We start from the raw sequence: 72,089 nt of genomic DNA, 5'->3' as shown, positions 1-72,089 counted from the left end.
CTCGGTCCAGGGAAGCAATTGAGGCTAGCTCATTGAATGTATTCAAGTCACCGATAAGGGACTCAAGTCACAGATTCCCAATAAGGGAATTAAGGTTTATGGGGAGCGGGTAGGTAAGTGGAGCTGAGTCCATGCTCAGATCAGCCATGATCTTGCTGAATGGCGGAGCAGGCTCGAGGGGCTAGATGGCCTACTCCTGTTCCTAATTTCTATGTTCTTATGTTCTTATTAATTTTTCCTGTGCTCCTCAGCTCACATCCCATGTATTTGCAGCTCCCCAGTGCTCTGTTTCTGGAGCGAATTCCTACTGTTTCTGTAGCTTCTAATTTACTAGTTTAGATAACTCCTACTTTTCTTCTTTCAAGACCTAATTGCACATTTTCGAGAACTAATTCCCTTGTTTCTGGCGCTAATTCCCTTGTTTTTGCGCGACTTCCCCTGTTACTGCAGCTCCTTGTTGCTCTCTTTCTGTGACTCCTAATGTCAGTGTTCCTGGAGGGAATTCCTCTGTTCTGTAGCTAATTCCGCTGTTTCTGAACATATTATCTATGCTTGCAGAGCAAATTCGATAGTTTTTGGAAGTCCTTGTTCCCCACTTTCTGCAGATTCTGAGTTGCTTGCGCAGCTCCAAATTGTCCTTATTCTGGAGCTCCAAATTGCACTGATGATGAAGCACCTTATTGTCCTATTTAAGTGACTATTAATTATATATATATATATATGTATCTTGGAAATGTCCTGCTTATGGTGCGCTTTCATAAATCCCCTGCTGCAGGGACAGCTAAGTCGCCTCTTTCGAGAGCTAATTCTGCTCTTTCTAAACACAATTACCCTGTTTCTGAAGATAATTCCAGTATTCCTGGAACTCCTAATGCCCCTCTCTGCAGCTCCTACTTCCACTGTTTCTGGAACTAATTCCCCTGTCTCTAGAGCTCATGTGACCATTGCTGTGACCATGTAAGCAGTGAAATATATTGAAGAGCAAGGGTCTGGTTATTGTGAAAGAGCAAACAAAATATACATTGTGGAAGAATAACATCGAAAATAAATGTGACCCCAACAACCAGAAAGAAGATTAAATGCTGAGTCCTTTTAGCAAAAAACTCCTTTCCCAAACATTTCTCTGACCGAAACTTCACAAAACAAAAATTATGCATTTAAAGTCATTACACCCGAATCTTCGCGCACCCGAATCTTCTCAATCAGATGCCGCTAGTTGTGCCGAATGAATGCATGTCCCTTTGCAATATTCAGCTTCGAGGTACACTACTAAATGTGCCACTAAGTTATTGAATAACAGAATAATGGAATGGTTACAGCACGGAAGAAGGCCATTCAGCCCATCGAGCCCATGCCTACTCTCAAGAAGTCCCACATCCGCGTCATTTACCAGCAGCTGTGCATTTTTTTCCTTCAGATACTGATCCAACTCCCTTTGGAAAGATAACATTGAGTCTGCCTCCGCCGCCTTTAAAGCAGTGTATTCCAGATTCTTACCATTTGCTGCGAGATGGCCACCTCCTGGTCCTATGTATAAAGTCCGAGAAAAACGGGATCAATTCCTACCACACTCACAACCTTGCTAAATATAGCAACTTCATTCTGTTCGCGCAATGCAAGCTCCTGATGTGCAGGGCAGCTGTTGAGGTTAAAGCTCTGTTTAGGTTCCCGACATTTATTCTGTCGCAGCGTTTCCGTACTGTAGTGGTTATCAAGTTTGCCTTGCACGCAAAAAGTCCCCGGTTCGAAACCGGGCGGAAGCATTTCGCAAACCTGTTCAATTATTGATTAGAAAAAATTGAATAATTCATATTCATGGTTCAATATTAACAGAGTGCAGTGCCTCACGACGATGTTGCATTTGCTGATTTTGTGTACCGTTCTGTACAAACTCAAACTCTACACAGTGTCTCTCAGTCCCTCTCGTTTCCAGCCCTGAAGGGGATAAACACATCTGAAAGCTGCACATTCCATTCACTCAGTTGAGCTGTGGGAGACTCTTAAAGGATCCTGCCGCGCTGCCTCGCTTCACAACAGAAAATCGAAGCCACAAAGAAACCAAGAGACTAAACGCTCTTCCCCAGCTCCAGATTTACTGAGGGCGGGACAAGCCCCAACATTCCAGTCACGCGAAGTCCAGAACCAGGGGACATCATCGAAGGATAAGGATTAGAACTGAGATTATGGAGAAACATCTTCACTAAGAGAGTTGTTAACCTGTGGAATTCCCTACCGCAAAGAGTTGTTGCAGCCACTTCATTGGATATATTCAACGGGGAGTTAGATATGGCCCTTATGGCTAAAGGGATAAAGTTGTGTGGAGAGAAAGCAGGAAAGGGGTACTGAGGTGAATGATCAGCCATGATCTTATTGAATGGTGGTGCAGGAAGAAAGGGCCGAATGGCCTATTCCTGCACCTATTTTCTTTGTTTCTATTTTTCTATCCAGATGATAAATAGCATTCATGTATAAGCTGACAGAAATCAATAAACTGCTATCTGTCGCTCTTTGAGGAAAAAGGGAGCCAGCTGATATATCACTGCGGCCATGCCAGTCTGAAAAAGTCTATTCTCGGAGACGAGATAGACTAACACCTGGTAAGTATTTGGAAGTGAGACGGACTGTGAATACGACGTGCTGTAGACTGTTGCTTCCACCATCGGCTGCTCACAACATTCACACGGGCTTCAACCAATCAGCAAACAGTTAGCATCTCCCCCCTTCATTCAATTTCTCTCTCACTCTCTACTTATTTTTCCAAATCTTTGCTGTTCATTCTCCTGCTGCCTCAATAAAACGGAGATATTGTGCTATAAATATCACATCGTAGCTTATTTGTGTCACAAAGTAGGAACAGGTCTGATATCTACTTGGATAGAAGTCTTAATACCAGGTGTACTCGGCTTTTCCAATTAATGGAGGTTGTCGCTGCCTTCATTCAGCACTCCATTTGGAGTTCATTCCTACGCTTTCAACAACTCTCCCTCTAGCTCTCCCTCTCGCCCCCTCTCTCTCTCTCTCTCTCTCTCTCTCTCTCTCTCTCTCTCTCTCACTCTCTCTCCAAAGGACTCAGACCTGATTTGTAATTGCAATGGAGACTCGGGCTTATATTTTTTCTGTGTTAGCCAGTGATGGCGCGAAGATAGACAGAAAAGAAGGAGGAAACAGGTAAAAGGAAACGTAAGAAGTACAAATGCTTCCGAGCTGTTCGGTAGCATTCAAGTATGGCCTGACAGAAAGCAATAAGCTGCTGTCTGTCGCTCTATCTGTAAAGAGAGAGCCAGCTGTTAGATATCTACGGCTATACCAGTCTGCAAAAGTCTGCTTTCACATGCGAAGCAGAGTAAGGCCTGGTTAGTACTTGGAATGGAGACCGACAGGGAATACCAGGTGCTGTAGACTTTTGGTGCCACCACAGGCTACTCGCAGCATTCACACTGCCGTCAAACTATCAACAAGCTGCTCGGTGCTCCCTTCTGCATTCAATTTCTCATTCACCCTCTTGCCTTATTTTTCCAAATCTTTGCTGCTCATTCTCCTGCTTCCATAGAAAGTCAAGGGGGTCCACACACAACTGAACAAAAAATACAGCAACAAAACAAACGAGCAAAACAACGCACGCACACCTGTATGTCCTTGTCATCCACAACATTTTCGATCAAACTCAGACATTGCGCTATAAATACTACACCGTAGCACATTTCTGCACCAAAGTAGGGACAGGTCTATTTAGTATTTGGATAGGATTCACAATGCCAGGCGTACTAAGCTTTTCCTATTAGTCAAGATTGCTGCTGCCTTCTTTCAGCACTCCATTTGCTGTTTTTTCCAACGCTTTTTATGCAAATCTCACTCTCTCTCTCTCTCTCTAATAGCCACTGGCCTGATTGTACTGAGCAAAGCATGCCCGGGTTTAACTTTGTGTGTGTGTTAGCGAGAGATGGCGCGAAGTGAGATTGAAAGCAAGGCGGGAAGGCAGGTAAAAGGAAATGTAAGAAGAGGAAATGCTTCCGAGTTGATAAACAGCATTCATGGATGAGCTGACTAAAATAAATAAGCAGCTGCCTGTCGCTCTTTGAGTAAAGAGAGAGCCAGATGTTATATCGCTACGGCCATGCCAATCTGAAAATGTCTGATCTCGGATACGAAGTAGCGTAAGGTCTGGTTAGTACTTGGACGGGAGACCGACTGCAAATACCAGGTGCTGTAGACTTTTACTGTCATCACAGGCTGCTGGCAACATTCACACTCCCATCAAACAATCAACAATTTGTTCACTTCTCCCTCCAGTATTCAATTTCTCTCCTACCACCTCCCTTTATTTTTCCAAATCTTTGCTGCTCATTCTCCTGCTGCCATCGAAAGTCAAGGGGGTCCACACACAACTAAACCAGAAACACAGCAACAAAATAAACGTGCAAAAAAACACAACCAAACCTATAAGTCCTTCGCACGCAAAGCATCCTTGACCAAACCGGCCGCTACTGTCCCTGACCGAAGGGACCCCGTATCGGGCTCTTCTATCACTGTCCGAAGCGGCCCCGTACCGGTCGCTACTATCCCGGGCCAAAGCAGTCTGCAACGGATTCGGGGAACGCATAGCCGGCCGAAGGGCCTCCGCGACGACATGTCAACAGGATCCGAGGAAGTGGAACCGGCTGAAGGGACTCCGAGGCCGCCGCTCAATCCACCGAAGTGAATCCGAGGCCGGCGCTGACTCGACGGAAGGGACCGAAGAGGTGGCGTCGTCTTACACGGCCAACCAACCTTTGTTAATGTTTAAACGTTTACCCAACTTTTAAACTTAATAAACAATCTGGGAGACCTTTTGAAGCTTAGAGTTTAGATTCTCAATCGAAATAATATTAAATAGCTATTATTAATCCACATCTTTGACTTTTAACAACTTTTAGAAACTTTATAAATTGGGGAAAATTTTTTAATCTATTATTGATTTACATCTTAGACTTTTAACAACACTTAGAAACGTTTTAAAACTTTTCAACAACCGTTAGAGTCTCTTGAAATAAATTGGTAATCTTTATCAAATTTTAATTTTTATAATAACTTTGGAAGTCAACTTCCTAATGCCGGCCCCCTAACCTAGCCTCGAAGAATCTACCTTCAATGGCGCTATCCGGCGCTAGGCTGGCGGCCAACACTTAGCTCGAGGCAATTAGCTTTATAGAGCTGTGCCTCGGCTTCAGTAGCCTTGGACCCTCTTGCCACTGGACTAAGACCTTAATCTAAGCCCGTGTGTTTGCCGGTGTGCAGCGGCCACCCACCTTAAAAAAACCCACGCACACTCATCTTCCACTTCGTCAGTATGAAGTTTTGGACATCGAACTTCAGGTCCCTCAAAGACAATCCTCACAGCATCAGGTCGGTATGCCGCGCAGCCATAGTTGCCCGGACACTCAGACGTTTTCAATTTGACATCGCCGCCCTAAGCGAGACGTAGTGGGCAGGGGAAGGGCAGTTCAAGGAAAATGGTCGAGGTCACACCTTCCTTTGAAAGGAAAACCAGAGGCAGAACGCAGCCTTCAATGAGTCGGCTTTGCCTTCAAGAATGTGCTGGTCGACCGCCTCAAAGATTCCACCTGTGGGGTTAACGAATGCCACATGACTCTCCGTAGCATCCTATATCGGAGCCAATGTGCCACAGTCATCAGTGCGTAGGCCTCTACCCTCGATGCAATCGATGAGGCTAAAGAGGGATTTTATACCAAACTCAAGACATCCTTGTCCCACGTCCACACGGGCGACAAATTGATCTTCCTGGGTGATTTTAATGCCAGGCTTGGGAAAGTCACAGTCCTCAGGGGAGGCGTGATTTGCAGAGAGGGGAAGCCAACTTCAGTGATACCCTACTCCTGACAAAATGTCTAGAACATGGACTCCTCATCACCAACATCCTATTCCACCTGAGGGATAAAACCAAGTCATCGTGTCAACACACTCGCTCCAAACAGTTGCACCTGCTTGACTATGTCATCGTCCAAGCCAGGGATTGCAAGGATGTGCGCATCACCCGCGTCATGACAGGAGCTGACGACTACTGGACGGCCCATCGCCTAATCAGATCAATCATCATCATTAACATTGCCCTAAAACAGAGGAGACAATAGAAGCAGTTCCACAAAATGTTAATGCACTGTCACTGAGAGAGCAATCTAAGAGTGCCATATACAGTCAGCCCCTCACAGCCTTGATTATCCTGAGATGCCGAATCCCCATAGCGCTTGGTCTGCACTCAAGACCTCTATAACAAGTGCCTGTGAAGAGACATTTCGTCACTCAATCAGAAAACACCAGAACTGATTTGCTTAAAATGATCAGGAGTTCGAAGAACTAACAAATCGCAACCGCAAACCATTTCTGAGCATCAAGCAACAGCCCAACTCGAGAGCTGAAAAATCACATTACAGACGGCTCAATGCTCAGGACCAACAAAAAGCCCAGGCCGTAAGAACAAGTGGTGGATGGAGAAAGCACAGGAGACACGACAACTGGTCGACAGCCACGATATGCCAGGATTCGTCACTGCAGTCAAGGCCACCTACGGTCTGAACTGCGAAGGACCCACGCCACTCCTGACCAAGAACATGAAAACAGTCATGAAGGACACCGACTTTGTCAGGGCCCGATGGAAGGAACACTTTGAAGATCTCCTCAATCGATGGAATGGAATTAACTTAAGAGCCAGTGGGGAACTTTTAACCGATGCCGCCTCCAGGCCAGGTCCAAGATCACCCTAACTCTGTCATTGAGTTGCATTATGCGGACGATGCCTGCCTCTGTGCACATTCAGAAGCTAAACTCCAGGATATAGTCATTGTATTCACTGAAGCAAATGAAAGAATGGGCATTACGCTTAACATCCGTAAGACAAAGGTCCTTCACCAGCCTGTTATTGCCACACAACACTGCCCTCCAATCATCAGGATCCTATGCGTGGCCCTGGACAACGTGCACCATTTCCCATATGTCGGAAACTTTTTATTAACAAAGGCAGACATTGATGCGGAGATTCAGCATTGCCTCCAGAGCACCAGCGCAGCCTTTTGCCATCTGCGGAAAAAGTGTTTGAAGACCAGGCACTCAAATCTACCACCAAACTCATGTTCTACAGGACTGTAGTAAAATCTGCCCTTCTGTATGGACGATGTACAGAAGGCACCTCAAGTCGCGGAAGATATTTCACAAACATGTATCCGCAAGCTCTTGCAAAGCTCCTGGGAAGAAATGCGCATTAACATCAGCGTCCTCGACCAGGCTAACATCCCCAGTAAGGCTGCACTGACCACACTCGATCAGCTTCGCTGGGCAGGCCACATAGTATTCATGTCAGATACGAGACTCCTTCAGCAAATGCTTTATGCTGAGCTCCTTCATGGTAAACCGACCAAAGAAGGACAGTGGAAATGTTATAAGGACACCCTCCAAACCACGCTGGTAAATTGCGACATCGCCACTGACACATGGGAGACTTTGGCCGCAGACAGCTCGAGTTGCAGAAAGTCGATCCGGGAAGGCGTTGCGCTCTTTGAGTCTCGTTGCAAGGGGGATGAAGTGGTCAGGCACAGGAAGCGGAAGGAGGGCGCGGCAAACCAGCCATACCGACCCCTTCCCCCGACGAATGACTGTCCCACCTCTAACAGGGTGTGTAGCTCCCGTATCGGACGTTTCAGCCATTAAAGAAGTCACTTTGGGAGTAGAAGCAAGTCCTTCTCGATTCCGGGGTACTGCCTATCATGATGATGATCCTTACCAACGGATCCGTTACAGATCCAATCTGCGTCTGGATCGGGGTTAAACAGGGCTGCGTTATTGCTCCAACCTTCTTCTCAATCTTCCTCGCCGCCATGCTCCACCTCACAATCAACAAGCTACCAGCTTAAGTGGAACTAAACTACAGATCCAGTGGGAAGCTGTTAAACCTACGACACCTCCAGGCCAGATCCAAGATCACCGCAACCTCTGTTATTGAGCTGCAGTATGCGTAAGACGCCTGCGTTTGTGCACATTCAGAGGCTGAACTCCAGGATATAGTCAATTTATTCACTGAGCATATGAAAACATGGGCCTTACACTTAACATCCGTAAGACAAAGTTCCTGCACCAGCATGTCACCAACGCACAGCACTGTCTTCCAGGTATGAAGAACCACGGCGCAGCCGTGGACAACGTGGATCAGTTCCCATATCTCGTGAGCCTCTTATCAACAAAGGCAAACATTGATGGGAGATTCAGCATCGCCTCCTGTGCAGCAGCGCAGCCTTCGACCGTCTGAGGGAAGGTTTGTTTGAAGGCCAGGCCCTCAAATCTACCAAGACACTCATGGTCTGAAGGGCTGTAGTAATATCAACCATCCAGTATGGATCTGAGGCATGGACGATGTATAGGTTGCACCTCAACTCGCTGGAGATATATCACCAACGATGTCTCCACAAGATCCAGCAAATCCCCTGGGAGGGCAGGCGCTCGAAGATTATTGACCTCGACCAGGCCAACATCCCCTTGTATTGAAGCACAGACTACACTCGATCAGCTTCGCTGGGCAGGCCAGATAGTACGCATGTCAGATACTAGGCTCCCGAAGCAAATGCTTTATGCGGAGCTCCTTCATGGTATACGTGCCAAAGGAGGACAGAGGAAACGTTATAAGGACACCCTCAAAGCTTCGCTAGTAAAGTGTGACTTCACTGCTGACATTTGGGAGATACTGGACGCTAATTGCCCGAGGTGGAATAAGTTCATCCGGGAGGGCATTGAGCTCTTCGAGTCTCAACGCAAGGATCAGGAAGAGCCCAAACACAGGCAGCGGAAGTAGCGTGCGGCAACTCAACCCCACTGAACACTTCCCTCGATGAATATCTGTCCCACATGTAACAGGGTCTGTGGCTCTCGTATCGGACTGTTCTGCCAAAAAAGAGCTCCCTCTTGCAGTGGAAGCAAGTCCTCCTCGATTCCGAAAGACTGCCTATGTTTGATTGATTGAGATCAATCTGAGGCATTGCGCTATAATTACAATATCCTAGCTCACTTCTGCAATAAAGTCTGCACAGGTCTGATTAGTACTTAGATTGGAGTCTTAATACCGGGTGTACTAGACTTTTCCTATTAGTCGAGATTGTCATTGCCTTCATTCAGCACTCCATTTGCTGTTCATTCTTGCCCTTTCCACAACCCTCTCTCTCTCTCTCTCGCTCTCTAATAGGTACAGGTCTGATGTGTACTTAGCAATGAAGGCTCGGGCTTGTATTGTGTGTGTGTTAGCGAGAGATGGCTCGAAGAGAGGTAGAAAAGAAGATGGTAAGGCAGGTAAAAAGCAATGCATAAGATACAAATGCTTCAGAGCTGTTTGATCGCATTTACCTGTTTTATAGCATTCATGTATCTGCTGACAGAAAGCTATAAGCAGCTATCTGTGGCTCTCTAAGTAAAGAGAGAGCCAGCGGTTAAATATGTACAGCCATACTAGTATGAAAACGCCTAATCTCGTCGGATCTCGGATACGATTCAGAGTAAGGCCTGGTTAGACTTGGATGGGAGACTGCCTGGGAATTCCAAGTGCAGTAGGATTTTACTGCCGCCACAGGCCGCTCATGGTTCTGCACACACACTGACGTTAATCCATCAACAACCTTTTTGCTGCACTCTCTCTCACTTTCCTTTCACCACTTCTTTCCTGTACATTCTCCTGCTGCTACACAAATGCAAGGAGGTCGACGTAGGGGGCGAATGAACGCAGAAGAACAAAATAAGTTTGCAAAAAACCACATGTTGGCGGAGGGGCACCAGGACGCAGCAGCTGAGAGGAGAGACAAAATGCATCGAAACCTGGGAGGGACAAAAAGCAACAGAACAAAGAATAGTGTTGGAAGTGCAGCAATTCAATGCAGAAAAAAAAGCAAAGCCAACTAGCATGCTGCCGGAATGCATGTGTGTTAATGTGATGCAATTTACAACTGAGATTGATGAGTAGCAGTCGCCACTTGTCAGGTGGGGTTATGAAATGTGGCTATAATGGAGATCTGGATCAAAAATGGGTAGGATTGGAAATTAAACAATCTTGGCGATTTGGGGGCGGTGGAAGCTTTTTATTGGGAAGAGTGATTTGGGGATGGGAAATATGGGGGTGGGAGCGATTTGAGGGACGAGAGATATTGAGTTTGGCGAGCGTGAGATTTGGGGGTGAGTGAGTGAATGATGTGGGCGCGAGTGAGGGAAGGGTGAAGGTCATACAGATTTGAAGCTTGAGGCAAGGCAATGAAAGTGGTAGGGCTTGTAGTCTGTTTCTCTGGAGGTGATGGAAGGCAAATGGCGAAATCAAAATTGAGTGTGGATTACTTGCATGAATGCACAGACTGAGAAAAAGAAACGAAGAACAGCCGTATGCCTGTTTAAGTAAAGAGCAAGCAAACTGCTGCTATTTATGGCTGCACTAGTCTAAAAACGCCCAAACTCGTCTGATTTTAGAAGTTAACCAGAGTCAGGCCTGGTTAGTATATGGAAGGGAGACCGCCGAGCAATGCCCGTTGCCAGGTGCTTTTGCTGCCGCCACAGGCCGCACATGGTTCTGCACACACATTGCCACTAATCCATCAACAACCTTTTTGCTGCTCTCTCTCTCACTTTTCTTACAACATTTCTTTCCTGCACATTCTCCTGCTGCTACACAAATGCAAGGGTGTCGAGACAGATGGCGAATGAACGCAGAACAACAAAATAAAATAGCAAAAATAGCAAATAACAATGGCTCGAAGAGAGATAGAAAATAAGGTAGCAAAGCAGGTAAATTAAAAGGAAAGTAGTACTAAAAGGAAAAAAAAACAGCTTCGGAGCTGTTTGATAGCATTCATGTATGAACTGACAGAAAGCAATAAGCTGCTGTCTGTTGCTCATCGAGTAAAGATAACACCAGCTCTTATATAACTACGGCCATACCAGTCTGAAAAAGTCTGATATCGGATATGAAGCAGAGTAAGGCCTGGTTACTACTTGGAAGGGAGAACAACTGAGAATACCAAGTGCTGTAGATTTTTGCTGCCACCTCAGCCTGCTTGCAATATTCACACAGCCGTCAACCAATCAACACGTTTTTCGATTCTCCCTCGTGCATTCAGTTTCTCTCTCACATTCTCCCTTAATTTTTCCAAATCTTTGCTGCTCATTCTCCTGCTGCCATAGAAAGTCAAGTTTGTCCACACACAACCAAAGAAAAATACAGCAAAAAAGTAACCGAGCAAAATATTGTGTATGGAGAAAGAGTCAGAGTGAACACTGTGAGCTCGAAGTAAAGTATGACCTTATTATTTTATTGCAGGTCTCCAGAGTGCCTCTCCAATCAGTGAAACCGTTCTAAATACCAGTGCTCCCAAGAGATTATGCGATCGCTTCGGACTCTGGGGAAGGAACCCTCTGTTGGTTGTACAGAGTCAATACAAGTCCACCTTTCTAACAACATTCCCCACCAAAGTTAATAGTGTAACTATTTACAATGTGAGTTGATCTGGGCCTTTATTGCCCTGGTTGATTGTCTCGATGTGATAGCTAGTGTTGTTGAATCATTTGTTGGGCCCTCGCTGAGCTGCTGTGCAGCTGGCCTTCCTGGGATTCCTGGTGGGTTGCTAATTGCAGGGCTGCTGTTGATGATGGTTTCTGCTTCGTGGTCTGGCGTGGTGTCGGTTGGCACTGGTGTGTGCGCTTGGGAATCAGAAAAGGTAAGGTCTATCTTGGGTTGCTCAGGGTGGTCCATTATTCTGAGTTTGACTTGGTCCAAGTGTATCCAGTGAATGAGTCCATTTGAAGGTTTGACCCGACACACCCAGGTCCCCTCTGTGGGCACAACAGTGCCGGGAAGCCACTTTGGAACTTGTCCATGATTTAATACAAATACAGTATAATTGATTTCAATCTCGCGTGACACATTCACGCTATCATTGAATGCACTTTGTTGAAGCCACCTGCTCTCTACCTGTTCATGCAGATCAGGGTGAACTAACGAGAGCCTTGACTTAAGTGCTCTTTGCATGAGCAGTTCAGCTGGTGGTATCCCAGTGAGTGGTCTTGTGCGGTAGCTAAGCAGAACTCGGGATAGGCGAGTTTCCAGTGAGCCTTCAGTTACGTGCTTCAAGCCTTGCTTGATGGTTTGCACTGCTCTCTCTGCCTGACCATTGGACAATGGTTTCAACGGGACAGATGTGACATGTTTGATCCCCTTACGGTTCATGAATTCGTTGAACTCAGCACTAGTAATACACGGCCCGTTTTCGCTCACCAGGACATCGGGTAAGTCGTGTGTGGCAAACATGGCGACCAGGATTTCAGTTGTAGCAGTGGACGTGCTAGCTGACATTATCTCACATTGAATCCACTTGGGGTACGCGTCTACAAGCACAAGCAAGATTTTACCCAAGAACAGGGCTGCATAGTCGATGTATACCCTAGACCACGGTTTGGAGGGCCACAGCCGTAAACTTAGCAGCTCTCCCTGGGTACATTGCTAAACTGCGAGCATGTATTGCATCTGGGAATGCAGGACTCTAAGTCTGCATCGATGCCGGGCCACCATAGATGGGATCTGGCTATCGCTTTCATCATTATGATGCCTGGGTGTGCACTGTGGAGCTCGTTGCTTAAGGTGTCTCTACCCTTCTTGTGCACCACTACTCGATTGCCCCAAAGAAGGCAGTCTGCATGTATAGATATTATATCTTTGCGCCGCTGGAACGGCTTTATCTCTTCCTGCATTTCCACTGCGACACTGGACTAGCTCCCGTGAAGCAGACAGCTTTACACTGGAAATAATAAGATGTCCTGGCTTGACAAGGTTTTGGTCTGGCGGGCAATGACGGGTGATTGCTCACTCTCAACTGCTTCCATCACCTTAGCTGGATCTGCGGGCTGCGCCATTTCCACCCCCGTGGCGTGCAATGGCATCCTACTGAGAGCATCGGCGGCTTTTCTTTGCCTGGCCTGTGGTGAATGGCCTAGTTGTATGCGGACAAGATGAGCACCCATCTCTGGATGCGGGCCAATGCGTTGGTATTTATCCCTTTACTATCAGAAAACAGTGATATAAGTGCCTTATGATCCGTTTCCAATTCGAATTTTAGCCCTAACACGTATAGATGCATTTGATTGACCCCATGGACACACGCTAACGCTTCTTTTTCAATCAAGCTGCAGGCTGTCTCGGCCTTAGACAGATCCTGGATGCATAAGCAACCAGTTTCAGGTTCCCGAAGTCATTAGTTTGTTACAATACACACCCGACGCCATATGACGACGTATCACATGCCAGTGCCAAACGCTTACATGGATCATACAACACAAGCAATTTGTTTCAGCATAACAATTTTCTCGCTTATACAACGGCATTTTCTTGGCTTTTGCCGCAAACCTATTCGCATCCTTTTCATAGAAAGACATGTAGTGGTTCTAGCAGGGAGCTCCGTCCCGGTATGAAGTTACCAAAGTAGTTCAAGCGTCCCAGAAACGACCGCAGCTCCGTCACGTTCTGTGGCATGCGTGCCTTATCGAGTGCTTCAGTTTTCACGTTGGTGGGCCTGATGCCATCTACCACAATCCTCCTTCCCATGAACTCCACTTCAGGCGTCATGAAAACGCACTTCGAGCATTTTAACGTGAGCCCCACGCGTTTGAGTCAACTACGAACCTCCTCCATGTTCTGCAGCTGGTTGGCTGCGTTCCGACCTGTGAACAAGGTGTCGTCCTGGAAGACCACGGTGTGTGGGACCGACTTCAGTAAACATTACATTTTTCTCTAGAATATCGCCACCGCTGATCGAATTACAAACGGGCATCTGGTATAAAGAAAAATACCTTTGTCCTTGTCGATGCTCGTGATGGCATTCGATGATTCCTCCAATTCCTGCGTCGTGTCGGCTGAACTCAGATCCAGCTTCGTGAACGTCTTTCTTCCTACCAGCATTTCAAAAAGGTTGTCAGACTTTCAGAGTGGGTATTGGTCCTGCAGGGAAAAACGTTTGATTATTAATTTGTAATCGCCGACAATTGTGACGGTGCCATCTTCCTTGAGAACTTGGACAGTAGGACTGGCCCACTCGCTTAACTCGATCGGTGAAATGCAGCCGCTCCAGCTCGATCTCTGCCCTTTCTCTCATCATGTACGGTACGGTTCTCGCCTTGTGATGGATGGGTCGCGCCTACAGAATTAGGTGGATCTACACTTTTGCTCCTTGGAATTTGCCGATGTCTGGGTCGAAGAGCGAAGGAAATTTGTTTAAGACCTGGGCAGGACCGGATCCAATATCCTCGGGGGAGTGTTTGCAAGTGCTGTTGGGGAGGAGTTACACTAATATGACAGGGGCATGGGAACCTCTGCAGCGAGACAGAGGGAAGTAGAATGGGGGAAGAAGCAAAAGAGAGAAAGAGGAAAAGTAAAAGTGGAGGGCAGAGAAACCTAAGGCAAAAAGCAAAAAGGGCCACATTACAGCAACATTCTAAAGGGGAAAAGTGTGTTTGAAAGACAAGCCTGAAGGCTCTGTGCCTCAATGCAAGGAGTATTCGGAATAAGGTGGACGAATTAACTGCACAGATAACAGTTAACGGGTATGATGTAATTGGTATCACGGAGACTTGGCTCCAGGGTGACTAAGGCTAGGAACTCAACATCCAGGGGTATTCAACATTTAGGAAGGATAGACAGAAAGGAAAAGGTGGCGGGGTGGCATTGCTGGCTAAAGAGGAAATTAATGCAATAGTAAGAAAGGACATTAGCTTGGATGCTGTGGAATCATTATGGTGGATCTGCAGAATACCAAGGGGCAGAAAACGCTAGTGGGAGCTGTGTACAGACCACCAAACAGTAGTAGTAAGGTTGGGGACAGCTAAAAACAAAAAATAAGGGATGCATGCAATAAATGTACAGCAGTTATCATGGGTGACTTTAATCTACATATTGATTGGGCTAACCAAACTGGTAGCAATGCGGTGGAGAAGGATTTCCCGGAGGGTATTAAGGATGGTTTTCTCGACCAATATGTCGAGAAACCAACCAGTGAGCTGGCCATCCAAGACTGGGTGATGTGTAATGAAAAAGGACTAATTAGCAATCTTGTTGTGCAAGACCACTTGGGGAAGAGTGACCATAACATGGTAGAGTTCTTTATTGGGATGGAGAGTGAAACAGTTAATTTAGAAACTAGGGTCCTGAACTTAAGGAAAGGTAACTTCGGTGGTTGGAGGCGTGAATTGGATCGAGTAGACTGGCAAATTATACTTAAAGGGTTGACGGTGGATAGGCAATGGCAACCATTTGAAGATCACATGTTTGAACTTCAGCAATTGTACATCCCTGTCTGGAGTAAAAATAAAACGGGGAAGCTGGCTCAATTGTGGCTAACAAGGGAAATTAAGGATAGTATTAAATACAAGGAAGAGGCATATAAATTGGTCAGAAATAGCAGCAAACCTGAGGACTGGGAGAAATTTAGAATTCAGCAGAGGAGGACAAAGGGTTTAATTAAGAGGGGGGAAATAGAGTACGAAAAGAAGCTTGCCGGGCACATAAAAACTGACTGCAAAAGCTTCCACAGATATGTGAAGAGAAAAAGATTCGTGAAGACAAATGTAGTAGCCTTGTAGTCGGATTCAGGTGAATTTATAAAGGGGAACAAAGAAATAGCAGACCAATTGAACAAATACTTTGGTTCTGTCTTCACGAAGGAAGACACAAATAAACTTCCGAAAGTATTAGGGGACCGAGAGTCTAGTGAGAAGGAGGAACTGAAGGATATCCTTATTTGGCAGTAAATTGTGATGGCGAAATTGATGGGATTGAAGGCCGATAAATCCCCGAGGCCTGATAGTCTACAACCTAGAGTCCTTAAGGAAGTGGCCCTTGAAATTGTAGATTCATTGGTGATCATTTTCCAACAGGCTATCGACTCGGGATCAGTTCCTATGGACTGGAGGGTAGCTAATGTAATACCACTATTCAAAAAGGGAGCGAGAGAGAAAGCGGCTAATTATCGACCGGTTAGCTCAATATCAAGTGTGGGAAAAATGTTGGAATCAATTATTAAGAATGAAATAGCAGCGCATTTGGTAAGCAGTGACAGCATCGGTCCAAGTCAGCATGGATTCATGAAGGGGAAATCATGCTTGAGAAATCTTCTGGAATTTTTGAGGATGTAACCAGTAGAGTGGACAAGGACGAACCAGTGGATGTGTTGTATTTGGACTTTCAAAAGGCTTTCGACAAGGTCCCACACAAGAGATTGCTGTGCAATATCAAAGCAGATGGCATTGGGGCTAATATATTAACGTGGATAGAGAACTGGTTAGCAGACAGGAAGCAGAGATTCAAGATAAACGGGTCCTTTTCAGAATGGCAGGCAGTGACTAGTGGATTACCACAGGCCTCAGTGCTGGGACCCCAGCTCTTTACAATATACATCAATGATTTGGATGAAGGAATAGAGTGTAATATCTCCAAGTTTACAGATGACACTAAACTGGGTGGCGGTGTGAGCTGCGAAGGGGACGCTAAGAGGCTGCAGGGTGACTTAGACAGGTTAGGTTTCTGGGCAAATGCATGGCAGATGCAGTATCATGTGGATAAATGTGAGGTTATCTACTTTGCAGGCAAAAACGCGAATACAGAATATTATCTGAATGATGGCAGATTAGGAAAAGGGGAGGTGCAACGAGATCTGAGTCTCATGGTTCATCAGTCATTGAAAGTTGGCATACAGGTGCAGCAGGCGGTTAAGAAGGCAAATGATATGTTGGCCTTCATAACTAGGGGATTTGAGTGTAGGAACAGGGAGGTCTTACTGCAGTTGTACAGGGCATTGGTGAGGCCTCACCTGGAAGATTGTGTTCGATTTTGATCTGCTAATCTGAGGAAGGACGTTCTTGCTATTGAGGGAGTGCAGCGAAAGTTCACCATACTGATTCCCGGGATGGCTGGACTGACATGTGAGGAGAGACTGGATCAACTAGGCCTTTATACGTTGGAGTTTAGAAGGATGAGAGGGAGTCTCAAAGAAATATACAAGATTCTGACGGAACGGGACAGGTTAGATGCGGGTAAATTGTTCCTGATGTTGGGGAAGTCCAGAACGAGGCGACACAGTCTGAGGATAAGGGGTAGGTCATTTAGAACTGAGATGAGGAGAACCTTCTTCACTCAGAGAGTTGTTAAACTGTGGAATTCCCTGCCGCAGAGAGTTGTTGATGCCAGTTCATTGGATATATTCAAAAGGGAGTTAGATGTGGCCCTTACGGCTAAAGGGCTCAAAGGATATTGAGAGAAAGCAGGAAAGGGATACTGAGGGAATGTTCAGCCATGATCTTATCGAATGGTGATGCGGGCTCAAAGGGCCGAATTGCCTACTCCTGCATCTATTTTCTATGTCCCCGTGTCCCCATTTGCGCATGTCCCCGTGTCCTCCTGTCCCCATGTCCCCACATTGTCCCCATGTCCCCATGTCCTCATGTCCCCATGTCCCCATGTCGCCGTGTCCCGCTGTCCCCATGTCCCCATGTCCCCATGTCTCCGTGACCCCGTGTCCCCATGTCCCCATGTCCCCGTGACCCCGCATCCCCATATGTCCCGATGTCACCAGGGTGTCCTCATATCACAAGGTCCCCACAGAGTCCCCATGTCACCATGTCCCCCTGTCCCCCTGACCCCATGTCCCCAAGACCCATATCCCTGTGTCCCCATGATTCCATATCCCTGTGTTTCCATGTCCCCATGTCTCCATATCTATGTGTTCCCGTGTCCCCATATCTCTGTGTCCCCATGTCCCCATGTCCCCATATCTATGTGTTCCCGTGTCCCCATATCTCTGTGTCCCCATGTCCCCATGTCTGCGTATCCCTGTGTCCCCGTGTCCCCATAACCCTGTGTCCCATGTCCCCTTTTCTCTGTTTCCCCATGTCCCCATCTCCCCATATCAATGTGTTCCCGTGTCACCATATCTCTGTGGCCCCATGTCCCCATGTCTGCGTATCCCTGTGTCCGCATGTCCCCATATCCCTGTGTTCCCGTGTCCGCATATCCCTCTGTCCCCATGTTTCCATATCCCTTTGTCTCCATGTCCCCATGTCCCCATATCCCTGTGTTCCCGTGTCCCCATATCCCTCTGTCCCCATGTTTCCATATCCCTTTGTCTCCATGTCCCCATGTCCCCATATCCCTCTGTCCCCATGTTTCCATATCCCTTTGTCCCCATGTCTCCATGTCCCCATGTCCCCATGTCCCCATGTCCCCATGTCCCCATGTCCCCGTGTCCCCATGTCTCCATTTCCCCGTGTCACCGTGTCCCCATGTCTCCATGTCCCCGTGTCCCCGTGTCCCCATATCCCTATGTCCCCGTGACCCCATGTCCCCGTGTCCCCGTGTCCTCGTGTCCACGTGTCCCCATATCCCCATGTCCCCGTGTCCTCATGCACCTGTGTCCCCATGTCCCCATGTCCCCGTGTCCCCATGTTCCATGTCCCCGTGTCTACATGTTCCCATGTCCCCGTGACCCCATGTCTCCATGTCCCCGTGTCCCCGTGTCCCCGTGTCCCCGTATCACCATATCCCCATGTCCCCATATCCGCATGTCGCCATATCCCCATGTCCCCATATCCCCATGTCCCTATATCCCCATGTCCCCATATCCTCATGTCCCCATATCCCCATGTCCCCGTGTCCCCGTGTCCCCATATCCCCATGTCCCCATATCCCCATGTCCTATTATCCCTATGTCCCCATATCCCCATGTTCCCATATCTCTGTGTTCCTCTGTCCCCATGTCTCCATATCCCCATGTCCACTTATACCCATGTCCCCATATCCCTGTGTTCCTCTGTCACCATGTCTCCATATCCCTGTGTTCCTCTGCCCCATGTCTCCATATCCCTGTGTCCCCATATCCCCGTGTCCCCATGTCCCCATATCCCTGTGTTCCTCTGTCCCCATGTCTCCATATCCCCGTGTTCCCATTTCCCCATATCCCTTTTTCCCATGTCCACATATTCCTGTGTCCCAATATCCCCCTGTCCCCATATCCTCGTGTCCCCATATCCCTGTATCCCCAAGTCCCCATGTCCCCATATCCCCGTGTCCCCATATCCCCGTGTCCCCAAGTCCCCATGTCCCCAAGTCCCCATGTCCCCAAGTCCCCATGGCCCTATTTGCCCATGTCCACATATCCCCGTGTCCCCAAGCCGCCATGTCGCCAAGTCCACATGTCCCCATGTCCCCATATGCCCATTTTCCCATGTCCCCATATCCCCATGTCCCCATGTCCACATGTCCCCATATCCCCATATTCCCATTTGCCCATGTCCCCATGTCCCCATGTCCCCAAATCCCCATTTGCCCATGTTCCCATGTCCCCATGTCCCCATATCCCCATGTCCCCATATCCCCATTTGCCAATGTCCCCATATCCCAATGTCCCCATATCCCCATGTGTCTATGTTCTCATGTCCCCATATCCCCATGTCCCTATATCCCCATGTCCCCATGTCCCCATATCCTCATGTCCCCAAATCCCCATGTCCCCATGTCCCCATGTCCCCATGTCTCCATGTCCCCATTACCCCATATCCCCATATCCCCATTTGCCCATGTCCCCATATCCCAATATACCCATATCCCCATGTCCCCATATCCCCATATCCCTATATCCCCATATCCCCTTGTCCCCATGTCCCCATGTCCCCATGTCACTATTTCCCCATATCCCCATATCCCCATATCCCCATATCCCGATGTCCCCATATCCCCATGTCCCCATGTCCTCATATCCTTATGTCCCCATGTCCCCATGTTCCCATGTCCCCATATCCCCATGTCCCCATATCCCCATATTCGCATGTCCCCATATCCCCATGTCCCCATGTCCCGATGCCCCCATGTCCCCATGTCCCCATGTCCCCAAATCCCCATATCCCCATATCCCCATATCCCCATATCCCGATGTCCCAATGTCCCCATGTCCCCATGTCCTCATATCCCCATGTCCCCATGTCTCCATGTCCCCATGTCCCCATATCCCCATGTCCCCATATCCCCATTTGCCAATGTCCCCATATCCCCATGTTCGCATGTCCCCATATCCCCATGTCCCCATGTCCCCATGTCCCCATATCCCCATGTCCCCATATCCCCATATTCGCATGTCCCCTTATCCCCATGGCCCCATGTCCCGAAGCCCCCATGTCCCCATGTCCCCATGTCCCCAAATCCCCATATCCCCATATCCCCATATCCCCATATCCCGATGTCCCCATGTCCCCATCTCCCCATGTCCACATATCCCCTTGTTACAATGTCCCCATTTCCCCATGTCCACTTATCCCCATGTCCTCATTCCCTCATTTGCCAATGTCCCCATATCCCAATGTCCCCATATCCCAATGTCCCCATATCCCCATGTACCCATGTCCCCATATCCCCATGTCCCCATATCCCCATGACACCATGTCCCCATGTCCCCATGTCCCCATGTCCCCATATCCCCTTGTCCCCATATCCCCATTTGCCCATGTCCCCATATCCCCATTTACCCATGTCCCCATGTCCCCATATCCCCATATCCCCATGTCCCCATATCCCCATGTCCCCATGTCCCCATATCCCCATATCCCTATATCCCCAAGTCCCCATATCCCCTTGTCCCCATGTACCCATGTCCCCATATCCCCATGTCCCCATATCCCCATGACACCATGTCCCCATGTCCCCATGTCCCCATGTCCCCATATCCCCTTGTCCCCATATCCCCATTTGCCCATGTCCCCATATCCCCATTTACCCATGTCCCCATGTCCCCATATCCCCATATCCCCATGTCCCCATATCCCCATGTCCCCATGTCTCCATATCCCCATATCCCTATATCCCCATGTCCCCATATCCCCTTGTCCCCATGTCCCCATGTCCCCATGTCCCCATGTCCCCATGTCACTAATTCCCCATATCCCCATATCCCCATATCCCCATATTTTGATGTCACCATGTCCCCATGTCCTCATATCCCCATGTCCCCATTTCCCCATGTCCCCATGTGCTCATATCCCCATGTCCTCATATCCCCATGTCCCTATGTCCCCATGTTCCCATGTCCCCATATCCCCATATCGCCATGTCCCCATATCCCCATGTCCCCATTTCCCTATAATCGCATGTCCCCATGTCCCGATGCCCCCATGTCCCCATGTCCCCATATCCCCAGATCTCCACATCCCCATTTCCCCATATCCCCATATCCCGATGTCCCCATGTCCCCATGTCCCCATGTCCTCATATCCCATGTCCCCATGTCCCCATGTTACCATGTACCCATATCCCCATATCCCCATGTCGCAATATCCCCATGTCCCCATATCCCCATGTTCGCATGTCCCCATATCCCCATGTCCCCATGTCCCCATGTCCCCATGTCCCCATGTCCCCATGTTCCCATGTCCCCATGTCCCCATGTCCCCATGCCCCCATGTCCCCATGTCACAATGACCCCATGTTCCCATGTCACCATGTCCCCATATCCCCATTTCCCCATGTGCCCATGTCCCCATGTCCCCATGACCCCATGTTCCCATGTCCCCATGTGCCCATGTCCCCATGTCCCCATATCCCCATGTCCCCATGTCCCCATGTCCCCATATCCCCATGTCCCCATGTAACCATGTTCCCATGTCCCCATGTCCCCATATCACCTTGTACCCATGTCCCCATATCCCCATGTCCCCATGTCCCCATGTCCCCATATCCCCATGTCCCCATATCCTCAGGGCCCCTTGTCCCCATGCAACCATGTCACCATGTACCCATGTCCCCATGTCCCCATTTGCCCAATTTCCCATTTGTCCATGTCCCCATTTGCCCATATCTCCATGACCCCACATCACCATGTCCCCATATCCTCATGTCCCCATGTCCCCATTTGCACATGTTCACATTTGCACATATCTCTATTTGCCCATGTCCCCATTTGCCCATATCCCCATATCCCCATGTCCCCATGTCACCATGTCCCCATGTCCCCATATCCCCATATCCACATGTCCCCATGTCCCCAAGTCCACATGTCCACATGACCCCATTTGCCCATGTCCCCATTTGTCCATAACCCCAAGTCCCTATATACCCATATCCCATATCCCCATTTCCGCATATCCCCATGTCCCCAGATCCCCATGTCCCCATATACCCATATCCCCATATCGCCATATCCCCATAGCCCCATGTCCCCATATCCCCATATCCCCATGTCCCCATGTTCCCATGTCCCCATATCCCCATATCCCCATGTCCCCATGTCCCCATGTCTCCATATCCCCATATCCCCATGTCTCCATGTCTCCATAAACCCATGTCCCCATGCCCCCATGTCCCCATGTCCCCATGTCCCCATATCCCCATGTCCCCATGTCCCAATGTCCCAATGTCCACCTGTCCCCATGTCCCCATGTCCCCATATCCCCATGTCCACATATCCCCATGTCCCCATATCCCCATATCCCCATATCCACATATCCCCATGTGTCCATGCCCCCATATCCACATATCCCCATATCCCCATGTCCCCATATCCCCATAACCCCATATCCCCATATCCCCATATCCCCATATCCCGATGTCCCCATGTCCCCATGTCCCCATATCCCCATTTCCTCATGTCCCCATGTCCCCATGTCCCCATGTCCTCATGTCCCCATGTTCCCATGTCCCCATGTGCCCATGTCCCCATGTCCCCATATCCCCATGTCCCCATGTCCCCATATCCCCATGTCCCCATGTAACCATGTTCCCATGTCCCCATGTCCCCATATCACCTTGTCCCCATGTCCCCATATCCCCATGTCCCCATGTCCGCATGTCCCCATGTCCCCATATCCCCATGTCCAAATATCACCAGGTCCCCATGTCCCCATGCAACCATGTCACCATGTACCCATGTCCCCATGTCCCCATTTGCCCAATTTCCCATTTGACCATGTCCCCATTTGCCCATATCTCCATGACCCCATATCACCATGTCCCCATGTCCCCATGTCCCCATGTCCCCATTTGCACATGTTCACATTTGCACATATCCCTATTTGCCCATGTCCCCATTTGCCCATATCCCCATATCCCCATGTCCCCATGTCACCATGTCCCCATGACCCCATATCCCCATATCCACATGTCCCCATGTCCCCATGTCCACATGCCCACATGTCCCCATTTGCCCATGTCCCCATTTGTCCATATCCCCATGTCCCTATATAACCATATCCCCATATCCCCATATCCGCATATCCCCATGTCCCCATATCCCCATGTCCCCATATACCCATATCCCCATATCGCCATATCCCCATATCCCCATGTCCCCATATCCCCATGTCCCCATGTTCCCATGTCCACATATCCCCATATCCCCATGTCCCCATATCCCCATATCTCCATATCCCCATATCCCCATGTCCCCATGTCCCCATAAGCCCATGTCCCCATGCCCCCATGTCCCCATGTCCCCATATCCCCATATCCCCATGTCACAATGTCCCCATGACCCCATGTCCCCATGTCCCCATGTCCCCATATCCCCATGTAACACATATCCCCATGTCCCCATATCCCCATATCCCCATATCCAAATGTCCCCATATACCCATGTCCCCATATCCCCATATCCCCATATCCCCATGTCCCCATGTCCCCATATCTTCATATCCCCATATCTCCATATCCCCATGTCCCCATATCCCCATATCCCCATGTCCCCATGTCCCCATAAACCCATATCCCCATATCCCCATATCCCCATGTCCCCATGTCCCCATATCTTCATATCCCCATATCTCCATATCCCCTTGTCCCCATATCCCCATTTCCCCATGTCCCCATGTCCCCATGTCCTCATGTCCCCATGTACCCATGTCCCCATGTCCCCATATCCCCATGTCCCCATGTAACCATGTCCCCATGTCCCCATGTCCCCATATCACCTTGTCCCCATGTCCCCATATCCCCATGTCCCCATGTCCCCATGTCACCATATCCCCATATCCCCATATCCCCAGGTCCCCATGTCCCCATGCAACCATGTCACCATGTACCCATGTCCCCATGTCCCCATTTGCCCAATTTCCCATTTGTCCATGTCCCCATTTGCCCATATCTCCATGACCCCATATCACCATGTCGCCATGTCCCCATGTCCCCATGTCCCCATTTGCACATGTTCACATTTGCACATATCCCTATTTGCCCATGTCCCCATTTGCCCATATCCCCATATCCCCATGTCCCCATGTCACCATGTCCCCATGTCCCCATATCCCCATATCCACATGTCCCCATGTCCCCATGTCCACATGTCCACATGTCCCCATTTGCCCATGTCCCCATTTGTCCATATCCCCATGTCCCTATATACACATAGCCCCATATCCCCATATCCGCATATCCCCATGTCCCTATATCCCCATGTCCCCATATACCCATATCCCCATATCGCCATATCCCCATATCCCCATGTCCCCATATCCCCATATCCCCATGTCCCCATGTTCCCATGTCCCCATATCCCCATATCCCCATGTCCCCATGTCCCCATGTCTCCATATCCCCATATCCCCATGTCCCCATGTCCCCATAAGCCCATGTCCCCATGTCCCAATGTCCCAATGTCCACCTGTCCCCATGTCCCCATATCCCCATATCCCCATATCCCCAGGTCCCCATGTCCCCATGCAACCATGTCACCATGTACCCATGTCCCCATGTCCCCATTTGCCCAATTTCCCATTTGTCCATGTCCCCATTTGCCCATATCTCCATGACCCCATATCACCATGTCGCCATGTCCCCATGTCCCCATGTCCCCATTTGCACATGTTCACATTTGCACATATCCCTATTTGCCCATGTCCCCATTTGCCCATATCCCCATATCCCCATGTCCCCATGTCACCATGTCCCCATGTCCCCATATCCCCATATCCACATGTCCCCATGTCCCCATGTCCACATGTCCACATATCCCCATGTCCGCATATCCCCATATCCCCATATCCAAATGTCCCCATATCCCCATGTCCCCATATCCACATATCCGCATATCCCCATGTCCCCATGTCCCCATATCTTCATATACCCATATCCCCATATCCCCATGTCCCCATATCCCCATATCCCCATATCCCCATGTCCCCATGTCCCCATGTCTCCATATCCCCATGTCCCCATGTCCCCATGTCCCCATAAACCCATGTCCCCATGCCCCCATGTCCCCATGTCCCTATGTCCCCATATCCCCATGTCCCCATGTCCCAATGTCCCAATGTCCACCTGTCCCCATGTCCCCATGTCCCCATATCCCCATGTCCACATATCCCCATGTCCCTATATCCCCATATCCCCATATCCACATATCCCCATGTGTCCAAGCCCCCTTATCCACATATCCCCATATCCCCATGTCCCCATATCCCCATATCCCCATATCCCCATATCCCCATATCCCCATATCCCGATGTCCCCATGTCCCCTTGTCCCCATGTCCTCATATCCCATGTCCCCATGTCCCCATGTCCCCATGTCCCCATGTCCCCATGTTCCCATGTCCCCATGTCCCCATGTCCCCATGCCCCCATGTCCCCATGTCACAATGACCCCATGTTCCCATGTCACCATGTCCCCATATCCCCATTTCCCCATGTCCCCATGTCACCATGTCCCCATGTCCCCATGTTCCCATGTCCCCATGTGCCCATGTCCCCATGTCCCCATATCCCCATGTCCCGATGTCCCCATGTCCCCATATCCCCATGTCCCCATGTGACCATGTTCCCATGTCCCCATGCCCCATATCACCTTGTCCCCATGTTCCCATATCCCCATGTCCCCATGTCCCCATGTCCCCATATCCCCATGTCCCCATATCCCCAGGTCCCATGACACCATGCAAACATGTCACCATGTACCCATGTCCCCATTTGCCCAATTTCTCATTTGTCCATGTCCCCATTTGCCCATATCCCCATGACCCCATATCACCATGTCCCCATGTCCCCATGTCCCCATGTCCCCATGTCCCCATGTCCCCATTTGCATATGTTCACATTTGCACATATCCCTGTTTGCCCATGTCCCCATTTGCCCATATCCCCATATCCCCATGTCCCCATGTCACCATGTCCCCATATCCCCATGTCCCCATATCCCCATATCCCCATGTCCCCATGTTCCCATGTCCCCATATCCCCATATCCCCATATCCCCATGTCCCCATGTCCCCATGTCTCCATATCCCCATATCCCCATGTCCCCATGTCCCCATAAGGCCATGTCCCCATGCCCCCTTGTCCCTATGTCCCCATGTCCCCATATCCCCATATCCCCATGTCCCCATGTCCCCATGTCCCCATGTCCCCATGTCCCCATGTCCCCATATCCCCATGTCCACATATCCCCATGTCCCCATATCCCCATATCCAAATGTCCCCATATCCCCATGTCCCCATATCCCCTTGTCCCCATGTCCCCATGTCCCCATGTCCCCATGTCACTAATTCCCCATATCCCCATATCCCCATATCCCCATATTCCGATGTCACCATGTCCCCATGTCCTCATATCCCCATGTCCCCATTTCCCCATGTCCCCATGTCCTCATATCCCCATGTCCTCATAGCCCCATGTCACCATGTCCCCATGTTTCCATGTCCCCATATCCCCATATCCCCATGTCCCCATATCCCCATGTCCCCATATCCCTATATTCGCATGTCCCCATGTCCCGATGCCCCCATGTCCCCATGTCCCCATTTACACAAATCTCCACATCCCCATATCCCCATATCCCCATATCCCGATGTCCCCATGTCCCCATGTCCCCATGTCCTCATATCCCCATGTCCCCATGTCCCCATGTTCCCATGTCCCCATATCCCCATATCCCCATGTCGCCATATCTCCATGTCCCCATATCCCCATGTTCGCATGTCCCCATATCCCCATGTCCCCATGTCCCCATGTCCCCATGTTCCCATGTCCCCATGTCCCCATATCCCCATGCCCCCATGTCCCCATGTCACAATGACCCCATGTTCCCATGTCACCATGTCCCCATATCGCCATTTCCCCATGTCCCCATGTCCCCATGTCCCCATGTCCCCATGTCCCCATGTTCCCATGTCCCCATGTGCCCATGTCCCCATGTCGCCATATCCCCATGTCCCCATGTCCCCATGTCACCATGTCCCCATATCCCCATATCCCCATATCCACATGTCCCCATGTCCCCATGTCCACATGTCCACATGTCCCCATTTGCCCATGTCCCCATTTGTCCATATCCCCATGTCCCTATATACCCATATCCCCATATCCCCATATCCGCATATCCCCAAGTACCCATATCCCCATGTCCCCATATACCCATATCCCCATATAGCCATATCCCCATATCCCCATGTCCCCATATCCCCATATCCCCATGTCCCCATGTTCCCATGTCCCCATATCCCCATATCCCCATATCCCCATGTCCCCATGTCCCCATGTCTCCATATCCCCATATCCCCATGTCCCCATGTTCCCATAAGCCCATGTCCCCATGCCCCCATGTCCTCATGTCCCCATGTCCCCATATCCCCATATCCCCATGTCCCCATGTCCCCATGTCCCCATGTCCCCATGTCCCCATATCCCCATGTCCACATATCCCCATGTCCCCATATCCCCATATCCCCATATCCAAATGTCCCCATATCCCCATGTCCCCATATCCCCTTGTCCCCATGTCCCCATGTCCCCATGTCCCCATGTCACTAATTCCCCATATCCCCATTTCCCCATGTCCCCATGTCCTCATATCCCCATGTCCCCATTTCCCCATGTCCCCATGTCCTCATATCCCCATGTCCTCATATCCCCATGTCCCCATGTCCCCATGTTCCCATGTCCCCATGTCCCCATGTTCCCATGTCCCCATGTGCCCCTGTCCCCATGTCCCCATATCCCCATGTCCTCATGTCCCCATGTACCCATGTCCCCATGTCACCATGTCCCCATATCCCCATATCCCCATATCCACATGTCCCCATGTCCCCATGTCCACATGTCCACATGTCCCCATTTGCCCATGTCCCCATTTGTCCATATCCCCATGTCCCTATATACCCATATACCCATATCCCCATATCCGCATATCCCCAAGTACCCATATCCCCATGTCCCCATATACCCATATCCCCATATCGCCATATCCCCATATCCCCATGTCCCCATATCCCCATATCCCCATGTCCCCATGTTCCCATGTCCCCATATCCCCATATCCCCATATCCCCATGTCCCCATGTCCCCATGTCTCCATATCCCCATATCCCCATGTCCCCATGTCCCCATAAGCCCATGTCCCCATGCCCCCATGTTCCCATGTCCCCATGTCCCCATATCCCCATATCCCCATGTCCCCATGTCCCCATGTCCCCATGTCCCCATATCCCCATGTCCACATATCCCCATGTCCCCATTTCCCCATATCCCCATATCCAAATGTCCCCATATCCCCATGTCCCCATATCCCCTTGTCCCCATGTTCCCATGTCCCCATGTCACTAATTCCCCATATCCCCACATCCCCATATCCCCATATTCCGATGTCACCATGTCCCCATGTCCTCATATCCACATGTCCCCATTTCCCCATGTCCCCATGTCCTCATATCCCCATGTCCTCATATCCCCATGTCCCCATGTCCCCATGTTCCCATGTCCCCATATCCCCATATCCCCATGTCCCCATATCCCCATGTCCCCATATCCCTATAATCGCATGTCCCCATGTCCCGATGCCCCCATGTCCCCATGTCCCCATGTCCCCAAATCTCCACATCCCCATATCCCCATATCCCCATGTCCCCATGTCCCCATGTCCCCATGTCCTCATATCCCCATGTCCCCATGTCCCCACGTTCCCATGACCCCATATCCCCATATCCCCATGTCGCCGTATCCCCATGTCCCCATATCCCCATGTTCGCATGTCCCCATATCCCCATGTCCCCATGTCCCCATGTCTCCATGTCCCCATGTTCCCATGTCCCCATGTCCCCATATCCCCATGCCCCATGTCCCCATGTCACAATGACCCCATGATCCCATGTCACCATGTCCCCATATCCCCATTTCCCCATGTCCCCATGTCCCCATGTCCCCATGTCCCCATGTCCCCATGTTCCCATGTCCCCATGTGCCCATGTCACCATGTCCCCATATCCCCATGTCCCCATGTCCCCATGTCCCCATATCCCCACGTCCCCATGTAACCATGTTCCCATGTCCCCATGTCCCCATATCACCTTGTCCCCATGTCCCCATATCCCCATGTCCCCATGTCCCCATGTCCCCATATCCCCATGTCCCCATATCCCCATATCCCCATATCCCCATATGCCCATGTCCCCATGTCCCCATGTCCCCATGTCCCCATGTTCCCATGTCCCCATGTCCCCATATCCCCATGTCCCCATGTTCCCATGTCCCCATGTGCCCATGTCACCATGTCCCCATATCCCCATGTCCCCATGTCCCCATGTCCCCATATCCCCATGCCCCCATGTCCCCATGTCACAATGACCCCATGATCCCATGTCACCATGTCCCCATATCCCCATTTCCCCATGTCCCCATGTCCCCATGTCCCCATGTGCCCATGTCACCATGTCCCCATATCCCCATATCCCCATGTTCGCATGTCCCCATATCCCCATGACCCATGTCCCCATGTCCCCATATCCCCATGTCCCCATATCCCCATGTCCCCATATCCCCATATTCGCATGTCCCCTTATCCCCATGGCCCCATGTCCCGAAGCCCCCATGTCACCATGTCCCCATGTCCCCAAATCCCCATATCCCCATATCCCCATATCCCCATATCCCGATGTCCCCATGTCCCCATCTCCCCATGTCCACATATCCCCTTGTTACAATGTCCCCATTTCCCCATGTCCACTTATCCCCATGTCCTCATTCCCTCATTTGCCAATGTCCCCATATCCCAATGTCCCCATATCCCCATGTCCCCATATCCCCATGTACCCATGTCCCCATATCCCCATGTCCCCATATCCCCATGACACCATGTCCCCATGTCCCCATGTCCCCATGTCCCCATATCCCCTTGTCCCCATATCCCCATTTGCCCATGTCCCCATATCCCCATTTACCCATGTCCCCATGTCCCCATATCCCCATATCCCCATGTCCCCATATCCCCATGTCCCCATGTCCCCATATCCCCATATCCCTATATCCCCAAGTCCCCATATCCCCTTGTCCCCATGTACCCATGTCCCCATATCCCCATGTCCCCATATCCCCATGACACCATGTCCCCATGTCCCCATGTCCCCATGTCCCCATATCCCCTTGTCCCCATATCCCCATTTGCCCATGTCCCCATATCCCCATTTACCCATGTCCCCATGTCCCCATATCCCCATATCCCCATGTCCCCATATCCCCATGTCCCCATGTCCCCATATCCCCATATCCCTATATCCCCATGTCCCCATATCCCCTTGTCCCCATGTCCCCATGTCCCCATGTCCCCATGTCCCCATGTCACTAATTCCCCATATCCCCATATCCCCATATTCCGATGTCACCATGTCCCCATGTCCTCATATCCCCATGTCCCCATTTCCCCATGTCCCCATGTGCTCATATCCCCATGTTCTCATATCCCCATGTCCCTATGTCCCCATGTTCCCATGTCCCCATATCCCCATATCGCCATGTCCCCATATCCCCATGTCCCCATATCCCTATAATCGCATGTCCCCATGTCCCGATGCCCCCATGTCCCCATGTCCCCATGTCCCCAGATCTCCACATCCCCATTTCCCCATATCCCCATATCCCGATGTCCCCATGTCCCCATGTCCCCATGTCCTCATATCCCCATGTCCCCATGTCCCCATGTTACCATGTACCCATATCCCCATATCCCCATGTCGCAATATCCCCATGTCCCCATATCCCCATGTTCGCATGTCCCCATATCCCCATGTCCCCATGTCCCCATGTCCCCATGTCCCCATGTCCCCATGTTCCAATGTCCCCATGTCCCCATGTCCCCATGCCCCCATGTCCCCATGTCACAATGACCCCATGTTCCCATGTCAACATGTCCCCATATCCCCATTTCCCCATGTGCCCATGTCCCCATGTCCCCATGTCCCCATGTTCCCATGTCCCCATGTGCCCATGTCCCCATGTCCCCATATCCCCATGTCCCCATGTCCACATGTCCCCATATCCCCATGTCCCCATGTAACCATGTTCCCATGTCCCCATGTCCCCATATCATCTTGTACCCATGTCCCCATATCCCCATGTCCCCATGTCCCCATGTCCCCATATCCCCATGTCCCCATATCCTCAGGGCCCCTTGTCCCCATGCAACCATGTCACCATGTACCCATGTCCCCATGTCCCCATTTGCCCAATTTCCCATTTGTCCATGTCCCCATTTGCCCATATCTCCATGACCTCAAATCACCATGTCCCCATATCCTCATGTCCCCATGTCCCCATTTGCACATGTTCACATTTGCACATATCTCTATTTGCCCATGTCCCCATTTGCCCATATCCCCATATCCCCATGTCCCCATGTCACCATGTCCCCATGTCCCCATATCCCCATATCCACATGTCCCCATGTCCCCATGTCCACATGTCCACATGACCCCATTTGCCCATGTCCCCATTTGTCCATAACCCCAAGTCCCTATATACCCATATCCCCATATCCCCATTTCCGCATATCCCCATGTCCCCAGATCCCCATGTCCCCATATACCCATATCCCCATATCGCCATATCCCCATAGCCCCATGTCCCCATATCCCCATATCCCCATGTCCCCATGTTCCCATGTCCCCATATCCCCATATCCCCATGTCCCCATGTCCCCATGTCTCCATATCCCCATATCCCCATGTCTCCATGTCTCCATAAACCCATGTCCCCATGCCCCCATGTCCCCATGTCCCCATGTCCCCATATCCCCATGTCCCAATGTCCCAATGTCCACCTGTCCCCATGTCCCCATGTCCCCATATCCCCATGTCCACATATCCCCATGTCCCCATATCCCCATATCCCCATATCCACATATCCCCATGTGTCCATGCCCCCATATCCACATATCCCCATATCCCCATGTCCCCATATCCCCATTACCCCATATCCCCATATCCCCATATCCCCATATCCCGATGTCCCCATGTCTCCATGTCCCCATATCCCCATTTCCTCATGTCCCCATGTCCCCATGTCCCCATGTCCTCATGTCCCCATGTTCCCATGTCCCCATGTGCCCATGTCCCCATGTCCCCATGTCCCCATGTCCCCATGTCCCCATATCCCCATGTCCCCATGTAACCATGTTCCCATGTCCCCATGTCCCCATATCACCTTGTCCCCATGTCCCCATATCCCCATGTCCCCATGTCCGCATGTCCCCATGTCCCCATATCCCCATGTCCCAAAATCACCAGGTCCCCATGTCCCCATGCAACCATGTCACCATGTACCCATGTCCCCATGTCCCCATTTGCCCAATTTCCCATTTGACCATGTCCCCATTTGCCCATATCTCCATGACCCCATATCACCATGTCCCCATGTCCCCATGTCCCCATGTCCCCATTTGCACATGTTCACATTTGCACATATCCCTATTTGCCCATGTCCCCATTTGCCCATATCCCCATATCCCCATGTCCCCATGTCACCATGTCCCCATGACCCCATATCCCCATATCCACATGTCCCCATGTCCCCATGTCCACATGCCCACATGTCCACATTTGCCCATGTCCCCATTTGTCCATATCCCCATGTCCCTATATACACATATCCCCATATCCCCATATCCGCATATCCCCATGTCCCCATATCCCCATGTCCCCATATACCCATATCCCCATATCGCCATATCCCCATATCCCCATGTCCCCATATCCCCATGTCCCCATGTTCCCATGTCCACATATCCCCATATCCCCATGTCCCCATATCCCCATATCTCCATATCCCCATATCCCCATGTCCCCATGTCCCCATAAGCCCATGTCCCCATGCCCCCATGTCCCCATGTCCCCATATCCCCATATCCCCATGTCACAATGTCCCCATGACCCCATGTCCCCATGTCCCCATGTCCCCATATCCCCATGTCCACATATCCCCATGTCCCCATATCCCCATATCCCCATATCCAAATGTCCCCATATACCCATGTCCCCATATCCCCATATCCCCATATCCCCATGTCCCCATGTCCCCATATCTTCATATCCCCATATCTCCATATCCCCATGTCCCCATATCCCCATATCCCCATGTCCCCATGTCCCCATGTCCCCATAAACCCATGTTCCCATGCCCCCATGTCCCCATGTCCCCATGTCCCCATATCCCCATGTCCCAATGTCCCAATGTCCACCTGTCCCCATGTCCCCATGTCCACATATCCCCATGTCCACATATCCCCATGTCCCCATATCCCCATATCCCCATATCCACAAATCCCCATGTGTCCATGCACCCATATCCACATATCCCCATATCCCCATGTCCCCATATCCCCATATCCCCATATCCCCATATCCCCATATCCCTATATCCCGATGTCCCCATGTCCCCATGTCCCCATGTCCTCATATCCCCATGTCCCCATGTCCCCATATCCCCATGTTCGCATGTCCCCATATCCCCATGTCCCCATGACCCAATGTCCCCATGTCCCCATGTTCCCATGTCCCCATGTCCCCATGTCCCCATGCCCCCATGTCCCCATGTCACAATGACCCCATGTTCCCATGTCACCTTGTCCCCATATCCCCATTTCCCCATGTCCCCATGTCCCCATGTCCCCATGTCCTCATGTCCCCATGTCCCCATGTCCCCATGTCCCCATATCCCCATGTCCCCATGTAACCATGTCCCCATGTCCCCATGTCCCCATATCACCTTGTCCCCATGTCCCCATATCCCCATGTCCCCATGTCCCCATGTCCCCATATCCCCATATCCCCATATCCCCAGGTCCCCATGTCCCCATGCAACCATGTCACCATGTACCCATGTCCCCATGTCCCCATTTGCCCAATTTCCCATTTGTCCATGTCCCTATTTGCCCATATCTCCATGACCCCATATCACCATGTCGCCATGTCCCCATGTCCCCATGTCCCCATTTGCACATGTTCACATTTGCACATATCCCTATTTGCCCATTCCCCATTTGCCCATATCCCCATATCCCCATGTCCCCATGTCACCATGTCCCCATGTCCCCATATCCCCATATCCACATGTCCCCATGTCCCCATGTCCACATGTCCACATGTTCCCATTTGCCCATGTCCCCATTTGTCCATATCCCCATGTCCCTATATACACATATCCCCATATCCCCATATCCGCATATCCACATGTCCCTATATCCCCATGTCCCCATATACCCATATCCCCATATCGCCATATCCCCATATCCCCATGTCCCCATATCCCCATATCCCCATGTCCCCATGTTCCCATGTCCCCATATCCCCATATCCCCATGTCCCCATAACCCCATGTCTCCATATCCCCATATCCCCATGTCCCCATGTCCCCATAAGCCCATGTCCCCATGTCCCAATGTCCCAATGTCCACCTGTCCCCATGTCCCCATATCCCCATATCCCCATATCCCCAGGTCCCCATGTCCCCATGCAACCATGTCACCATGTACCCATGTCCCCATGTCCCCATTTGCCCAATTTCCCATTTGTCCATGTCCCCATTTGCCCATATCTCCATGACCCCATATCACCATGTCGCCATGTCCCCATGTCCCCATGTCCCCATTTGCACATGTTCACATTTGCACATATCCCTATTTGCCCATGTCCCCATTTGCCCATATCCCCATATCCCCATGTCCCCATGTCACCATGTCCCCATGTCCCCATATCCCCATATCCACAAGTCCCCATGTCCCCATGTCCACATGTCCACATATCCCCATGTCCCCATATCCCCATATCCCCATATCCAAATGTCCCCATATCCCCATGTCCCCATATCCCCATATCCGCATATCCCCATGTCCCCATGTCCCCATATCTTCATATACCCATATCCCCATATCCCCATGTCCCCATATCCCCATATCCCCATATCCCCATGTCCCCATGTCCCCATGTCTCCATATCCTCATGTCCCCATGTCCCCATGTCCCCATAAACCCATGTCCCCATGCCCCCATGTCCCCATGTCCCTATGTCCCCATATCCCCATGTCCCCATGTCCCAATGTCCCAATGTCCACCTGTCCCCATGTCCCCATTTCCCCATATCCCCATGTCCACATATCCCCATGTCCCTATATCCCCATATCCCCATATCCACATATCCCCATGTGTCCAAGCCCCCATATCCACATATCCCCATATCCCCATGTCCCCATATCCCCATATCCCCATATCCCCATATCCCCATATCCCCATATCCCGATGTCCCCATGTCCCCTTGTCCCCATGTCCTCATATCCCATGTCCCCATGTCCCCATGTCCCCATGTCCCCATGTCCCCATGTTCCCATGTCCCCATGTCCCCATGTCCCCATGCCCCCATGTCCCCATGTCACAATGACCCCATGTTCCCATGTCACCATGTCCCCATATCCCCATTTCCCCATGTGACCATGTTCCCATGTCCCCATGCCCCATATCACCTTGTCCCCATGTTCCCATATCCCCATGTCCCCATATCCCCATGTCCCCATATCCCCATGTCCCCATATCCCCAGGTCCCATGACACCATGCAACCATGTCACCATGTACCCATGTCCCCATTTGCCCAATTTCTCATTTGTCCATGTCCCCATTTGCCCATATCCCCATGACCCCATATCACCATGTCCCCATGTCCCCATGTCCCCATGTCCCCATGTCCCCATGTCCCCATTTGCATATGTTCACATTTGCACATATCCCTGTTTGCCCATGTCCCCATTTGCCCATATCCCCATATCCCCATGTCCCCATGTCACCATGTCCCCATATCCCCATGTCCCCATATCCCCATATCCCCATGTCCCCATGTTCCCATGTCCCCATATACCCATATCCCCATATCCCCATGTCCCCATGTCCCCATGTCTCCATATCCCCATATCCCAATGTCCCCATGTCCCCATAAGGCCATGTCCCCATGCCCCCTTGTCCCTATGTCCCCATGTCCCCATATCCCCATATCCCCATGTCCCCATGTCCCCATGTCCCCATGTCCCCATGTCCCCATATCCCCATGTCCACATATCCCCATGTCCCCATATCCCCATATCCCCATATCCAAATGTCCCCATATCCCCATGTCCCCATATCCCCTTGTCCCCATGTCCCCATGTCCCCATGTCCCCATGTCACTAATTCCCCATATCCCCATATCCCCATATCCCCATATTCCGATGTCACCATGTCCCCATGTCCTCATATCCCCATGTCCCCATTTCCCCATGTCCCCATGTCCCCATGTCCCCATGTCCCCATGTTCCCATGTCCCCATGTGCCCATGTCCCCATGTCGCCATATCCCCATGTCCCCATGTCCCCATGTCCCCATGTCCCCATGTCACCATGTCCCCATATCCCCATATCCCCATATCCACATGTCCCCATGTCCCCATGTCCACATGTCCACATGTCCCCATTTGCCCATGTCCCCATTTGTCCATATCCCCATGTCCCTATATACCCATATCCCCATATCCCCATATCCGCATATCCCCAAGTACCCATATCCCCATGTCCCCATATACCCATATCCCCATATCGCCATATCCCCATATCCCCATGTCCCCATATCCCCATATCCCCATGTCCCCATGTTCCCATGTCCCCATATCCCCATATCCCCATATCCCCATGTCCCTATGTCCCCATGTCTCCATATCCCCATATCCACATGTCCCCATGTCCCCATAAGCCCATGTCCCCATGCCCCCATGTCCTCATGTCCCCATGTCCCCATATCCCCATGTCCCCATGTCCCCATGTCCCCATGTCCCCATGTCCCCATATCCCCATGTCCACATATCCCCATGTCCCCATATCCCCATATCCCCATATCCAAATGTCCCCATATCCCCATGTCCCCATATCCCCTTGTCCCCATGTCCCCATGTCCCCATGTCCCCATGCCACTAATTCCCCATATCCCCACATCCCCATATCCCCATATTCCGATGTCACCATGTCCCCATGTCCTCATATCCCCATGTCCCCATTTCCCCATGTCCCCATGTCCTCATATCCCCATGTCCTCATATCCCCATGTCCCCATGTCCCCATGTTCCCATGTCCCCATGTCCCCATGTTCCCATGTCCCCATGTGCCCCTGTCCCCATGTCCCCATATCCCCATGTCCTCATGTCCCCATGTACCCATGTCCCCATGTCACCATGTCCCCATATTCCCATATCCCCATATCCACATGTCCCCATGTCCCCATGTCCACATGTCCACATGTCCCCATTTGCCCATGTCCCCATTTGTCCATATCCCCAAGTACCCATATCCCCATGTCCCCATATACCCATATCCCCATATCGCCATATCCCCATATCCCCATGTCCCCATATCCCCATATCCCCATGTCCCCATGTTCCCATGTCCCCATATCCCCATATCCCCATATCCCCATGTCCCCATGTCCCCATGTCTCCATATCCCCATATCCCCATGTCCCCATGTCCCCATAAGCCCATGTCCCCATGCCCCCATGTTCCCATGTCCCCATGTCCCCATATCCCCATATCCCCATGTCCCCATGTCCCCATGTCCCCATGTCCCCATATCCCCATGTCCACATATCCCCATGTCCCCATTTCCCCATATCCCCATATCCAAATGTCCCCATATCCCCATGTCCCCATATCCCCTTGTCCCCATGTCCCCATGTCCCCATGTCACTAATTCCCCATATCCCCACATCCCCATATCCCCATATTCCGATGTCACCATGTCCCCATGTCCTCATATCCCCATGTCCCCATTTCCCCATGTCCCCATGTCCTCATATCCCCATGTCCTCATATCCCCATGTCCCCATGTCCCCATGTTCCCATGTCCCCATATCCCCATATCCCCATGTCCCCATATCCCCATGTCCCCATATCCCTATAATCGCATGTCCCCATGTCCCGATGCCCCCATGTCCCCATGTCCCCATGTCCCCAAATCTCCACATCCCCATATCCCCATATCCCCATGTCCCCATGTCCCCATGTCCCCATGTCCTCATATCCCCATGTCCCCATGTCCCCACGTTCCCATGTCCCCATATCCCCATATCCCCATGTCGCCGTATCCCCATGTCCCCATATCCCCATGTTCGCATGTCCCCATATCCCCATGTCCCCATGTCCCCATGTCCCCATGTCCCCATGTTCCCATGTCCCCATGTCCCCATATCCCCATGCCCCCATGTCCCCATGTCACAATGACCCCATGATCCCATGTCACCATGTCCCCATATCCCCATTTCCCCATGTCCCCATGTCCCCATGTCCCCATGTCCCCATGTCCCCATGTTCCCATGTCCCCATGTGCCCATGTCACCATGTCCCCATATCCCCATGTCCCCATGTCCCCATGTCCCCATATCCCCACGTCCCCATGTAACCATGTTCCCATGTCCCCATGTCCCCATATCACCTTGTCCCCATGTCCCCATGTCCCCATGTCCCCATGTCCCCATGTCACCATGTCCCCATATCCCCATATCCCCATATCCACATGTCCCCATGTCCCCATGTCCACATGTCCACATGTCCCCATTTGCCCATGTCCCCATTTGTCCATATCCCCATGTCCCTATATACCCATATCCCCATATCCCCATATCCGCATATCCCCAAGTACCCATATCCCCATGTCCCCATATACCCATATCCCCATATCGCCATATCCCCATATCCCCATGTCCCCATATCCCCATATCCCCATGTCCCCATGTTCCCATGTCCCCATATCCCCATATCCCCATATCCCCATGTCCCCATGTCCCCATGTCTCCATATCCCCATATCCCCATGTCCCCATGTCCCCATAAGCCCATGTCCCCATGCCCCCATGTCCTCATGTCCCCATGTCCCCATATCCCCATATCCCCATGTCCCCATGTCCCCATGTCCCCATGTCCCCATGTCCCCATATCCCCATGTCCACATATCCCCATGTCCCCATATCCCCATATCCCCATATCCAAATGTCCCCATATCCCCATGTCCCCATATCCCCTTGTCCCCATGTCCCCATGTCCCCATGTCCCCATGTCACTAATTCCCCATATCCCCACATCCCCATATCCCCATATTCCGATGTCACCATGTCCCCATGTCCTCATATCCCCATGTCCCCATTTCCCCATGTCCCCATGTCCTCATATCCCCATGTCCTCATATCCCCATGTCCCCATGTCCCCATGTTCCCATGTCCCCATGTCCCCATGTTCCCATGTCCCCATGTGCCCCTGTCCCCATGTCCCCATATCCCCATGTCCTCATGTCCCCATGTACCCATGTCCCCATGTCACCATGTCCCCATATCCCCATATCCCCATATCCACATGTCCCCATGTCCCCATGTCCACATGTCCACATGTCCCCATTTGCCCATGTCCCCATTTGTCCATATCCCCATGTCCCTATATACCCATATACCCATATCCCCATATCCGCATATCCCCAAGTACCCATATCCCCATGTCCCCATATACCCATATCCCCATATCGCCATATCCCCATATCCCCATGTCCCCATATCCCCATATCCCCATGTCCCCATGTTCCCATGTCCCCATATCCCCATATCCCCATATCCCCATGTCCCCATGTCCCCATGTCTCCATATCCCCATATCCCCATGTCCCCATGTCCCCATAAGCCCATGTCCCCATGCCCCCATGTTCCCATGTCCCCATGTCCCCATATCCCCATATCCCCATGTCCCCATGTCCCCATGTCCCCATGTCCCCATATCCCCATGTCCACATATCCCCATGTCCCCATTTCCCCATATCCCCATATCCAAATGTCCCCATATCCCCATGTCCCCATATCCCCTTGTCCCCATGTCCCCATGTCCCCATGTCACTAATTCCCCATATCCCCACATCCCCATATCCCCATATTCCGATGTCACCATGTCCCCATGTCCTCATATCCCCATGTCCCCATTTCCCCATGTCCCCATGTCCTCATATCCCCATGTCCTCATATCCCCATGTCCCCATGTCCCCATGTTCCCATGTCCCCATATCCCCATATCCCCATGTCCCCATATCCCCATGTCCCCATATCCCTATAATCGCATGTCCCCATGTCCCGATGCCCCCATGTCCCCATGTCCCCATGTCCCCAAATCTCCACATCCCCATATCCCCATATCCCCATGTCCCCATGTCCCCATGTCCCCATGTCCTCATATCCCCATGTCCCCATGTCCCCACGTTCCCATGTCCCCATATCCCCATATCCCCATGTCGCCGTATCCCCATGTCCCCATATCCCCATGTTCGCATGTCCCCATATCCCCATGTCCCCATGTCCCCATGTCCCCATGTCCCCATGTTCCCATGTCCCCATGTCCCCATATCCCCATGCCCCCATGTCCCCATGTCACAATGACCCCATGATCCCATGTCACCATGTCCCCATATCCCCATTTCCCCATGTCCCCATGTCCCCATGTCCCCATGTCCCCATGTCCCCATGTTCCCATGTCCCCATGTGCCCATGTCACCATGTCCCCATATCCCCATGTCCCCATGTCCCCATGTCCCCATATCCCCACGTCCCCATGTAACCATGTTCCCATGTCCCCATGTCCCCATATCACCTTGTCCCCATGTCCCCATATCCCCATGTCCCCATGTCCCCATGTCCCCATATCCCCATTTCCCCATATCCCCAGGTCCCCATGTCCCCATGCAACCATGTCACCATGTACCCATGTCCCCATGAACCCATTTGCCCAATTTCCCATTTGTCCATGTCCCCATTTGCCCATATCTCCATGACCCTATACCACCATGTCCCATGTCCCCATTTCCCCATGTCCCCATTTGCACATGTTCACATTTGCACATATCCCTATTTGCCCATGTCCCCATTTGCCCATATCCCCATATCCCCATGTCCCCATGTCACCATGTCCCCATGTCCCCATATCCCCATTTCCACATGTCCCCATGTCCCCATGTCCACATGTCCACATGTCCCCATTTGCCCATGTCCCCATTTGTCCATATCCCCATGTCCCTATATACCCATATCCCCACGTCCCCATGTAACCATGTTCCCATGTCCCCATGTCCCCATATCACCTTGTCCCCATGTCCCCATATCCCCATGTCCCCATGTCCCCATGTCCCCATATCCCCATGTCCCCATATCCCCAGGTCCCCATGTCCCCATGTCCCCATATACCCATATCCCCATATCGCCATATCCCCATATCCCCATGTCCCCATATCCAAATGTCCCCATGTCCCCATGTCCACATGTCCACATGTCCCCATTTGCCCATGTCCCCATTTGTCCATATCCCCATGTCCCTATATACCCATATCCCCATATCCCCATATCCGCATATCCCCATGTCCCCATATCCCCATGTCCCCATATACCCATATCCCCATATCGCCATATCCCCATATCCCCATGACCCATATCCTCATATCCCCATGTCCCCATGTTCCCATGTCCCCATATCCCCATATCCCCATGTCCCCATGTCCCCATGTCTCCATATTCCCATATCCCCATGTCCCCATGTCCCCATAAGCCCATGTCCCCATGCCCCCATGTCTCCATATCCCCATATGCCCATATCCCCATGTCCCAATGTCCCCATGTCCCCATGTCCCCATGTCCCCATATCCCCATGTCCACATATCCCCATGTCCCCATATCCCCATATCCGCATATCCAAATGTCCCCATATCCCCATGTCCCCATATCCCCATATCCCCATATCCCAATGTCCCCATGTCCCCATATCTTCATATCCCCATATCCCCATGTGCCCATGTCCCCATGTCCCCATATCCCCATGTCCCCATGTCCCCATATCCCCACGTCCCCATGTAACCATGTTCCCATGTCCCCATGTCCCCATATCACCTTGTCCCCATGTCCCCATATCCCCATGTCCCCATGTCCCCATGTCCACATATCCCCATGTCCCCATATCCCCAGGTCCCCATGTCCCCATGCAACCATGTCACCATGTACCCATGTCCCCATGAACCCATTTGCCCAATTTCCCATTTGTCCATGTCCCCATTTGCCCATATCTCCATGACCCCATACCACCATGTCCCCATGTCCCCATTTCCCCATGTCCCCATTTGCACATGTTCACATTTGCACATATCCCTATTTGCCCATGTCCCCATTTGCCCATATCCCCATATCCCCATGTCCCCATGTCACCATGTCCCCATGTCCCCATATCCCCATATCCACATGTCCCCATGTCCCCATGTCCACATGTCCACATGTCCCCATTTGCACATGTCCCCATTTGTCCATATCCCCATGTCCCTATATACCCATATCCCCATATCCCCATATCCGCATATCCCCATGTCCCCATATCCCCATGTCCCCATATACCCATATCCCCATATCGCCATATCCCCATATCCCCATGTCCCCATATCCTCATATCCCCATGTCCCCATGTTCCCATGTCCCCATATCCCCATATCCCCATGTCCCCATGTCCCCGTGTCTCCATATTCCCATATCCCCACGTCCCCATGTCCCCATAAGCTCATGTCCCCATGCCCCCATGTCCCCATGTCCCCATATCCCCATATCCCCATGTCCCAATGTCCCCATGTCCCCATGTCCCCATATCCCCATGTCCACATATCCCCATGTCCCCATATCCCCATATCCCCATATCCAAATGTCCCCATATCCCCATGTCCCCATATCCCCATATCCCCATATCCCCATGTCCCCATGTCCCCATATCTTCATATCCCCATATCCCCATATCACCATGTCCCCATATCCCCATATCCCCATGTCCCCATGTCCCCATGTCTCCATATCCCCATGTCCCCATGTCCCCATAAACCCATGTCCCCAAGCCCCCATGTCCCCATGTCCCCATGTCCCCATATCCCCATGTCCCCATGTCCCAATGTCCCAATGTCCCAATGTCCACCTGTCCCCATGTCCCCATGTCCCCATATCACCATGTCCACATATCCCCATGTCCCCATATCCCAATATCCCCATATCCACATATCCCCATGTGTCCATGCCCCCATATCCACATATCCCCATATCCCCATGTCCCCATATCCACATATCCCCATATCCCCATATCCCGATGTCCCCATGTCCCCATGTCCCCATGTCCTCATATCCCCATGTCCCCATGTCCCCATGTTCCCATGTCACCATGTCCCCATATCCCCATTTCCCCATGTCCCCATGTCCCCATGTCCCCATGTTCCCATGTCCCCATGTCCCGATGCCCCCATGTCCCCATGTCCCAATGTCCCCAAATCTCCACATCCCCATATCCCCATATCCCCATATCCCGATGTCCCCATGACCCCATGTCCCCATGTCCTCATATCTCCATGTCCCCATGTCCCCATGTTCCCATGTCCCCATATCCCCATATCCCCATGTCGCCATATCCCCATGTCCCCATATCCCCATGTTCGCATGTCCCCATATCCCCATGTCCCCATGTCCCCATGTCCCCATGTCCCAATGTTCCCATGTCCCCATGTCCCCATATCCCCATGCCCCCATGTCCCCATGTCACAATGACCCCATGTTCCCATGTCACCATGTCCCCATATCCCCATTTCCCCATGTCCCCATGTCCCCATGTCCCCATGTCCCCATGTTCCCATGTGCCCATGTCCCCCTGTCCCCATATCCCCGTGTCCCCATATCCCGATGTCCCCATATCCCCATGTCCCCATGTAACCATGTTCCCATGTCCCCATGTCCCCATATCACCTTGTCCCCATGTCCACATATCCCCATGTCCCCATGTCCCCATGTCCCCATATCCCCATGTCCCCATATCCCCAGGTCCCCATGTCCCCATGCAACCATGTCACCATGTACCCATGTCCCCATGTCCCCATTTGCCCAATTTCCCATTTGCCCATGTCCCCATTTGCCCATATCTCCATGACCCCATATCACCATGTCCCCATGTCCCCATGTCCCCATGTCCCCATTTGCACATGTTCACATTTGCACATATCCCTATTTGCCCATGTCCCCATTTGCCCATATCCCCATATCCCCATGTCCCCATGTCACCATGTCCCCATGTCCCCATATCCCCATATCCACATGTCCCCATGTCCCCATGTCCACATGTCCACATGTCCCAATTTGCCCATGTCCCCATTTGTCCATATCCCCATGTCCCTATATACCCATATCCCCATATCCCCATATCCGCATATCCCCATGTCCCCATATTCCCATGTCCCCATATACGCATATCCCCATATCGCCATATCCCCATATCCCCATGTCCCCATATCCCCATATCCCCATGTCCCCATGTTCCCATTTCCCCATATCCCCATATCCCCATGTCCCCATGTCCCCATGTCTCCATATCCCCATATCCCCATGTCCCCATGTCCCCATAAGCCCATGTCCCCATGCCCCCATGTCCCCATGTCCCCATGTCCCCATATCCCCATATCCCCATGTCCCAATGTCCCCATGACCCCATGTCCCCATGTCCCCATATCCCCATGTCCACATATCCCCATGTCCCCATATCCCCAAATCCCCATATCCAAATGTCCCCATATCCCCATGTCCCCATATCGCCATATCCCCATATCCCCATGTCCCCATGTCCCCATTTCTTCATATCCCCATATCCCCATATCCCCATGTCCCCATATCCCCATATCCCCATATCCCGATGTCCCCATGTCCCCATGTCTCCATATCCCCATGTCCCCATGTCCCCATGTCCCCATAAACCCATGTCCCCATATCCCCATGTCCCAATGTCCCAATGTCCACCTGTCCCCATGTCCCCATGTCCCCATATCCCCATGTCCACATATCCCCATATCCCCATATCCCCATATCCCCATATCCACATATCCCCATGTGTCCATGCCCCCATATCCACATATCCCCATAACCCCATGTCCCCATATCCCCATATCCCCATATCCCCATATTCCCATATCCCCATATCCCGATGTCCCCATGTCCCCATGTCCCCATGTCCTCATATCCCCATGTCCCCATGTCCCCATGTCCCCATGTCCCCATGTTCCCATGTCCCCATGTCCCCATGTCCCCATGCCCCCATGTCCCCATGTCACAATGACCCCATGTTCCCATGTCACCATGTCCCCATATCCCCATTTCCCCATGTCCCCATGTCCCCATGTCCCCATGTCCCCATGTTCCCATGTCCCCATGTGCCCATGTCCCCATGTCCCCATATCCCCATGTCCCCATGTCCCCATGTCCCCATATCCCCATGTCCCCATGTAACCATGTTCCCATGTCCCCATTTCCCCATATCACCTTTTCCCTTGACCCCATATCCCCATGTCCCCATGTCCCCATGTCCCCATATCCCCATGTCCCCATATTACCAGGTCCCCATGACCCCATGCAACCATGTCACCATGTACCCATGTCCCCATGTCCCCATTTGCCCATATCCCCATGACCCCATATCACCATGTCCCCATGTCCCCATGTCCCAATGTCCCCATGTCCCCATTTGCATATGTTCACATTTGCACATATCCCTATTTGCCCATGTCCCCATTTGCCCATGTCCCCATATCCCCATGTCCCCATGTCACCATGTCCCCATGTCCCCATATCCCCATATCCACATGTCCCCATGTCCCCATGTCCACATGTCCACATGTCCCCATTTGCCCATGTCCTCATTTGTCCATATCCCCATGTGCCTATATACCCATATCCCCATATCCCCATATCCGCATATCCCCAAGTACCCATATCCCCATGTCCCCATATACCCATATCCCCTTATCGCCATATCCCCATATCCCCATGTCCCCATATCCCCATATCCCCTTGTCCCCATGTTCCCATGTCCCCACATCCCCATATCCCCATATACCCATGTCCCCATGTCCCCATGTCTCCATATCCCCATATTCCCATGTCCCCATGTCCCCATAAGCCCATGTCCCCATGCCCCCATGTTCCCATGTCCCCATGTCCCCATATCCCCATATCCCCATGTCCCCATGTCCCCATATCCCCATGTCCCCATGTCCCCATGTCCCGATATCCCCATGTCCACAAATCCCCATGTCCCCATATCCCCATATCCCCATATCCAAATGTCTCCATATCCCCATGTCCCCATATCCCCTTGTCCCCATGTCCCCATGTCCCCATGTCCCCATGTCCCCATGACACTAATTCCCCATATCCCCATATCCCCATATTCCGATGTCACCATGTCACCATGTCCCCATATCCCCATGCCCCCATTTCCCCATGTCCCCATGTCCTCATATCCCCATGTCCTCATATCCCCATGTCCCCATGTCCCCATGTTCCCATGTCCCCATATCCCCATATCCCCATGTCCCCATATCTCCATGTCCCCATATCCCTATAATCGCATGTCCCCATGTCCCGATGCCCCCATGTCCCCATGTCCCCATGTCCCCAAATCTCCACATTCCCATATCCCCATATCCCCATATCCCGATGTCCCCATGTCCCCATGTCCCCATGTCCTCATATCCCCATGTCCCCATGTCCCTATGTTCCCATGTCTCCATATCCCCATATCCCCATGTCGCCATATCCCCATGTCCCCATATCCCCATGTTCGCATGTCCCCATATCCCCACGTCCCCATGTCCCCATGTCCCCATGTTCCCATGTCCCCATGTCCCCATGTCCCCATGCCCCCATGTCCCCATGTCACAATGACTCCATGTTCCCATGTCACCATATCCCCATATCCCCATTTTCCCATGTCCCCATGTCCCCATGTCCCCATGTGTCCCATGTCCCCATGTTCCCATGTCCCCATGTGCCCATGTCCCCATGTCCCCATATCCCCATGTCCCCATGTCCCCATGTCCCCATATCCCCATGTCCCCATGTCACCATGTCCCCATATCCCCATATCCCCATATCCACCTGTCCCCATGTCCCCATGTCCACATGTCCACATTTCCCCATTTGCCCTTGTCCCCATTTGTCCATATTCCCATGTCCCTATATACCCATATCCCCATATCCCCATATCCGCATATCCCCAAGTACCCATATCCCCATGTCCCCATATACCCATATCCCCATATCGCCATATCCCCATATCCCCATGTCCCCATATCCCCATATCCCCATGTCCCCATGTTCCCATGTCCCCATATCCCCATATCCCCATATCCCCATGTCCCCATGTCCCCATGTCTCCATATCCCCATATCCCCATGTCCCCATGTCCCCATAAGCCCATGTCCCCATGCCCCCATGTCCCCATGTCCCCATGTCCCCATATCCCCATATCCCCATGTCCCCATGTCCCCATGTCCCCATGTCCCCATGTCCCCATTTCCCATGTCCACATATCCCCATGTCCCCATATACCCATATCCCCATATCCAAATGTCCCCATATCCCCATGTCCCCATATCCCCTTGTCCCCATGTCCACATGTCCCCATGTCCCCATGTCTCCATGTCACTAATTCCCCATATCCCCACATCCCCATATCCCCATATTCCGATGTCACCATGTCCCCATGTCCTCATATCCCCATGTCCCCATGTCCCCATGTCCCCATGTTCCCATGTCCCCATGTCCCCATGTCCCCATGCCCCCATGTCCCCATGTCACAATGACTCCATGTTCCCATGTCACCATATCCCCATATCCCCATTTCCCCATGTCCCCATGTCCCCATGTCCCCATGTGTCCCATGTCCCCATGTTCCCATGTCCCCATGTGCCCATGTCCCCATGTCCCCATATCCCCATGTCCCCATGTCCCATGTCCCCATGTCCCCATGTCCCCATATCCCCATGTCCCCATGTCACCATGTCCCCATATCCCCATATCCCCATATCCACATGTCCCCATGTCCCCATGTCCACATGTCCACATGTCCCCATTTGCCCTTGTCCCCATTTGTCCATATCCCCATGTCCCTATATACCCACATCCCCATATCCCCATATCCGCATATCCCCAAGTACCCATATCCCCATGTCCCCATATACCCATATCCCCATATCGCCATATCCCCATATCCCCATTTCCCCATGTGCCCATGTCCCCATGTCCCCATATCCCCATGTCCCCATGTCCCCATGTCCCCATATCCCCACGTCCCCATGTAACCATGTTCCCATGTCCCCATGTCCCCATATCACCTTGTCCCCATGTCCCCATATCCCCATGTCCCCATGTCCCCATGTCCCCATATCCCCATGTCCCCATATCCCCAGGTCCCCATGTCCCCATGCAACCATGTCACCATGTACCCATGTCCCCATGAACCCATTTGCCCAATTTCCCATTTGTCCATGTCCCCATTTGCCCATATCTCCATGACCGCATACCACCATGTCCCCATGTCCCCATTTCCCCATGTCCCCATTTGCACATGTTCACATTTGCACATATCCCTATTTGCCCATGTCCCCATTTGCCCATATCCCCATATCCCCATGTCCCCATGTCACCATGTCCCCATGTCCCCATATCCCCATATCCACATGTCCCCATGTCCCCATGTCCACATGTCCACATGTCCCCATTTGCACATGTCCCCATTTGTCCATATCCCCATGTCCCTATGTACCCATATCCCCATATCCCCATATCCGCATATCCCCATGTCCCCATATCCCCATGTCCCCATATACCCATATCCCCATATCGCCATATCCCCATATCCCCATGTCCCCATATCCTCATATCCCCATGTCCCCATGTTCCCATGTCCCCATATCCCCATATCCCCATGTCCCCATGTCCCCATGTCTCCATATTCCCATATCCCCATGTCCCCATGTCCCCATAAGCCCATGTCCCCATGCCCCCATGTCCCCATGTCCCCATATCCCCATATCCCCATGTCCCAATGTCACCATGTCCCCATGTCCCCATGTCCCCATATCCCCATGTCCACATATCCCCATGTCCCCTTATCCCCATATCCCCATATCCAAATGTCCCCATATCCCCATGTCCCCATATCCCCATATCCCCATATCCCCATGTCCCCATGTCCCCATATCTTCATATCCCCATATCCCCATATCACCATGTCCCCATATCCCCATATCCCCATGTCCCCATGTCCCCATGTCTCCATATCCCCATGTCCCCATATCCACATAAACCCATGTCCCCATGCCCCCATGTCCACATGTCCCCATATCCCCATGTCCCCATGTCCCAATGTCCCAATGTCCACCTGTCCCCATGTCCCCATGTCCCCATATCACCATGTCCACATATCCCCATGTCCCCATATCCCCATATCCCCATATCCACATATCCCCATGTGTCCATGCCCCCATATCCCCATATCCCCATGTCCCCATGTCCCCATATCCCCATGTCCCCATGTCCCCATGTCCCCATATCCCCATGTCCCCATGTAACCATGTTTCCATGTCCCCATGTCCCCATATCACCTTGTCCCCATGTCCCCATATCCCCATGTCCCCATGTCCCCATGTCCCCATATCCCCATGTCCCCATATCCCCAGGTCCCCATGACCCCATGCAACCATGTCACCATGTACCCATGTCCCCATGTCCCCATTTGCCCAATTTCCCATTTGTCCATTCCCCATTTGCCCGTATCCCCATGACCCCATATCACCATGTCCCCATGTCCCAATGTCCCCATGTCCCCATGTCCCCATTTGCATATGTTCACATTTGCACATATCCCTATTTGCCCATGTCCCCATTTGCCCATATCCCCATATCCCCATATCCCAATGTCACCATGTCCCCATGTCCCCATATCCCCATATCCACATGTCCCCATGTCTCCATGTCCACATGTCCACATGTCCCCATTTGCCCATGTCCCCATTTATCCATATCCCCATGTCCCTATATACCCATATCCCCATATCCCCATATCCGCATATCCCCAAGTACCCATATCCCCATGTCCCCATATACCCATATCGCCATATCGTCATATCCCCATATCCCCATGTCCCCATATCCCCATATCCCCATGTCCCCATGTTCCCATGTCCCCATATCCCCATATCCCCATATCCCCATGTCCCCATGTTCCCATGTCCCCATATCCCCATATCCCCATGTCCCCATATCCCCATGTCCCCGTATCCCTATAATCGCATGTCCCCATCACCCGATGCCCCCATGTCCCCATGTCCCAATGTCCCCAATTCTCCACATCCCCATATCACCATATCCCCATATCCCGATGTCCCCATGTCCCCATGTCCCCATGTCCTCATATCTCCATGTCCCCATGTCCACATGTTCCCATGTCCCCATATCCCCATATCCCCATGTCGCCATATCCCCATGTCCCCATGTCCCCATGTCCCAATGTTCCCATGTCCCATGTCCCCATATCCCCATGCCCCCATGTCCCCATGTCACAATGACCCCATGTTCCCATGTCACCATGTCCCCATATCCCCATTTCCCATGTCCCCATGTCCCCATGTCCCCATGTCCCCATGTCCCCATGTTCCCATGTGCCCATGTCCCCATGTCCCCATATCCCCATGTCCCCATGTCCCGATGTCCCATATCCCCATGTCCCCATGTAACCATGTTCCCATGTCCCCATGTCCCCATATCACCTTGTCCCCATGTCCCCATATCCCCATGTCCCCATGTCCCCATGTCCCCATATCCCCATGTCCCCATATCCCCAGGTCCCCATGTCCCCATGCAACCATGTCACCATGTACCCATGTCCCCATGTCCCCATTTGCCCAATTTCCCATTTGCCCATGTCCCCATTTGCCCATATCTCCATGACCCCATATCACCATGTCCCCATGTCCCCATGTCCCCATGTCCCCATTTGCACATGTTCACATTTGCACATATCCCTATTTGCCCATGTCCCCATTTGCCCATATCCCCATATCCCCATGTCCCCATGTCCCCATATCCCCATATCCACATGTCCCCATGTCCCCATGTCCACATGTCCACATGTCCCCATTTGCCCATGTCCCCATTTGTCCATATCCCCATGTCCCTATATACCCATATCCCCATATCCCCATATCCGCATATCCCCATGTCCACATATCCCCATGTCCCCATATACCCATATCCCCATATCGCCATATCCCCATATCCCCATGTCCCCATATCCCCATATCCCCATGTCCCGATGTTCCCATTTCCCCATATCCCCATATCCCCATGTCCCCATGTCCCCATGTCTCCATATCCCCATATCCCCATGTCCCCATGTCCCCAGAAGCCCATGTCCCCATGCCCCCATGTCCCCATGTCCCCATGTCCCCATATCCCCATATCCCCATGTCCCAATGTCCCCATGTCCCCATGTCCCCATGTCCCCATATCCCCATGTCCACATATCCCCATGTCCCCATATCCCCATATCCCCATATCCAAATGTCCCCATATCCCCATGTCCCCATATCGCCATATCCCCATATCCCCATGTCCCCATGTCCCCATATCTTCATATCCCCATATCCCCATATCCCCATGTCCCCATATCCCCATATCCCCATATCCCCATGTCCCCATGTCCCCATGTCTCCATATCCCCATGTCCCCATGTCCCCATGTCCCCATAAACCCATGTCCCCATATCGCCATGTCCCCATGTCCCAATGTCCCAATGTCCACCTGTCCCCATGTCCCCATGTCCCCATATCCCCATGTCCACATATCCCCATATCTGTATATCCCCATATCCCCATATCCACATATCCCCATGTGTCCATGCCCCCATATCCACATATCCCCATAACCCCATGTCCCCATATCCCCATATCCCCATATCCCCATATCCCCATATCCCGATGTCCCCATGTCCCCATGTCCCCATGTCCTCATATCCCCATGTCCCCATGTCCCCATGTCCCCATGTCCCCATGTCCCCATGTTCCCATATCCCCATGTCCCCATGTCCCCATGCCCCCATGTCCCCATGTCACAATGACCCCATGTTCCCATGTCACCATGTCCCCATATCCCCATTTCCCCATGTCCCCATGTCCCCATTTCCGCATGTCCCCATGTTCCCATGTCCCCATGTGCCCATGTCCCCATGTCCCCATATCCCCATGTCCCCATGTGCCCATGTCCCCATATCCCCATGTCCCCATGTAACCATGTTCCCTTGTCCCCATTTCCCCATATCACCTTGTCCCCATGACCCCATATCCCCATGTCCCCATGTCCCCATGTCCCCATATCCCCATGTCCCCATATTACCAGGTCCCCATGACCCCATGCAACCATGTCACCATGTACCCATGTCCCCATGTCCCCATTTGCCCAATTTCCCATTTGTCCATTTCCCCATTTGCCCATATCCCCATGACCCCATATCACCATGTCCCCATGTCCCCATGTCCCAATGTCCCCATGTCCCCATTTGCATATGTTCACATTTGCACATATCCCTATTTGCCCATGTCCCCATTTGCCCATATCCCCATATCCCCATGTCCCCATGTCACCATGTCCCCATGTCCCCATATCCCCATATCCACATGTCCCCATGTCCCCATGTCCACATGTCCACATGTCCCCATTTGCCCATGTCCCCATTTGTCCATATCCCCATGTGCCTATATACCCATATCCCCATATCCGCATATCCCCAAGTACCCATATCCCCATGTCCCCATATACCCATATCCCCATATCGCCATATCCCCATATCCCCATGTCCCCATATCCCCATATCCCCTTGTCCCCATGTTCCCATGTCCCCATATCCCCATGTCCCCATGTCCCCATATCCCCATGTCCCCATGTCCCCATATCCCCATGTCCCCATGTCCCCATGTCCCCATATCCCCATGTCCACATATCCCCATGTCCCCTTATCCCCATATCCCCATATCCAAATGTCCCCATATCCCCATGTCCCCATATCCCCTTGTCCCCATGTCCCCATGTCCCCATGTCCCCATGTCCCCATGAAACTAATTCCCCATATCCGCATATCCCCATATTCCGATGTCACCATGTCCCCATGTCCTCATATCCCCATGCCCCCATTTCCCCATGTCCCCATGTCCTCATATCCCCATGTCCTCATATCCCCATGTCCCAATGTCCCCATGTTCCCATGTCCCCATATCCCCATATCCCCATGTCCCCATATCTCATGTCCCCATATCCCTATAATCGCATGTCCCCATGTCCCGATGCCCCCATGTCCCCATGTCCCCATGTCCCCAAATCTCCACATTCCCATATCCCCATATCCCCATATCCCGATGTCCCCATGTCCCCATGTCCCCATGTCCTCATATCCCCATGTCCCCATGTCCCTATGTTCCCATGTCCCCATATCCCCATATCCCCATGTCGCCATATCCCCATGTCCCCATATCCCCATGTTCGCATGTCCCCATATCCCCATGTCCCCATGTCCCCATGTCCCCATGTTCCCATGTCCGCATGTCCCCATGTCCCCATGCCCCCATGTCCCCATGTCACAATGACTCCATGTTCCCATGTCACCATGTCCCCATATCCCCATTTCCCCATGTCCCCATGTCCCCATGTCCCCATGTGTCCCATGTCCCCATGTTCCCATGTCCCCATGTGCCCATGTCCCCATGTCCCCATATCCCCATGTCCCCATGTCCCCATGTCCCCATATCCCCATGTCCCCATGTAACCATGTTCCCATGTCCCCATGTCCCCATGTCCCCATTTGCCCAATTTCCCATTTGTCCATGTCCCCATTTGCCCATATCCCCATGACACCATATCACCATGTCCCCATGTCCCCATGTCCCCATGTCCCCATTTGCACATGTTCACATTTGCACATATCCCTATTTGCCCATGTCCCCATTTGCCCATGTCACCATGTCCCCATGTTCCCATGTTCCCATGTCCCCATGTCCCCAAGCCCCTATGTCCCCATGTCACAATGACTCCATGTTCCCATGTCACCATGTCCCCATATCCCCATTTCCCCATGTCCCCATATCCCCATGTCCCCATGTCCCCATGTCCCCATGTCCCCATGTTCCCATGTCCCCATGTCCCCATGTCCCCATATCCCCATATCCCCATGTCCCAATGTCCCCATGTCCCCATGTCCCCATGTCCCGATGTCCCCATATCCCCATGTCCACATATCCCCATGTCCTCATATCCCCATATCCCCATATCCAAATGTCCCCATATCCCCATGTCCCCATGTCCCCATGTCCCCATATCCCCACGTCCCCATATTACCAGGTCCCCATGACCCAATGCAACCATGTCACCATGTACCCATGTCCCCATGTCCCCATTTGCCCAATTTCCCATTTGTCCATGTCCCCATTTGCCCATATCCCCATGACCCCATATCACCATGTCCCCATGTCCCCATGTCCCCATGTCCCCATGTCCCCATTTGCATATGTTCACATTTGCACATATCCCTATTTGCCCATGTCCCCATTTGCCCATATCCCCATATCCTCATGTCCCCATGTCACCATGTCCCCATGTCCCCATATCCCCATATCCACATGTCCCCATGTTCCCAAGCCACATGTCCACGTGTCCCCATTTGCCCATGTCCCCATTTGTCCATATCCCCATGTCCCTATATACCCATATCCCCATATCCCCATATACGCATATCCCCATGTACCCATATCCCCATGTCCCCATATACCCATATCCCCATATCGCCATATCCCCATATCCCCATGTCCCCACATCCCCATATCCCCATGTCCCCATGTTCCCATGTCCCCATATCCCCATATCCCCATATCCCCATGTCCCCATGTCCCCATGTCTCCATATCCCCATATTCCCATGTCCCCATGTCCCCATAAGCCCATGTCCCCATGCCCCCATGTCCCCATGTCCCCATGTCCCCATATCCCCAAATCCCCATGTCCCCATGTCCCCATGTCCCCATGTCCCCATGTCCCCATGTCCCCATATCCCCATGTCCACATATCCCCATGTCCCCATATCCAAATGTCCCCATATCCCATGTCCCCATATCCCCATATCCCCATATCCCCAGGTCCCCATGTCCCCATGTCCCCATGTCCCCATGCAATCATGTCGCCATGTGCCCATGTCCCCATGTCCCCATTTGCCCAATTTCCCATTTGTCCATGTCCCCATTTGCCCATATCCCCATGACCCCATATCACCATGTCCCCATGTCCCCATGTCCCCATGTCCCCATTTGCACATGTTCACATTTGCACATATCCCTATTTGCCCATGTCCCCATTTGCCCATATCCCCATATCCCCATGTTCCCATGTTCCCATGTCCCCATATCCCCATATCCCCATATCCCCATGTCCCCATGTCTCCATATCCCCATATCCCCATGTCCCCATGTCCCCATAAGCCCATGTCCCCATGCCCCCATGTCCCCATGTCCCCATGTCCCCATATCCCCATATCCCCATGTCCCAATGTCCCCATGTCCCCATGTCCCCATGTCCCCATGTCCCCATATCCCCATGTCCACATATCCCCATGTCCCCATGTCCCCATATCCCCATATCCAAATGTCCCCATATCCCCATGTCCCCATATCTCCAAATCCCCATATCCCCATGTCCCCATATCTTCATATCCCCATATACCCATATCCCCATGTCCCCATTTCCCCATATCCCCATATCCCCATGTCCCCATGTCCCCATGTCTCCATATCCCCATGTCCCCATGTTCGCATGTCCCCATAAACCCATGTCCGCATGCCCCCATGTCCCCATGTCCCCATTTCCCCATATCCCCATGTCCCCATGTCCCAATGTCCCAATGTCCACCTGTCCCCATGTCCCCATGTCCCCATATCACCATGTCCACATATTCCCATGTCCCCATATCCCCATAACCCCATATCCACATATCCCCATGTTTCCATGCCCCCATATCCACATATCCCCATATCCCCATGTCCCCATATCCCCATATCCCCATATCCCCATATCCCCATACCCCGATGTCCCCATGTCCCCATGTAACATGTCCTCATATCCCCATGTCCCCATGTCCCCATGTCCCCATGTCCTCATGTCCCCATGTTCCCATGTCCCCATGTCGCCATGTCCCCATTCCCCCATGTCCCCATGTCACAATGACCCCATGTTCCCATGTCACCATGTCCCCATATCCCCATTTCCCCATGTCCCCATGTCCCCATGTCCCCATGTCCCCATGTCCCCATGTCCCCATGTTCCCATGTGCCCATGTCCTCATGTCCCCATATCCCCATGTCCCCATGTCCCCATGTCCCCATATCCCCATGTCCCCATGTAACCATGTTCCCATGTGCCCATGTCCCCATATCACCTTGTCCCCATTTCCCCATATCCCCATGTCCCCATGTCCCCATGTCCCCATGTCCCCATATCCCCATGTCCCCATATCCCCAGGTCCCCATGACCCCATGCAACCATGTCACCATGTACCCATGTCCCCATGTCCCCATTTGCCCAATTTCCCATTTGTCCATGTCCCCATTTGCCCATATCCCCATGACCCCATATCACCATGTCCCCATGTCCCCATGTCCCCATGTCCCCATATCCACATGTCCCCATGTTCCCAAGCCACATGTCCACGTGTCCCCATTTGCCCATGTCCCCATTTGTCCATATCCCCATGTCCCTATATACCCATATCCCCATATCCCCATATACGCATATCCCCATGTACCCATATCCCCATGTCCCCATATACCCATATCCCCATATCGCCATATCCCCATATCCCCATGTCCCCATATCCCCATATCCCCATGTCCCCATGTTCCGATGTCCCCATATCCCCATATCCCCATATCCCCATGTCCCCATGTCCCCATGTCTCCATATCCCCATATCCCCATGTCCCCATGTCCCCATAAGCCCATGTCCCCATGCCCCCATGTCCCCATGTTCCCATGTCCCCATATCCCCAAATCCCCATGTCCCCATGTCCCCATGTCCCCATGTCCCCATATCCCCATGTCCACATATCCCCATGTCCCCATATCCAAATGTCCTCATATCCCCATGTCCCCATATCCCCATATCCCCATGTCCCCATGTCCCCATATCTTCATATCCCCATATCTCCATATCCCCATGTCCCCATATCCCCATATCCCCATATCCCCATGTCCCCTTGTCCCCATGTCTCCATATCCCCATGTCCCCATGTCCCCATGTCCCCATAAACCCATGTCCCCATGCCCCCATGTCCCCATGTCCCCATGTCCCCATATCCCCATGTCCCCATGCCCCCATGTCCCCATGTCCCCATATCCCCATGTCCACATATCCCCATGTCCCCATATCCCTATATCCCCATATCCACATATCCCCATGTGTCCATGCCCCCATATCCCCATATCCCCATATCCCCATGTCCCCATATCCCCATATCCCCATATCCCCATATTCCCATGTCCCCATGACACCTGTCCCCATATCCCCATGCCCCCATATCCCCATGTCCCCATATCCCCATATCCCCATTCCCCATGTCCCCATGTCCTCATATCCCCATATCCCCATATCCCCGTGTCCCCGTGTCCCATATCCCCATATCCCCATATCCCCATGTCCCCATATCCCCAAGTCCCCATATCCCCATGTCCCCATGTCCACATGTCCCCATGTCCTCATGTCAACATTTGCCCATGTCCCGATGTCCCCATGTCCCCATATCCCCATGTCCCCATGTCCCCATGTCCCCATGACCCCATTTGCCCATGTCCCCATTTGCCCATGTCCCCATATCACCATGTCCCCATGTCCCCATGTCCCCATGTCCCCATTTGCCCATGTCCCCATTTGCCCATGTCCCCATTTGCCCATATCCCCATATCACCATGTCCCCATGTCCCCATGTCCACATGTCCCCATGTCCCCATGTCCACATGTCCACATGTTTCCATTTGCCCATGTCCCCATTTGCCCATGTCCCCATGTCCTCATGTCCTAATTATCTTGGTCGTCTGTCATATCCAACAAAGGCGTTGATGTGCTAATCATCAATGGCATGTGTCTTCAAGTTTCTGTATGGGCCAATTTTGGATGCACATAGTCTCTTGCACGTCGGACAAGGAAAGTTCGATGTGCCTGATGCTGACAGTACTGGCACCTGATGTCGTCTATCTCGAGTGTCCCGCAGGAGTTGACATCGGCTTTCTTCAAAGGTCTGGCAGGCAGTCCTTGTGAGGGTACGCCACTGGATTTTATGAGCTGCAATATTCTCGAGCTCCTTTGGTTGGATGCCACAGTACTGGAGCTCAGCCTCGATGCAATATTTGTAGCGCTTGCGGGGGCGCCCCTGGTGTCTTTGGCCTTCACAGAGCTCGCCGTGAAGAAGCTGATGAGCGATCCTTGACTCATCCATATGGCTGACATGTCCAGCCCACTGGAACTGGGCTCGCATGATCATCACCTCGATACGAGTTGATTGTGCTTTCTCCAGAACCTCAAAGTTTGACACGCGGTCTTGCCAGTGTATGCGGAGTATAGATATGAGACTGCGCAAATGGAAAGCTTCCAAATTTTTGATGTGACGCCTGTAGGGTTTCCAGGTCTCACATCCATAAAGGAGAGATGAGAGAAGGACTGCTCTATACACCAACAGTTTAGTTGACAGTCGGATGTGGTGGTGACTCAACACCTTAGTGCGCAAGAGACCAAGTGCCTGGCTGGTTTTACAGATCCTTGCATCAATCTCCTTGTCAAAGGACCCATCACTTGATATGGTGCTGATATGTCCTCATATCCCCACAGTATCTCCCCATGTCCCCTTATCCCGTGTTCCCGTGTCTCCATATCCTCGTGTGCCCATGTCACCATTTCCCCATGTCCACATATCCCCATGTCCCCATGTCCCCATGTCCCCACAGTGTCCACGTGTCCGCATATCCTCATATCCCCACAGTATCCCCATGTCCCCATCTCCCCATGTTGACGTTTCCCATGTCCCCATAGTGCCCCATGTCCCAATAGTGCCCCATGTCCCCATCCCTGTGTCCCCATGTCCACATATCCCTATGTCCCCATGTCCGCATGTCCTCATGTTCCCATGTCCCCATGTCCACTTGTCCCCATGTTCACATGTTCACATGTCCCATGTCCACATGTCCCCATGTCCACATGTCCCGATGTCCACATGTCCCCATGTCCCCATGTCCACATGTACACATGTCCACATGTCCATATGTCCCTATGTCCACATGTCCACATGTCCCTATGACCACATGTCCCCATGTCCCTATATCATCATTTCCACATGTCCCCGTGTCCCCATGTCCCATGTCCACATGTCCCCATGTCGACATGTCCCTGTGTCCCCGTGTCCTCGTGTCCACGAGTCCCCATATCCCCATATCCACATGTCCCCATGTCCACATGTCCCCGTGTCCCCGTGTTCTCGTCTCCCCGTGTTCCCGTGTCCCCGTGTTCCCCATGTCCCCGTGTCCATGTCCCCATGTTCTTATCTCCCCATATTCCGTGTTCCCGGATTCCCAGTTTCCCATGTCCCCACAGTGTCCCCTGTCTCTAAGTCCCCGTCTCCCCATATCCCCACGTCCCCACATCCCTGTGTTCCCGTGTCCCCATGTATGCATATCCAAGTGTCTCCATGTCTCCATATTCCCGCGTCCCCATGTCCCCATGTCTCCATGTCTCCATGTTCCCGTGTCAGCATGTGCCCCCGTCCCATGTCCCCCTGCCCCCCGTGTCCCCATGTTCCCATCTCCCCATATCCCCATGTCCCCGTGATCCCGTGCCCCCATGTCCCCATGTCCCCATGTCCCCATGTTCCCACAGTGTCCCCATTTCCCAATATCAGAGAATATCCATTTTACTCACACACAGAATGATCCGGGCCTGAGAGAATATCCCTTTTACACAAACACAGAATGAACCCGGACTGAGAGAATATCCCTTTTACACACACACAGAATGCCAGTTTCTGCTTAATTGAGAGTGAGCTTTCCTTTGTACCTGTCAGTACTATTGAGGGAGTGCAGCGAAGGTTCACCAGACTGATTCCCGGGATGGCGGGACTGATCTATCAAGAAAGACTCGACCAACTGGGCTTGCATTCACTGGAGATCAGAAGAATGAGAGGGGACCACATAGAAACGTTTAAAATTCTGATGGGTTCAGACAGGTTAGATGCAGGAAGAATGTTCCCAATATTGGGGAAGTCCAGAACCAGGGTTCACAGTCTAAGGATAAGGGGTAAGACATTTAGGACTGAGATGAGGAGAAACGTCTGCACCCAGAGACAGTGGAACCTGTGGAATTATCTACCAATTCACCAACTATATTCAAAAAGGAGTTAGATTAAGTCCTTACTACTCTGGAGATCAAGGGGTATGTCGAGAAAGCAGGAATGGGGTACTGACGTTGCATGTTCAGCCATGAACTCATTGAATGGCGGTGCAGGCTAGTAGGGCCAAATGGTCTACACCTGCACCTATTTTCTATGTTTCTATGTTTCTATGAAACCCACAGACAATTACCAGACATTGACAGGTACAGGATAAAACCCACGCTCTTGTCTCAGAAACTGATATACAGAGTAAAATTCTCATTCACATACCAGAGATGGGCAGATACAGAGTCAAATCCACCATACCAGACACCCACAATATTAATTCTATATTTAACTGTTAGCGGATCAGCGATTGAAAGTGTCAGTATCAATCCTATAATTACCAGTAATCCCACACTGAAACTACACCGCAGATTGAAAGTGGCAGTTTCAATCTTACCCTCATCTGTCAATCAGAATCTGTCACATATTATCAGAGAATGAGAGAGGCAGTATCGATCCAACACTCACCTGTCACATAGTATCAGAGAATGACAGAGGCAGTATCCATCCAACACTCACCTGTCACATAGTGTCAGAGAATGACCGAGGCAGTACCTATCCAAAACTCACGAGTCACAACGTGTCAGAGAATGACAGAGGCAGTATCTATCCAACACTCACCTGTCATCAGAATCTGACACATAGAATGAGGGAAAAACAGGGGCAGTATTTCTAAAAAAAAAACTCACCTGCCAATCCAACTCTGCCTCACTGTACCAGAGATTGAGAGATGCAATATCTATCCTATGTTAACCAACATATCACGTACTGATAGTAATATCAGAGAATGAGAGGGACAGTGTCTATCCCATATTCAGTAGTCAATCTGACAATGAGACACAGTACCAGAGAGTGACAGTGGCAGTGTCTTTCCGATATCCTTCCTCAATCCCACACTGGTGTACTTTATCAGAGAATAAAATATAGTTCATTTTTGGAAAAATAATACATCTATCTGTTAGGTCACACTGTATTAGAGAGTTGGAGTTAAATGATTTACATATTGTATTCCACTGACAATCAAACACTGCCACACAGTAACAGAGAGTGACATATACAATATCTATCCTATAGTCAACAACAATACCCAAACTGATATATATGACCAGAGCGTGAGTGGCAGTGCCTGCCCTATACACACTGCCAATCACACACTGACAAAGAGTACCAGAGAGTGAGTGTCAGTGTCTGTCCTACACACAGAGTGTCAGTGTCTGTCCTACACTCCGGGAGCTCGGAGCAGTCAGTCGAGGAGGCGGGAGCTCGGAGCAGCGCGAGTCCGGGGTCGGCGAGAGGCCTATAAAGGCCAGCGGGAGCTCGGAGCAGTCAGTCGAGGAGGCGGGAGCTCGGAGCAGCGCGAGTCCGGGGTCGGCGAGAGGCCTATAAAGGCCAGCGGGAGCTCGGAGCAGTCAGTCGAGGAGGCGGGAGCTCGGAGCAGCGCGAGTCCGGGGTCGGCGAGAGGCCTATAAAGGCCAGCGGGAGCTCGGAGCAGTCAGTCGAGGAGGCGGGAGCTCGGAGCAGCGCGAGTCCGGGGTCGGCGAGAGGCCTATAAAGGCCAGCGGGAGCTCGGAGCAGTCAGTCGAGGAGGCGGGAGCTCGGAGCAGCGCGAGTCCGGGGTCGGCGAGAGGCCTATAAAGGCCAGCGGGAGCTCGGAGCAGTCAGTCGAGGAGGCGGGAGCTCGGAGCAGCGCGAGTCCGGGGTCGGTGAGAGGTGTACCGGTGCAGCTACAGGGAGAAGGCAAAAAAACAAAGGTGACGTCACAGCCTAGGGGGTAAGTGATTGGCTGGTGATTGGTGAGTAGTTTTTCTTTTTCTTCTTATATTGGTCAGTAACTTTTAACATTGTTATTACCAGTTTAAGTGTATCTAAGGGTTAAGTCATGGCAGGAGAGCTCGGTCGGGTGTTATGCTCCTCCTGTACCATGTGGGAACTCAGAGACGCTTCCGGTGTCCCTGACGACTATGTGTGCGGGAAGTGTATCCGCCTCCAGCTCCTGACGGTCCGCGTTACGGAATTGGAGCTGAGGGTGGATTCACTCTGGAGCATCCATGATGCTGAGAATGACGTGAGTATCACGTGTAGTGTGTTGGTCTTACCGCAGGGAAAGGGTCCACAGCCAGATAGGGAATGGAAGACCAGCAGGAAGAGTAGAGCAAGGAAGGTAGTGCAGGGGTCCCCTGCGGTCATCCCCCTGCAAAACAGATACACCGCTTTGGGTACTGTTGAGGGGAATGACTCATCAGGGGAGGGCAGCAGCAGCCAAGTTCATGGCACCGTGGCTGGCTCTGCTGCACAGGAGGGCAAGAAAAAGAGTGGGAGAGCGATAGTGATAGGGGATTCAATTGTGAGGGGAATAGATAGGCGTTTCTGCGGCCGCAACCGAGACTCCAGGATGGTATGTTGCCTCCCTGGTGCAAGGGTCAAGGATGTCTCGGAGCGGGTGCAGGACATTCTGAAATGGGAGGGAGAACAGCCAGTTGTCGTGGTGCACATTGGTACCAACGACATAGGCAAAAAAAGGGATGAGGTCCTACGAAACGAATTTAAGGAGCTAGGAGCTAAATTAAAAAGTAGGACCTCAAAAGTAGTAATCTCGGGATTGCTACCAGTGCCACGTGATAGTCAGAGTAGGAATCGCAGGATAGCGCAGATGAATACGTGGCTTGAGCAGTGGTGCAGCAGGGAGGGATTCAAATTCCTGGGGCATTGGGACCGGTTCTGGGGGAGGTGGGACCAGTACAAACCGGACGGTCTGCACCTGGGCAGGACTGGAACCAATGTCCTCGGGGGAGTGTTTGCTAGTGCTGTTGGGGAGGATTTAAACTAATATGGCAGGGGGATGGGAACCAATGCAGGGAGACAGAGGGAAACAAAAAGGAGCCAAAAGCAAAAGACAGAAAGGAGATGAGGAAAAGTGTAGGGCAGAGAAACCCAAGGCAAAGAACAAAAAGGGCCACTGTACAGCAAAATTCTAAAAGGACAAAGGGTGTTAATAAAACAAGCCTGAAGGCTTTGTGTCTTAATGCAAGGAGTATCCGCAATAAGGTGGATGAATTAATTGTGCAAATAGATGTTAACAAATATGATGTGATTGGGATTACGGAGACGTGGCTCCAGGATGATCAGGGCTGGGAACTCAACATTCAGGGGTATTCAACATTCAGGAAGGATAGAATAAAAGGAAAAGGAGGTGGGGTAGCATTGCTGGTTAAAGAGGAGATTAATGCAATAGTTAGGAAAGACATTAGCTTGGATGATGTGGAATCTATATGGGTAGAGCTGCAGAACACCAAAGGGCAAAAAACGTTAGTAGGAGTTGTGTACAGACCTCCAAACAGTAATAGGGATGTTGGGGAGGGCATCAAACAGGAAATTAGGGGTGCATGCAATAAAGGTGTAGCAGTTATAATGGGTGACTTTAATATGCACATAGATTGGGCTAGCCAAACTGGAAGCAATACGGTGGAGGAGGATTTCCTGGAGTGCATAAGGGATGGTTTTCTAGACCAATATGTTGAGGAACCAACTAGGGGGGAGGCCATCTTAGACTGGGTGTTGTGTAATGAGAGAGGATTAATTAGCAATCTCATTGTGCGAGGCCCCTTGGGGAAGAGTGACCATAATATGGTGGAATTCTGCATTAGGATGGAGAATGAAACAGTAATTTCAGAGACCATGGTCCAGAACTTAAAGAAGGGTAACTTTGAAGGTATGAGGCGAGAATTGGCTAGGATAGATTGGCGAATGATACTTAGGGGGTTGACTGTGGATGGGCAATGGCAGACATTTAGAGACCGCATGGATGAAGTACAACAATTGTACATTCCTGTCTGGCGTAAAAATAAAAAGGGGAAGGTGGCTCAACCGTGGCTATCTAGGGAAATCAGGGATAGTATTAAAGCCAAGGAAGTGGCATACAAATTGGCCAGAAATAGCAGCGAACCTGGGGACTGGGAGAAATTTAGAACTCAGCAGAGGAGGACAAAGGGTTTGATTAGGACAGGGAAAATGGAGTACGAGAAGAAGCTTGCAGGGAACATTAAGGCGGATTGCAAAAGTTTCTATAGGTATGTAAAGAGAAAAAGGTTGGTGAAGACAAACGTAGGTCCCCTGCAGTCAGAATCAGGGGAAGTCATAACGGGGAACAAAGAAATGGCGGATCAATTGAACAAGTACTTTGGTTCGGTATTCACTAAGGAGGATACAAACAACCTTCCGGATATAAAAGGGGTCAGAGGGTCTAGTAAGGAAGAGGAACTGAGGGAAATCTTTATTAGTCGGGAAATTGTGTTGGGGAAATTGATGGGATTGAAGGCAGATAAATCCCCAGGGCCTGATGGCCTGCATCCTAGAGTACTTAAGGAGGTGGCCTTGGAAATAGCGGATGCATTGACAGTCATTTTCCAACATTCCATTGACTCTGGATCAGTTCCTATGGAGTGGAGGGTAGCCAATGTAACCCCACTTTTTAAAAAAGGAGGGAGAGAGAAAACAGGGAATTATAGACCGGTCAGCCTGACCTCAGTAGTGGGTAAAATGATGGAATCAATTATTAAGGATGTCATAGCAGTGCATCTGGAAAATGGTGACATGATAGGTCCAAGTCAGCATGGATTTGTGAAAGGGAAATCATGCTTGACAAATCTTCTGGAATTTTTTGAGGATGTTTCCAGTAAAGTGGACAAAGGAGAACCAGTTGATGTGGTATATTTGGACTTTCAGAAGGCTTTCGACAAGGTCCCACACAAGAGATTAATGTGCAAAGTTAAAGCACATGGGATTGGGGGTAGTGTGCTGACGTGGATTGAGAACTGGTTGTCAGACAGGAAGCAAAGAGTAGGAGTAAACGGGTACTTTTCAGAATGGCAGGCAGTGACTAGTGGAGTGCCGCAAGGTTCTGTGCTGGGGCCCCAGCTGTTTACATTGTACATTAATGATTTAGACGAGGGGATTAAATGCAGTATCTCCAAATTTGCGGATGATACTAAGTTGGGTGGCAGTGTGAGCTGCGAGGAGGATGCTATTAGGCTGCAGAGTGACTTGGATAGGTTAGGTGAGTGGGCAAATGCATGGCAGATGAAGTATAATGTGGATAAATGTGAGGTTATCCACTTTGGTGGTAAAAACAGAGAGACAGACTATTATCTGAATGGTGACAGATTAGGAAAAGGGAAGGTGCAACGAGACCTGGGTGTCATGGTACATCAGTCATTGAAGGTTGGCATGCAGGTACAGCAGGCGGTTAAGAAAGCAAATGGCATGTTGGCCTTCATAGCGAGGGGATTTGAATACAGGGGCAGGGAGGTGTTGCTACAGTTGTACAGGGCCTTGGTGAGGCCACACCTGGAGTATTGTGTACAGTTTTGGTCTCCTAACTTGAGGAAGGACATTCTTGCTATTGAGGGAGTGCAGCGAAGGTTCACCAGACTGATTCCCGGGATGGCGGGACTGACCTATCAAGAAAGATTGGATCAATTGGGCTTGTATTCACTGGAGTTCAGAAGAATGAGAGGGGACCTCATAGAAACGTTTAAAATTCTGACGGGTTTAGACAGGTTAGATGCAGAAAGAATGTTCCCAATGTTGGGGAAGTCCAGAACCAGGGGTCACAGTCTGAGGATAAGGGGTAAGCCATTTAGGACCGAGATGAGGAGAAACTTCTTCACCCAGAGAGTGGTGAACCTGTGGAATTCTCTACCACAGAAAGTAGTTGAGGCCAATTCACTAAATATATTCAAAAGGGAGTTAGATGAAGTCCTTACTACTCGGGGGATCAAGGGTTATGGCGAGAAAGCAGGAAGGGGGTACTGAAGTTTCATGTTCAGCCATGAACTCATTGAATGGCGGTGCAGGCTAGAAGGGCTGAATGGCCTGCTCCTGCACCTATTTTCTATGTTTCTATGTTTCTACACCTGTCAAGCACACACTGGCATACAGTGCCAGAGAGTGATTGACAGTGTCTGTCCTATACACACCTGTCAATCCTATACTGACACACAGGATCAGAGATTGAGTGGCAGTATCTGTCCTATACAAACGTGTCAATCTTACAATGACACAAAGTGCCAGAGAGTGATTGACAGTGTCTGTCCTATACACACCTGTCAATCCCACACTGTCACACAGGATCAGAGATTGAGTGGCAGTATCTGTCCTATACAAACCTGTCAATCTTACAATGACACACAGTACCAGATAGTGAGTGACAGTGTCTATCCTATACACACCTGTCAATCACACACTGACACACAGTACCAGAGAGTGAGTGGCTGTGACTGTCCTATACACACCGGTCAATCACACACTGACACACAGTAGCACAGAGTGAGTGACAGTGTCTGTCCTATACACACCTGTCAATCACACACTGACACACAGTACCAGAGAGTGAGTGGCAGTGTCTATCCTATACACACCTGTCAATCACACAGTAACATAAAGTACCAGTGAGTGACTCATAAAGTTTCTAGTCTTCCTTATCCATGCAATTTAAAACTGCCCCATTGCACCAATGTGTGACAGAAACAATATCAATCCCTTTTCAATGGACCATTGAGTGTAGGCCATGGTATTGTGGTTAATGTATTGAGCTGGATAGGGAACTGGTTGGCAGACAGCAAGCAGAGACTTGGGATAAATGTTTCCTTTTCAGAATGGCCGTCAGTGAATAGTGGATTGCCGCAGGGCTCAGTGCAGAGATCCCAGCTATTGGAATATGCATCAATGATTTAGATGAAGGAATTGAGTTTAATATCTCCAATTTTGCAGATGATACTGAGCTATGTGGCGGTATGAGCTGTGAGGAGGATGCTAAGTGGCTGCAGGATGATTTCGACAGGTTAGGTGAGTGGGAAAATGCATGGCAGATGTAGTATAATGTGGATAACAGTGATGTTATCCACTTTGGTGGCAAAAACATGAAGGCAGTATATTATCTGAATGGCGGAAGATTAGGAAAAGGGAAGCTGAAATGTGACCTGGGTTTCATGGTACATCAATAATTGAAGGTTGGCATGCAGGTGCAGCAGGTGGTGAAGAAGGCAAATGGCATGTTGGCCTTCATAGCTAGGCGATATGAGTATAAGAGCAGAGAGGCCTTGCTGCAGCTGTACAGAGCCTTGGTGAGGCCTCACCTGGAATATTGTCTTCAGTTTTGGTCTCCTAATCTGAGGAAGGACATTCTTGCTATTGAGGGAGTGCAGCCAAGGTTCATTAGACTGATGCCCGGGATGGCAGGACTTACATATGAGGAGGGACTGGATCGGCTTGCCCTGTATCACTGGAGTTTAGAAGAATGAGAGGGGTTCTCATGGAAACATATAAAAATCTGACAGTATTGGACACGTTAGATGCAGGAGGAAAGTTCCCGATATTGGGGAAATCCAGAACCAGGGGACACAGTCTAAGGATAAGGGGTAAGCCATTTCGGACGGAGATGAGGAGAAACTGCTTCATTCAGAGAGTTGTTAACCTGTGGAATTCTCTTCAACAGAGAGTTGTTGATACCAGTTCATTAGATATATTTAAGAGGGAGTTGGATATGTCCCTTACGCCTAAAGGGATCAAGGGGTATGGAGAGAAAGCAGGAAAGGGGTACTGAAGTGAATGGTCTGCAATGATCTTATTGAATGGTGGTGCAGGCTCGATGGGCTGAATGGTCTACTCCTGCACCTGTTTCTATGCTTCTATGAGCCAAGCCAGAGTCAGCACCTTTAGGGGAAGGAAATCAGTGAGTATAGAACTGAACTCAGCCGGACTCAGCACCTCCAAGGGAGGGGAGCCAGTGAGTATAGAAGTGAACTCAGCCAAAGTCAGTACCTTAAAGAGAGCGGAACCAGTGAGTGTAGAACTGAACCCAGCCAGAGTCAGCACCTTCATGGGAGGGGAACCAGTGAGTGTAGAACTGAACCCAGCCAGGGTCAGCACCTTCAGGGGGCGGTGGGGGGGGGGAGGAACCAGTGAGTGTAGAACTGAACCCAGTCAGTCAGCACCTTCAGGGGAGGGGAACCAGTGAGTGTAGAACTGAACCCAGCCAGACTCAGCAACTTCATGGGAGGGGAACCAGTTAGTGTATAACTGAAACCAGCCAGAGTTGGTGATGACAGTTCGGAGCGGAGGACAAGTTGCCCTCAGGCGTGCGATGTGTTTCAATTTCAGGACAGTGACAGGGATGAGTGTATGGGGCAGGAATTTACTGCTTTGGGACGAACAAGAGTATAAAAAATGTTCCATAGGATCTAGAGTTGTTTGTTCTGAATTTCTGTCCTGTACTTGCAGTAATAATTTAGTAAACTCCTTCTCCAGGGTATTCAATGGGCAGGATTTGTAGACGGTAAACTCAAACCAAACATCACGTCAAGATCTGACAGAATCACTCGACTCCTCAGGACCTGAATATCATCAGCGTTTGAATGTGGAAGGAAAAAAGTTTGTCTCTTCTGTCTGTCGAAACAGATTTCAAACAATAATGTGACTGGAAAAGCATCGAGACACAGACACCCGAGTGAGAGTGTTCCAGTGCATTGACTGTGGAAAGAGCTTTAACCAGTTACACAGCCTGAAAAAACATTGCAGCTTTGACAGCGGGGAGAACGCATACACGTGTTCTGTGTGTGGACTGGGCTTCAACTGATCGTCCAACCTGGAAAGACACAAGGACACCCACACTACGAGAAACCGTGAGAATGTGGGGACTGTGGGAAGTGATTCAATTTCCCATCTGATCTGGAAGTTCATTGGCGCAGTCACACTGGGGAGAGGCCGTTCACCTGCTCCGACTGTGAGAAGGGATTCACTGCATCATCCACCCTCCTGACACTACAGCGAGTTGACATTGGGGAGAGACTGTTCACCTGCTCCGACTGTGGGAAGGGATTCACTACATCATCCACCCTGCTGACACACCAGCTAGTTCACACTGGGGAGAGGGCGTTCATCTCCTTCACGTGTGGGATGGGATTCACTCAGTCATCCCACATGCTGATGCACCACTGAGTTCACACTGGGGAAAGGCCGTTCACCTGCTCTGAGTGTAGGAAGGAATTCACGGAGTTATCCCACCTGCTGACACACCAGCAAGTTCACATTGCGGTGAGGCCGTGCACCTGCTCCGTGTGTGGGAAGAGATACACTCAGTCATCCAACCTGCTGAGACAGCAGCGAGTTCACAAGTGACTGCAGGGTTTGGATTCTGCTGCTGTCCCAGATTGAATAATGTCCATTCTGACAGTTGGAACTTCTTTCTGCTGATATTGATTGCTCCTTTAACTGGGCTGGATTTTAATGTTCGGGATATTTGACAAATTAATCAATGGAAAAATGGCCAGATAAAAATATTATGCTGATTATGTTTGCATCGATACTTCACACTTTAAAAACCATTAGAAATAGGAGCAGGAGTAGGCCATTGACTTCTCAAACCTACTCTGCCATTTAATAAGATCATGGCTGACCCGATCTTTGGCATAGCTCCACTTTCCTGCCCGCTCCCCATAACCCTTCACATCATTATCGCTCAAAAATCTGTCTATCTCCACCTTAAATATATTCAATGACCCAGCCTTCACAGCTCTCTGGGGTAGAGAATCCAAAGAATTACGACACTTCGAGAGAAGAAAATTCTCCTCATCGCAGTTTTAAATCGGCTACCCCTTATTCTTAAACTATGCCCCCTAGTTCTAGATTCCCCCACGAATGGAAACACCCTCTCTGCATCTTCCTTGTCACGCCGCTCAGTATCATATATTTCAATAAGATCATCTCTCATTCTTCTAAACGCCAATGAGTATCGGGCCCAACTTGCTTAACCTATCTTCATAAGTCAACCCCTTCATCTCAGAAATTAAACTAGTAAAGATTCTCTGAACTGTCTCCAATTCAAGTATATCCTGCCTTAAATAAGGAGATCAAAATTGTATGCAGTGCTCCAGGTGTGGTCTCACCAAGATTCTGTACATTCGTAGCAAGACTTCGCTGTTTTTATACGCCATTCCCTTTGCAATAAAAGCCAACATTTCTTTGCCTTCATAGTTATTTGCGTATTGCATACTAACTTTTTGTGTTTCATGTACAAGGACGCTCAGGTCCCTCTGTACTGCAGCATTTTGTACTACTTCTCCATATAAATAATAAATTGAATTTTTATTTTTTCTGCCCAAGTGGATAACCTCACACTTTCCCAGATTATACTCCATTTGTTTGTCCAATCAATTAGCCTGTCTACAGATTATTTCTGTCCTCCACACAATGTACTTTCCCACCCATTTTTGTATCATCAGCAAACTTGAAAACATTACACTCGTTCCCTTCATCCAAGTCATTAATATATATTGTAAATAGTTGGGGCCCCAGCAGTAATCCTGGTGACACCCCACTAGTTGCCTTTTGACAACCGGAAAATGAACCATTTATCCCGACACTCTGTCTTCACTTAGTTAGCCCACCCCGCAACCCCATGAACTTTTATCTTGTGCAGTAACCTTTTATGTGGCACCTTATCGAGTGCCTTCTGGAAATCCAAATATACCACATCCACTGGTTCCCCCTTATCTACCTTGCACATTACAACCTCAATGAACTCCAGCAAATTTGTCAAACATGATTTCCCATTCTTAAAACCGTACTGACTCTGCTTATCTGTATTATGCTTTTCCAAATGTCCTGCTACTGCTTCCTTAATAATGGACTCCAGCTTTTTCCCAATGAAAGCAATTAGCCAATTTTCTGTCTCCCTCCTTTTTTAATTAGGGGTGTTACATTTGTGGTTTTCCAATCTTCTGGGACCTCCCCAGAATCTAATGAATTTTAGTAGATTACAACCAATGCATCCACTATCTCTGCAGCCACTTCTTTAAAGGTCCTAGGAAGCGGGCTGGCAGTGCATAGGCATCACGCTGTTATAGATGGTTTTGGATTGGTTTGGATGCCGGTCAGCAGTGAGATCCCGCAGGAGTTGGTGTTGAGCGGGCTGGCAGTGCATAGGCATCAAGCTTTTATAGATGGTTTTGGGTTGGTTTGGGTACCGGCCAGGAGTGAGGTCCCGCAGGAGTTTGTGTTGGGTCCATTGCTCTTTACTATTTTTATTAATGATCTGGATGTAGGCGATGGCACAATCTGCACATTTGCAAAGGATACCGAGCTTTTACCGAGTATTTGGGTCTCGTCTGCCTCAGGCAGATCTTACTGTTTTGGGAGATTGGTCTCATTACTGGCAAATTGTGTATAACTTAGATAAGTGCACGTGGGCAGGATAAATGCTCAACAGTCATTCATGCATCAGGGGTAAGCACTGACGAAGGTGGAGACAGAGAGAGATTTGGGCATTTTAGCACATACATCTTTAAAGGTTCGCAGCCTCTGGGCCACTCAGCCCTCGAAG

The 72,089-nt window shown here is 51.1% G+C and overlaps 1 protein-coding gene and 1 non-coding gene across 2 annotated transcripts; both read left to right on the top strand.

The window, feature by feature from the left end:
- Positions 1–1,690: 1,690 nt before the first annotated feature.
- trnaa-ugc (transfer RNA alanine (anticodon UGC)) lies at positions 1,691–1,763 on the top strand. The gene has a single exon. It is a non-coding gene; the product is annotated as a tRNA-Ala (tRNA).
- Positions 1,764–13,625: 11,862 nt separating this feature from the next.
- On the top strand, positions 13,626–69,706 carry LOC139257699 (gastrula zinc finger protein XlCGF67.1-like). Its single transcript, XM_070874589.1, has 2 exons — positions 13,626–13,773; positions 69,444–69,706. Exons 1-2 carry the CDS (start codon positions 13,626–13,628, stop codon positions 69,704–69,706), a joined length of 411 nt encoding a protein of 136 aa, XP_070730690.1.
- Positions 69,707–72,089: the final 2,383 nt, after the last annotated feature.

The sequence above is a fragment of the Pristiophorus japonicus genome, unplaced genomic scaffold (genome assembly GCF_044704955.1).
Source record: "Pristiophorus japonicus isolate sPriJap1 unplaced genomic scaffold, sPriJap1.hap1 HAP1_SCAFFOLD_90, whole genome shotgun sequence".
Lineage (NCBI taxonomy): Eukaryota > Metazoa > Chordata > Chondrichthyes > Pristiophoridae > Pristiophorus > Pristiophorus japonicus.
The sequence above is the reverse complement of the archived record's forward strand: the minus strand, read 5'-3'. Positions and strand labels throughout refer to the sequence as shown.

Excerpts from the sequence above, each read along its gene's own strand:
- LOC139257699 (XM_070874589.1), top strand. The coding sequence starts at position 13,626 with ATGAAAACGCACTTCGAGCATTTTAACGTGAGCCCCACGCGTTTGAGT. Across the intron at positions 13,774-69,443 it reads GGTGTGTGGGACCGACTTCA|TTCATTGGCGCAGTCACACT; the intron begins GTAAACATTACA and ends CTGATCTGGAAG.